Raw genomic sequence first — 72,089 nt, forward strand, 5'->3', positions numbered from 1 at the left:
ATTATAGTGTGACATTGCAAAAGAAAATTGGAAGATAAGTATTTAAAAATGTTGACACAAAATATTGAGGCTTAGAAGCAAATATATGTTGTTGTTGTTGTTGTTAATTTCTTTAATCATAATATTAAATAATTTTATTGAGTGTAGCTAAATGATTTGATCCTTAAAGGCAAACAGATGTCCAATAATCATTTACAGACCTTGAGATCCATAGTACTGTTGACTGATACATACATATAAGTGACATCTTTTAATCAATCTTCTTAAAGTAAAGAAAGTGGACTAGATAGTCTTTTCCATCTCTTCCAAGCATATAAAGATGGTTTAACAATTCACTAAGAATCCCATAGAGTCCTTTTGGGCATCTTGCAACTGTGAATTAATAAAAATGGTGGGCAGGCATGTGTTTATGAAGATTGCTGCTACATGGAGTCACAACTTAGCTATAGGACTAAGTCTCTTCTGTCTTCTCTATCTATATAGAAATGTATGTATTTTAGGATGCTACATATCTTTCTTTCTTTTTTTTTCATAATGTGTATTGAATATTTGGCAATATCAATCTCAATTAAACTACAGCCGAATTTATAAATATCATTACATTTTTTGTAGACATTCTGTTCACTCTGCTGGCATTGGCTCACCTACATAGGATCTTCAGATATGTATATTTTAGAACAGAGGGCATGCCACTTTGTGTGTGTCCTCATGATTAAGTGACAATCATATGTTTTTTAAATCAATAAATGCTGAGAAGTTAGTTGGCAATTTTTTCATATGTAAAGTGATGTATAATCAATACCACAGTTTCAAATATAACAGGGAATTGACATAGAGAAAATACAATGATGTTTAATGCTTAGTCTGATATATGGTTTCCTATTTATAATTTTTAAAGCTAAAGGAGAAATGTTTTACAAATACTTTTATTGATTTAGAGAAATATTCGGATGTATGGGATTAAACTGTCTTCCTTGCATTCTCCCATAGCACTCACAATTTATGATGCATAAATGAAGGTTGTTTGGTAACAGAAAGAGAGGCTTTTGGTAATTAGACAGATCTAGGATCAATGGTCAGCTAAATCATTTATTTGCATAAGATCATATAGTTATTGAAATTCTCTTAACTCTGTTTTCTCATCTCTGAAATTGTCACATGGAAATAATAAATATACCTCTAAAGGTTGTTTTTTTTTAACCTTAATTTTTTTTTTTAATTTTAATTTTTGAGAGAGAGACAGAGACAGAGAGACAGAGCGAGAGCACGAGCAGGGGAGGGGCAGAGAGAGAGGGAGACACCGAATCCTAAGCAGGTTCTAGGCTCTGAGCTGTCAGCACAGAGCCTGACTCAGGGCTGGAACTCAGGAACCGAAGTGTGAGATCATAACCTGAGCCAAAGTCAGATGCTTTATCTACTGAGCCACCCAGGTGCTCCTTAGTGTTATTTAAAAATATATAGGTGAGAGAATATCCCAGGTGGGAGATAAACTTATAAGTAAAAACTGATTACCTGACACTCAATAAATGATACTTAATGCGTGTGTCTGCATGTGTCATAATCTTCACAGCTCTGAAAAGTGTTATCTTATGTACCTTGGATATGGTTTCCTGGTTCTTCCAGTGATTCATGCCTTGTCATTTTTTACTTCCGCTCAAACATTATCTCTTCAGAAATGGCTTTCATATGTAAATAGTTTTTAATAATCTCTATCTCTCTTTATCACTTTATTTTCATTTAATTTCTTCACAGCACTCTTTACTAGATGATAACATGTAGTTTGCTTGTTAGCACCCCATTAAACTGCCCACCCTCCATTAAAGTGAAGATTTTCTTTGTTGTGTTCACTCAATAAACATTTTTGTGAGAAAGTAGGAAAGAAGAAAAGAAGAAATGATTTTATCCTCATTTGAAAATGAGACATGAGAGTCTCGCTCCATTTCCCAATGTTCCAAACTCAGCAGGGGAAAGTTAACATTGTAGAATGATTTATGATACATCAGTGTTTTTCTTTACTTCTTTTTAAAATTTTTTAAATGTTTTTATTTATTTTGAGAGAGAGAGTGCAAACACAAGGACAGAGAGAGAGAGAGAGAGAGAGAGAGAGAGAGAAAATCCCAAGAAGGCTCCTTGCATCAGCTCTGAGGCTTGAAGTCACAAACTGAGAGATCATGACCTGATCTGCAACCAAGAGTTGGATGCTTAACCGACTGAGCCAGCCAGATGCCGTCCACACTGTTTTTCTTTTGAAGCATGTGTCTCATGATGTAATTCTTCTTAAACCCCCTTTTTTAAAATTTTTTTTTCAACGTTTATTTATTTTTTGGGACAGAGAGAGACAGAGCATGAACGGGGGAGGGGCAGAGAGAGAGGGAGACACAGAATCGGAAACAGGCTCCAGGCTCTGAGCCATCAGGCCAGAGCCCGACGCGGGGCTCGAACTCACGGACCGTGAGATCGTGACATGGCTGAAGTCACCCAGGCGCCCCTTAAACCCCCTTTAAAGTTATGCACCAGTTACTTTTTAGACTATTGTTTGGGGGCTGACCATTTCAACATTAGGCCACTAAAGGCTGGCGACAGAGGGCTCAGAACTTTTCTCTTTTGACATGTTGTGTTCTGTTTGAGAATGTAATTTTCAGTAGAGATTTAGTACAAACTATCAATATCAAGGATGGATGAGACTCCAAGGGGCAGAGGAATCTTTAGTATGAACCTGTAGCCAAACTAGGAGCTTCTTATTCATACGTTCAGACATTTAAGACCTCTGATTGGTTCTTTTTCTCCACCCAAATGGAATAAAAGGAATCTTTTATTCACCCTCTACAGGATTCAGCAATTTGTTTGAGTTTAGACAGAGAATTTATCTGTTTTCTTTACTTTATACATTTTAGGTCTCATTTGGGAAACTATAGGTAGTACAGGGCAACTTCAGCTCAACTACATGTTTCTATATCTATTTATATTTTCTTACATAAAATATTCTTCCGAGATGTTATACCATATTGACGTTAAGGATCAGCATGGGAAAGAACAAATAGTCAACGTAAGTGACAAAAATAAATAGATCAAAAACAACAACAACAACAACAACAACAACAACAACAAAAAACCCTCCAAAGCCTCATAAATGGCTTTGCACTTTGGTGTATTCTGTCTTTGGTAAAACACACAAAATTCTAATGCAATCTGGCAATCATGTGCATAACAGTTTCTAATGCATGTTATAGAATGATATTCTCTGATACCCTTTCATTTCCGTGTTTTTACTTAATTGTCACAATTAGCAAATTCTCTTCAAACAAATATAATCACTTGCTAGGCACTGTGATGACAGAAAGGAAGGAAGCTGCATTCAGCGTCTGTAAGAGTTCACAAATCACATAAACATAATTCTAGACTTGGTTTTATATACTCAATTCATCAAAACACTGAACCTTAATTTTTCCCTGCATTATATTTTATCATTCATTCTTAGGTCCCTTATTCCACCCCAAAACGTCTTTCTTTGTAAAACAAGTAACATAAACACTCCCAAATAATTTTTTCTCACCAGACTGTATGTGTGCAGATTTGCATTTTAACCCTCAGTCTCTGCTATTTCTAGAAATGTCACAGCATTTTATATAATATCTAATAAGTTGATGTAATGGTAAGCATGATACAATATGAAGATAATTAGCCCAGCTCTTCTCAAATGTTATATTCTACATGGCTATTTATTACCTTAGAAACATGTTTAAAGGCAGATTTTGATTCTATGCGTCTAAGGTCTGAGATTCTGCATGTCCTATAAGGTCCCAGATAATGCTGATGCCACTATGCAAGGAATATACTTCGAGAAGGCTGTAGAATTTTCTTGGCTCAAGTTTCTGTACCATCTTGTGGAAGTCCCTTATATTTTGGGGAATTACTTTCTTTAACTACAAATTAGGTATAACAAATCAAACTATTTTTGCGATTTTCTGAGCATCAAAAGAAATCATCCCCAAATATATTTCAGAAACCATAAAGTCCTTTATAGATAAGAGAAAGTGATAGTTGTTTTTTGTTTGTTAGATTTTTATCTTTTTGTAACCTACGTAATGCTATTCCTGATCAAATACCTGAGAATCTATTTTTGGATTTTGGTCAGACTAATTCCCCTGTGAGTAAGCCACTTGGCTTCCGAAGCTTATTATGTCATGCTGATAAGGATTTTAGGATATCCCAGTATTATCAGTAGAAAGTATTATCAGACAGTATTATTGAACCAGGATATTTTGTTTATCACTGTGTATACATCTCATAGAACAATTCTGTTCTCAATACATTTGCTGAATAAAATAAATATCAGTTATGACTTCACTCATGTATTCATTTAGCAAATATTTGTAGGCCATATTCTAAATAAAATAGGAGCTAAAAAACAGTTGCTTCTTTGGAAAAACGTTTATTCATATCTTCTGCCAATTGCTTAACTGGATTATTTGTTTTTTGGTATTGGAGGTTGATAGATTCTTTACAGACTTTGGATACTAACCCTTTATCCGATATGTCATTTGCAAATACCTTCTCCCATTCAGTAGGTTGTAGGTTGCCTTTTAGTTTTGTTGATTGTTTCCTTCACTGTGTAGAAGCTTTTAATCTTGAGGATGTCCCAGTAGTTCATTTTTGATTTTTTTTTCCCTTGCCTCCAGAGACGTGTTTAGTAACAAGTTGCTGTGGCCAGTGTCAGAGAGATTGCTATGTTCTCTTCTAGGATTTTGATGGTTTTCTGTCTCACATTTAGGTCTTTCATCCATTTGCAATTTATTTTTGTGTATGGTGTAAGAAAGTGGTCCACTTCCAGTCTTTTGCATGTTGCTGTCTAGTTTTCCCAACACCATTTGTTGAAGACACTGTTGTATTGAGTATTCTTTGGATATTGGATATTTTTTTAGATATTCTTTCCTTTCATGCTTTATTACAGATTACTGACCATAGGGGCGGCTGGGTGGCTCAGTTGGTTGAGTGTCTGACTTCAGCTCAGGTCATGGTCTTGCAGTTCGTGAGTTCGAGCCCCACATCGGGCTCTGTGCTAACAACAGCTCAGAGCCTAGAGCCTGCTTCAGATTCTGTATCTCTCTCTCTGCCCCTCCCCTGCTCATGTTCTGCCTCTATCGGTCTCTCAAAATAAATGTTAAACAAAAAAAATTAAAAAACAAAGATTATTGACCATATAGCTATGGGTCCATTTCTCAGTTTTCTATTCTATTCTATTTATCTATGTGTCTGTTTTTGTGCCAGTATCATACTGTATTGATGACTACAGCTTTGTGCTATATGATTTTACTCATATGTGGAATTTAAGAAACAGAACAGATAAGCGTAGGGGAAGGGGAAAAACAAGGGAGGGAGGCAAACCATGAGAGACTCTTAATTATAGAGAATAAACTGCAGGTTGCTGGAGGGGAGGTAGATAGGGGTATGGGCTAAATGGATGATGGGAATTAAGGAGGACATGTTGTGATGACCAGTGGGTGTTATATATCACTAAATTCTTTAGTAGAATCACTAAATTCTACTCCTGAAACTACACTTTATGTTAACTAACTGGAATTCAAATAAAAACCTCAGACAACAAAAAATAAATAAAAACAATTACTAAGTACTCCTAATGGGATATAGAATGATTCCTAGGTGTTTTTACAATGCAATGTGGAAAGGCAAAATAAAAACATACATAGGGTGATGGTGGCGCAAAAAGGTGGCAAATTCTTGTCATTAAATTGTTCAGTAAGATCAAGACAGACAACAAATTGCCATGTGAAACTATAATCACAAAATTTCCCCAAAATGTTTTTAGACGGTCACTTACATAATGAATAAACCCAATGTCCTTCACATTTTTTCCACTTCCATAGTTTTATGAATTTTTAAGGTTTCTTTCTTTCTTTCTTTCATCTTATTTATTATTTATTTTTTTTTTAATTTTTGGTCAAGATACATAAGGAACCTAGAGCAATAACAATTCATGATGTAAGAAACCTTTGTATGAACCCAGATAAAGAATTTGATTAATGGAAAAAGAATAATTAGTCATGATGGAGATACACTGTAAAAGATTAAGTAATGAGATTGGACAATAATTTTGGGATATAAATGAAGACTAGAAAGGAGGTTAAGACATTGCCCAAATAGACCCACTGAGACTGCCTGTAGGTATAACTGCCTACAAATCAAATAAATACACACATAAATATAACAAATGCAACCACTGTAAAACCATTGCCATCCAATTCATTGGCTTGATTCCAAGGGCTGCAAAGAACAGAATGGTATGAAATCTTAAGTCTTTCAGCGAAGAGTATAAATACTAACAGAGAGTGATATATTTTTTTTTTTTTTGAAGAACATAGTGGTGTTTTCTTTCACCTCATCCAAGGGATTATAAATAAGTCAAGAACATTTCTATATAATACCTACTGAGAACCTTTGCTGGAAAAGACTGGCGGTTGCTTGGTTTCTTTTTAACTCTGCGGTTTAGTCGGATGAGATTGATCCTGGTTTGTTATGTTACTGCATTTGAAATGAAACATATCTCCTTGGTTCTTGAACTCTTTCAAACCAGTCAAATGCCTTTGTCTACTAGCCATGTCTCCCTCCACTGTGGGTAACTGAAGTCCCAAAGATAGATTTAAAATATGAGAAAATATATCTAATTTCTGCGTAAGTTGACGTTTTTGTTTCCCTTTACCTGTCGCTATGTTCTTCTCTCAAGAATAATAAAGGACTCTTCTTTGTCTTCCTAAATCAACGTTGAATATATATTTTCACATTTAAGTTCTGCACCTTCTTCTTAAAGGGATCATCTCAAAGTTTTCCATCAAAGCATTTTAAAAGGCTATGTCCTGATAAACATAATTTTTTCCTCAAGGGAATTAGCTTTTATAGTTGACCTAGCAACAAGACACCAAATTAATTGTTTTTCATAAGGGCTGTTAATCATAATGGTGACAATTCCACACAATGAACCCACTGGTAATTGAATATTGCTGCTCGCTTTAAGTATAATTTAAATCACCCAGCATGTTTAAATGGGGCAGACGGAAGAGGTTCTAAGTGGTTGGAGATGATCCATAAGCTAATTGCTAAGCGGTGGTGGCATTTTCATTTATTATAGACCTCTCAACCATTAATTGTGTATGGTGATACAGTTCACTGGAGTTTCTCATTGAACAAGTTGCAAAGGTTAACCAGAGCCAAGTTGAAAAGAAGTCAAAAATAAGGAAGAAACCTGAATCCTATCTATTGCCATGCATATGAGCAATCATGGTCTTTAAAGGTACAGATGCCAAGCAAGGTTTTTTTATGCTAAAAGTAAAATCTTTATTTTTTGAGGAGGGATATAATGTACCCAAATTCCTTGGAATAAAGATTTATATTGCCAGTGGTTATTTTTATATATCTTTCCATTTAAGAGAGAGTTTGAAACACTCTAACAAAGTTATCTCTTTAAATAAAAATGTGTCATTTAATATTCAGGTATTTCAGAACCAAATACATTAAATAATTAATCATCATATTAGAAGGAGCTGTGTATCATTCTTAAGTATTTTGACATTCTTTCTTGTTATTTTGGTTGTCTTGGGTACATAATACATGTCCTTTGCTTCAAAGCCTTTGTCTGATTGCTTTCATTGTGATTAATTAGATTGACTTGAAAGGAAAAATATCACCACTGTTTCTTAGGATCTCATGTATATAAATCATTAGGAGTCCTCTAGCTTTAAGAAGATAGCATTTTAGATGAACTTTGCTCAGCAGCAATATTATTGGCGTAAAAATCTGTTACGATTATTTCTTATCGAACAGAATGCACACACAGAGACATGCCATAGACATTAAAAAAAAAAGAACTTCAAAGTAATTAGTCCTATTTTTCAAATCTTTTTAATTGTTTGTTTTTGCCTGCTCCTTGTCTCCACTGCTGAGAGTGCTAGGTTAAAATTTGCAATTATGTCTGTCTGCTTCTCCCTATGATTATTCAGTTATTGCCTGATATATTTAGAGGGTATCTTATTTGGTACATTTATTTTCATGGTGATTATGCCTTCTTGTTTTTCCTGTTGTTGGTGAATGGGGTCCCTCTTTGCCTATTTTGAGGGCTTTTTTTTATAGTCTAGATTTTTTAAATTTAAAATTCCACCACAGCATTTCTTTGGCATAACATTTACCTGACACATTTTCTATCATTTATGGGTCCTTTGTTTTTAAATTTGTCTCTTATAGAAATCCTATGATCAGATCTTGTTTGATAGCTCCCAAACTTTGAGTCTTTCCTTTCTTAACAGTGAGTTTAAAACATTGATATTCATTATATTGAATACTTTAGTCTAGTATTTCATCCATCTGTAGTCATGTTTTCTATGGCTATTATTATTAAAAGTATTTCTGTAATTTATTTTTATATCTTAGTTTTTATTTGCTTGTTTCATATCTGTATATTTAAATTTTATTCTTGAGGTGATTCTTAAGTTGACATTATATATTTATTTATATATACATAATGATTTTTAATTTCTTTCCCAATTTATCAATTACAAATAACGTTTATAATTTATAATTACATAAAGTTTAAAATTTATAATTATCCTATATTAATTTATATTATATTCCATAGTCACTTTATGTGATCACATTCTTACCTCTCTATAAATACCATCTCTAACCTTGCTATGAACTAAATGCTTGTGACCCACCCAACAGTCATGTTGAACCCATCATCTTCAGTGATGGTATTTGGAGGTGGGCTCCTTGGGTGGTTTAGATGAGGTTATGAGTAGAGACCTCATGATGGGATAGTTTATAAGAAGAAGAAGAGACCAGAGTCCCCCCTTTCTGTCATAAGAGGATACAGCAAGAAGGTAGCTGTCTTGGGGCGCCTGAGTGGCTCAGTCGGTTGAGCGTCCAACTTCGGCTCAGGTCATGATCTTGCCGTCCGTGAGTTCGAGCCCCGCGTCGGGTTCTGTGCTGACAACTCAGAGCCTGGAGCCTGTTTCCGATTCTGTGTCTCCCTCTCTCTCTGCCCCTCTCCCATTCATGCTCTGTCTCTCTCTCTCTCTGTCAAAAATAAATAAATGTTAAAAAAAAAATTTAAAGAAAAAAAGAAGGTGGCTGTCTGCAAACCAGGAACAGGGTTTTTCAAGCAGACACTAAGTCTTGGACTTCTCAGCTTCCAACATTGGGAGTAATAACTTGTTTAAGCCACCAAGACTATGGCATTTTATTGTAGCAACTCACATGGACTAAGACAAACCCCAAACCCATTATGTTGTTATCATCACGTAGAATCTATCTTTAGTGTTTTCATGCCCATTATGATAGTGAATTGTATATGTCAAGTTGACTGCATCATGGAATGCCAGAAATTTGTTTAAATATATTTGTTGATGTGTCTATGAACAAGGCTATTTCCAGAACAGAATTAACATTGGGGGTAGAGGGGATTTGCACCCCTCAGTGTTGGGTGGGCATCATCCAATTCACTGAGGACCTGACAGAACAAAAGGATGAAGAAAGGGACAATTTACCTGCTCTGCCTTGTCACTTGAGCTGGACATCAGTTTCTAATAATTGTGTGAGTCAATCCCTTACTTTATATATTATATAAAGTGTATATTCTATTTAATATGTACTTAAATGTAAGGTTGTGGGAAACAAATATGTGAATATAATATAAATTTAAAATAGTACCTGCCCCAAAGTTTGTGTTTTAAAGGTGTTATCTATATATATTAAATAAGAAACCAGAAGTTATTGTTTGAAAATCTAGAAAAAATTTCTTCGTAGTGTTTGCTCTTATATGGAGCACAAAATTATTAATCCCATCTTAGTGAAAACATAACTTGCCAACTTTGTCAGAAGCCACTATAAAAGTCAATTTGGGTCCGAAAAAGAATTGTGGTGATCTGCTAACAGGCAATAAAAAAGGAGGGACATACACTCTTCACTGCATTAATAGGTATGAGGAAATAAAAATTTCCTGGATTTCTCAGTGTTTTCCGTAAAAAGCCCCAGCCTCCTAAGATTCTTCGCAAACCATGGGAATTCTGTCTGTAGCCATTTGTCTCCTTAATTGCTTTTATCCAAAATGATTATAAAACTTCTCTTATCTCTTGGAGAGGGGCAATGGTTACATCTCAAAGGAGGCACCTAGGTTAAACTCCCAAACTACCAGGAAGACTCGATCGTCTCTCTTTCTGGGTATTTGCATTTTAGGGAGCAATGGAGTCAGGAAGTTGGAGACAACTCTAGGTGATGAAGCAGAAAAAATAGAGACTGGCTCCTGGCGAGACTTTATTTTTATACCGAAGAGCTGGAGTAAGGAGTAGACTCTTGGGAAAAGAGAGAGAGATAGCTGCTTCTTTTTCTTTATAAACACAAGAAAATAATTTTTCTCCTTCCTCATCTATAAGTTGTCCGGTGATTTGCTTAGGATGACTGATCTGACTCTCATTAAGTGCTTTAAGAGCCAGGACGAGGGCTCCAGAAGGGCAGGACTTGGGAGACTTAATTGACTGTGATGTTTTTAATAAACATCAGAACACCTCTGATACAGAGCACCTTATGCACATTCAAGATAAAATTAGTAATGACAAATATTACAAACTCCAAAATGCACCTAGGGTGAGGGGCACCTGGGTAGCTCAGTCTGTTAAGTGTCGAACTCTTGATTTTGGCTCAGGTCATAATCCTGCCGTTTATGGGTTCGAGCCCAATGTCAGGCTCTGCATTCATGGCACAGAGTCTGCTTGGGATTCTCCCTCTCCTCTTTCTCTCTGCCCCTCCACCTGCTCGTGTGCATGCATGAGCTCTCTGTTTCAAAATTAAAAATCTATATATACAAACTTAAAAAAATCAGCTTATGGTGAAACATTCTGTACCTCACGCTCATGCAATTGATTTTGACTTCTATAAAAGTCAAAATACTAGAGTTAAGCTTCAATAAGAGACAAGCTCAAAATCTCAGTAGCTTAACATTATAAATGCTTATTTTCCTTTCATATAAAGTCAGATGCTGTTCCAAAATTTCTTGAAAGAAAATGTCCTTCATGCAGAGACAAAACGATGTCGTTGACAGAGGCTCCACCCTCCTGCAGCTGCACTGTCTGGAACATTTTACTTCCCTGTTGATGAGGGGGATGAGAACAGTTGGAGGGCTGTTTGCTTGCAATTTTGTACTCTCTCCCACAAGTTACATGTTACTAATGCTCACAGCCCAGAGCCAAATTAAGTCACAGGATCCTACCTACCCCACTGAAAGGACGCTGAGGGGTAAACATTTCCAGGATAATCAGTCCTTTCCCCCAAATATAAAATCATGGGGGTGCCTGGATGGCTCAGTCAGTTAAGCATCCGACTCTTGATTTCAGCTCGGGTTATGATCTCATGGTTTGTGGATTAAGCCCCACGTTGGGCTCCACACTGACAGAGAAGAGCCTGCTTGGGATTCTCTTTCTGCCTCTCTTGCTACCCCTCCCTGGCTCATATTTTTTTCTTTTCTCTCTGTCAAAATAAAATAAACATTAAACAATCATGAATAAAAACCACAGACCTTATACAAAGAGATGAGGTTAGGGGAACAGCATTCAAAAATGTCATTGATGACACATAATTAAAAAATAAACAGGGGCGCCTGGGTGGCGCAGTCGGTTAAGCGTCCGACTTCAGCCAGGTCACGATCTCGCGGTCTGTGAGTTCGAGCCCCGCGTCGGGCTCTGGGCTGGTGGCTCAGAGCCTGGAGCCTGTTTCCGACTCTGTGTCTCCCTCTCTCTCTGCCCCTACCCCGTTCATGCTCTGTCTCTCTCTGTCCCAAAAATAAATAAACGTTGAAAAAAAAATTAAAAAAGAAATAAAAAATAAACAACAACAACATACCTTAGGAACTGAATAAAAATAGTAGTAAAGTTATATAAATACTACAAGAAACAGTGGCACTCTACCTTTGAAACAGATCTGAGGTTTACATGTGGAAGTGAGAGTCAGAATGATCACATTTTGGGGGTTATTGCAAAGCAGTGGAAAGAGAGTTACTGGAAGTGGGATGGAAAGTTCTAATACACACAGTGAACTGAGGCAGCTGGCAGGGATGTTGGAAGGGGTGTGCAGTTTGTACAATCCCTGCGTGGCTCAATGGGTACAGTTTTTTCTGTTCACCTAGTGTTTCTCATGATGAGTTTGCACACAAGCAGATACAATATTCTCATGTTGCTCAAACAGTTCCCTAGTATATCAGTCATGTTAGACCCATTTGCATGTTCAGAACAAACATTTTTGCACAACTGATTGTACCTGGAAGGAGGACTGGCCATGATTACTACCACTAAAACCTACGGCACCATTCTGGAAGTATTGGTTGATTTAAATCTTGTCAAAATATGGATATGTTTTTATTACTATCTTATCTAATTATCATACAATATTTCATCATCCCAATTAGTGAAGATCAATTAGCACAAATGTTAATTAAAGTCCTGGCTGTATATCCGTGATATGAGTCCCTTATTTATCTGAACCATAGTTGTCTCTCCTTTGGGCTATGATAGCAGTTAGTGAATTTAAGAAGAATATTAGAGGGGCGCCTGGGTGGCTCAGTTGGTTAAGCGTCTGACTTCTGCTCAGGTCATGATCTCACAGTTCATAAGTTCGAGTCCCATGTCAGGCTCAGCACTGACAGCTCAGAACCTGGAGCCTGCTTCAGATTCTGTGTCTCCCTCTCTCTCTGCCCATCCCCCACTCATGTTCTGTCTCTCTCTCTCTCTCTCTCTCTCTCTGTCAAAAATAAATAAACATTAAAAAATTTTTTTTAAAGAATAATATTACAATTTCCTAGGTTTAAATTACTGTGAGGAACCCTTAGTATTTCCAAATACTGATGATTATAATCACAAGAAAAGCACTCACTTGATTTTAGGTAATAATTTATTTTCCTTCAAATAAGACTATTGACAAAAACAAAAATACACACAAAAGATCCTCTAATACTTACATAAATTAGCTTCTTCCCTTTGGTTATCAAAATATTTTAGCCTTAATGATGCATTTGACATTTTTATTAATTTATGTCTGGCCTTTCAAGTATTATACATGCGATTTATATCCCAGGGCATATTTTCTTTGTTTGCGTGTAAGTATGTGTCTATGTGTGTAGCTTTGTGAGGTTAAACCACCATCTAACCAGAGGGATTGTGCTCCAGGGATCGTTGGGAAAAGATATAAACTAACAGTCAACTGATTAAAGTTACCGGAATTAATTACTACCCTAATATCATCCCTCATTGACAAGATTCTCCTCCTGAAATAACTCGGCAAATCCCCTCATCTGACCCAATTTAACTTTTCTGGACAATAATGAATCTTCTATTTGTCCATTGAAATTCATGCTTTTTCATCCACAAAATTCCTTATTTACAGGTTTCCTTTACCATCTTGAAAAGAAAATTGTTACTCTGCCCTGAGATTTGGCTTTCCTTGAGGTGCCCTGCTGGTGTTATTTTACCTCTCAAACATATCACTGCTTCAAAGCAGAATAGGCATCTTCCTCACCCCTTTTTGTCAGTCCCAGATGATGCTTTCTAGTGTATAAAACACCAAGCTCCTTTGAAAATCAGGGTTATCTGCAGTTCCTGGTCTATTCCTCTTCATAACTTCATAACCACTCTACCTCTCCTGTCATAATTCATACTTATTTTAATATTCCTGTAGAGAAACTTCCAGTATCTTCGCTTCCAAAGATTCTTTCCTTGAGTCCCCACTCATTGTCAAATTATAAGCCACTCGATACTGGACCACACAATTCCTGCATCTCTATCTCATTACCTCTGATCTCTGACTCAACATTTTTTTTATTGTTGTTGTTAAATCACAATGGTACCATAAATCTGTTAACTCTACGATATTTTTATTGTTACTCACACAGTTCTATTCCTACATTCTTCCCTTGGATTCTATGATCTCTTTTATTATCACTCCTTTACTTATTCCTTCAACTCTTTTGCTTTGTTTCCTTTATTAGAAACTTCCAGGCAAAACTGTAATATGGTCAATTCAACTCTCTTTCAATATCCCACAAGCAGACACATTACAATCATACCGCTATTCTGCCTTTAAAACCATGACCATAATTTTAAGAACTAACATCAAACCATGTTAATAATCGAACTGTAAAACTATGAATCTCAAGGGAGACTTTCATTCTGTTCAACAGTTTTTCTGTATCTAGTAATTTTTATTTTCCTAAAGATATAAAATAATATGCTATCCATTTTTTTTTCTCCTCAACTCTTCAATATTGCCTTAGCAGAGATAAGTTAGAGCCTCACAAAAGCCATTTCCTCTGCCTGGTTGGTTATAGACCTAAACAATATTGCTTGGCCTTGTCACAGTTGAGTGGAGACAAGTGACTCATTCTTGACAATGAAATGCGATTGGGATTATGAATCACTTGAGAATTAAGGCGGTTAAGAACTTAAGTTCCTTTTCTACACTCTGTACAACTCTTTCTTCAATCTTAGATGAAGCCGCGTGTTGAAGTCTATGAAGCCAAATATTGGGCAACTAGCTCCAAGAGCCATTTGGAAGAGATTCACCCAATAGATTAGTTTAGACAAGATTATTCAGATAACTGGTAAGAAAAAAATGGTCTTTCCCTGTGCTAAGCCTCTGAGATTAGAGTTTGATCATTAAAATTGCTTGCATTAAATACCCTCATTTTCACCACCTCCTTCCCAGTAGTCTTGGTTGATAATCTTGTTTTCTTTTTTCACTGTGAAAAATAAAAGCTAACAGAAGAGAATTGCTATGTTCATGTTACCAAAACTATTATTTACTGACATTCTCGGGTCTGTACGCTTAAACATAACCTTTTATTCTTTTACAATAATCAAACATCCTACTTTTATTCTGTATACATAAGATCAAATACCACATTTTGTATCCAAGGACCTCTTTATCACAATTAACAATCCTTTCCTGAACCATCAGTATTTCTCTGTGTACCAGATATAGATGTAGATATAGATATAGATATAGATATAGATATAGATATAGATATAGATATCTACAGGTCATCAACACAAGGACAAGAGTGGAAACAACTAGCAACACTTGTATAGTTTGCAGTTTTTAAATAGTATTGTAATGATATTAATTTCCTACTTTTGATAATTGTACTGTGGCTAATTAAAATATTAAGACTGGAAAAAATAAAAAAAAGATACAAAGGAGGTGTTTTTTTCTTTTAGTATTTTTGCAACTTTTGTATAAATCTAAAATTAGTTTAAAATAATAGTTAAAAATTAAAAATAAACCAACAAAAATGGAAGAGATGAGGAAATGCTTCATGAAAATGGTGGCCTTTGTGGTGACCTAGAAAAATTGGGGAAAATGCTATGGAAGATATGGGGAGGCCATTTCAACTGTATAAAAAGCTATGCAAAGGCACACACACACAGAAAGACAAAATTGACTATGCTTAAGAGGTGGCAATTTTTTTTTTTTTTGTAGAGCTCTGAGTACACACATGGGGCATGTTTAGGATGAAAGTGATGTGTTAGGTTGAAATTGCAATGAATTGAAATGAGGAACAGCAAAATCCCTGCTTCTCAAAATATCCCAAACTAGAGAAGACTAAGAATGAGAACCATCCATCATTCTTGCTCTAAACAAGCTTTCGCTGGCTATGAGATGAACTTGATGGCTTTAATAAGTCTTTTGTGTTTTCAATTTTTGTGACTCTATGAACTTGCCTAGTGCTGTGATTCCTATAAATGCCCATGATATAAGCAAAATTAATTTCTGTCACTACCACTTTGGGTTTTTGCATTCACTTGCAGTATTTACTTCATCACCAAGAAGGAGTTTTGCCACTATGTGCTTCTAACTTTAATTGCCAGGTGTGTGTGTGTGTGTGTGTGTGTGTTTTCTAACCTACTGTGCCTTGACCTTTAGTTCAGTTTTCATCATTGTTTTGGGTATAATATAAACACTGAATAACAATGGCACTTTAGTTATGAACTTTTGACAATAGCACTAATTTCACCTCTGAAATAATAGAGAGAAAATACTTGGGCAAAAGAGTGGGAGTGCATTAGTGAAAGTCATAATGTTCAAATACCAGAAAGCATCTTTTTCTGAATAGCTTCCATTCTAAGTGAATGTCAGAAATTGTTCTGACATTATTAGAGGACCAATAAATCCCTGAGCTGGTCAACCTCCTAGAAGTCAGAGCCTTCTAAGAAAATATTACTGGTGATGTACAGTCTTCTATGAATTATGCAGGCTCCTGTGGCATTCAATTAATCCTGATTTTGAAAATATATAAGACACAACATTTCCACTTTGTATGTAAATAAAACTTATCACACATTTCAGATATACATATAGAGTTGCAATCTAACTAAAACATTAAATTAATGGGTGAAATATTGCCATAAAATTTTTTTAATGTTTATTTTTATTTATTTATTTTTTTTTGTGAGAGGGAGGGACACAGTGTGAGCAGAGGAGGGGAAGAGAGAGAGGGAGACACAGAATCAAGCAGGCTCCAGGCTCTGAGCTGTCAGCACAGAGCCCGACATGGGGCATGAACTCACAGACATGAGTTCATGACCTGAGTCGAAGTCAGACACTTAACTAACTGACCCACCCAGGCCCCCTTCAAATGTTGCCATTTTAAAGAATTTTTTAACGTTATTTTTTTTAATTTACATCCAAATTAGTTAGCATACAGTGCAAGAATGATTTCAGGGGTAGATTCCTTAATGTCCCTTACCCATTTAGCTCATTCCCCCTCCCACAACCCCTCCAGTAACCCTCTGTTTATTCTCCATATTTAAGAGTCTCTTATGTTTTGTCCCCCTCCCCATTTTTATATTATTTTTTTTCACTTCCCTTATGTTCACCTGTTCTGTGTCTTAAAGTCCTCATATGAGTGAAGTCATATGATATTTGTCTTTCTCTGAGTGACTAATTTCACTTAGCATAATACCCTCCAGTTTCATCTTTGTAGTTGCAAATGGCAAGATTTCATTCGTTTTGATTGATTGCCAAGTAACACTCCATTCTATATATATACTACATCTTCTTGATCCATTCATCCATCCATGGACATTTGGGCTCTTTCCATACTTTGGCTATTGTCGATAGTGCTGCTATAAACATGGGGGTGCATGTGTTCCTTTCAAACAACACACCTGTATCCCTTGGATAAATACCTAGTATTGCATTGCTGGGTCGTAGGGTAGTTCTATTTTTAGTTTTTTGAGGGACATCCATACTGTTTTCCAGAGTGGCTGCACCAGCTTGCATTCCCACCAGCAGTGCAAAAGAGATCATCTTTCTCCACATCCTTGCCAACATCTGTTGCCTAAATTTTTAACGTTAGCCATTCTGACAGGTTAAGGGGGTACCTCATGGTGGTTTTGATTTATACTTCCCTGATGATGAGTGAAGTTGAGCATTTTTTCATGTGTTGGTTGGCCATCTGGATGTCTTCTTTGGAGAAGTGTCTATCCATGTCTATTGCCCATTTCTTCACTGATTTTTTTGTTTGTTTTTTGGGTGTTGAGTCTGATAAGTTCTTTATAGAGTTTGGATACTAACCCTTTATCTGATATGTCCTTTGCAAATATCTTCTCTCATTTTGTTGGTTGCCTTTTAGTTTTGCTGATTGTTTCCTTCGCTGTGCAGAAGCTTTTTATTTTGATGAGGTCCCAGTAGTTCATTTTTGTGATATAAGATTGAACACATACACACATTGTTGTTTCCCCACACAGGCCACTTATCCTCCCAGAAGGAAAATATACATGTTGTTTTAGAGGAAAGTTTCCAAATGATCAACATTGACGCACATTAGCCCACCAAATGTATTACAAATTACATCACTGGGTACTCATAAATGTTAATAAGTGAACTAAAATCTATCATTTTTAAAACTATTTTTTTAAGGGGCACCTGGGTGGCTCAGTCGGTTGGGCGGCCGACTTCGGCTCAGGTCATGATCTCGCGGTCCGTGAGTTCGAGCCCCGCGTCTGGCTCTGTGCTGACAGCTCAGAGCCTGGAGCCTGTTTCCGATTCTGTGTCTCCCTCTCTCTGACCCTCCCCTGTTCATGCTCTGTTTCTGTCTCAAAAATAAATAAACTTAAAAAAATTTTTTTTTAAAAACTATTTTTTTTAAATAGCTCTGAGAAATGACAAGATTTGTAGTTTTTCACCTTAGCACAAATGACTCATTCCATGGTAAATAGCTTAAGCTGTAAATCAGGTTACATATATACCAACAGTTAAGTTTTTCTTATTCTTTATTTGGAATAAATTAAAAATTCCCATCAAAGAATTATAAATATCCTCAAATAGCAACAACTATCTCATATTGGAGGTGAAACATGCAATGAGGAATTATGGATTTAATTCTTCCTAAGGATTAAGGTTAAATTATACACTAGTACCAGAGGCATAACACTTTCCAAGGTCGTACATTTGCCAATTGTTGTCCTTAAAGACTTATTATCTTGTACTAAATATTCAAATTTATTTTGGAAAATTTCTCATTCTAAGTGTAAATATGATAAGTTATGATTTAATTAGAGGCTATTAAAGACATTTAAAAATTTGTCCATGGTTTTCACTTGATAAATATTTTATAGTCACAGATGTAGTCCTTTCTGGCATTATCAGTTTCATGAAGAAATATTTTCCATATCTGTACCTAAAACAAATAAAATCATAGCCCTTTATCTCATTTGCCTTAATATACAGTTAAATTCAGAATGGAAATGCCAAATCTTATAGTTCCTGCCCATTTTTTTCTCTTTGTTTAAAAATTATACGAAGCTGGTAATTCATATTAAGGTTTTCAAAATTTACTACAATACTGAATCAAAACTGCATAGTTATTTTTAATTTCCACTATTCCCTTTGAATGCATCGAAGATGGATTGGCATGCAGGTACTATTTATCTCTTCTAGTCATCATCAAAACTCACAAAACTATTTTTAGTTTAGCAAAAAATAAATCTTGTTTGAATACATAATATATTTAGGCTAACTATTGGTTCGTACACTAATTCAATATTTCTACCCTGTTGTAAAACAGGCATCTATTATTTGCAGAAAGGCCATGATATTGTTTTTCAATATTAAGAGCCATTGATGTGTTTTGTTTAATTAGAAAAATTTCCTATTGTTACTCCTGACTTTTTTTTTTAAATAAAGGTGACACGTAATGTTACATTAGTTTCAGGTATACCACATAGTGATTTATTAACTCTGTATGTCATTCTATGCTCACCCCAACTGTAGCTACCATCTGTCACCATACAACACTATTAAAATACCATTGACTATATTCCCTATGCTGTACCTTCTATTCCTTTTGATTTATTCATTTCTTAACTGGAAGCCTGTATCTCCACTCCCCTTCACCCATTTTGCTCATCTCTCTACCCCTCTTCCCTCTGGCAACCATCAGGTGGTTCTCAGTATTTATAGTTTCCGCTTCCTTTGTGGGCATATTGTTATCAATATTTCAACTCGATTTATAAGAATCCCAGTAACAAGATAGAGCATTTTTCCCACACATATGACACCTCTTAATTATGTCTTTGTGGTCTGAGCTCTTTTATCTTTATGGACAACATTTATAAATTTCGCAAAGTACTTGTTTCGGAACATCCTTATTGGTTTTTCATAGTGGTTACTGTGCTTTTGTTGAACATAATGTGATGTAATCAATAACTAAATAATACCATTTGATGATACTTCATAATGGAAACCAAACTAAGACTCATTGGGTCACTTGTTCAATCATTAGATATTCATTATCATACTCCATTTAAGTCGCTTGTGCAAAGCATCATACCTGTGAATTGTCTTGTCTTTGTACATATAGATTCACATTCTGCAATAAAATCAGCGTTTTGGGTTTATTTAATGCTTTAGGGAATCAACTTAGAAAACTTGCCCCAGACTTAGGCATTAAGATTTTAATGGAAAAATAGTATCTATAAAAACATAAAATACATAAATTACATTCAACACACCGAAACAATAATGGGCATATCACTTGAAAAATATATAAACCATGGCACATTATCCTGCTAACAGAGTGTTTAGCTAACATTCTAATCAGTGCAGTCCTTGTGGCATACCACCATAACTTTGAAAATCAGCCATAGTCATGACATGACAATTAATATATTTCAGACTAAGAAAGTTACTTAGAAGAAAAAATTTCATTACTTTTTTCTCTGAAAAAGCCATTCAATATGAAAATCTTTAATTTATCGCTATGAATTTATTGCTAAGAGAGAAAGAATGTGCTAGATGTACTGAGAGAAATTCAGTGGAGCTAAAGTGAAAGCATCATTATGGAATTAGACAAGAATGGAGAGAGAACATAGGTCATGTTATACTACGATCTAAATTATGTAATCCTGAGACATTTCTTATGCCAAATGCTGATTGCCATCTTGATTTATGTATAATAATATGATATTAATTTTCCATGCATGCATTCTATTTATTGCCCACCATTGTGAGCTGGATTATTCTTAACATTAAGTTATTTATTCAAACTTATACCTTTCATATATTTCCGAAAGGTGAAACTTTTCAGCTATCCTCAACATCTTTTGTTACAACTTATTTTAGTCTACATTTGGCCACTACTTTATAGGACTGCATATTTCCAATATATTTTCTTCTTTGTGAATACTATTGTATACTCATTCAGCACAATCATGGAACAATGACATATTTCCTTGTATTAAAACATATTTTGTATAAGAGTGACTGACACTCTGCCATGCGAGTTTTCTCTTTCGGCATTTGTTCAAAGATCAAACTTCCAAGTATAAAGTCTTTATGTCAACTATAAGTAGTCCTAAATAATTCTATTCATTTTTTCTGCTGAAAAAAATCCAGGAATATCTAAAAGTATGCTTTTCTTTTAGTTTGTATCATGTCTGTGCATCCGCACAGGAGTTATTTGTTGTTTTCTGCAGTGATGTAGAAGGGGCAGCCTTTAAAAACATCTTTTTTCTCAGGCTGCATGAATTCTTTTTAAAAGTCACTTACATGTATATTTCAAATGGAGCTTAGCATGTGTGAAATTTCCGATCTCACAGAATGTAAACTGGTCTTGAAGAGAGGGGACTTGGTGAGTAACTGGATTTCTCAATTCAGAGAACTCGAAAAGAATAAAAACCTTAATCGAGGTATTTTGTTGAACTTCTTATTGTCATAAAATATACATAGCATAAAATATACCATTTTAATTACTTTAAATTTAATTTTTAAGTGTATAATTCAGTGTCATTAAATATATTCATATTGTTGTGCAATTATCATGGTTATCTATCTCCAGAACATTTTCATTATTCCAAACTGAAACTCCATATCCATTAAATGAGAACCCCCCATTCTCCTTTTCTCCATCCCATTGTAACTACTGTTCTACTTTATGCCCCTGTGAATTGTGCTGTTCTAGGTTCCTCATATAAAGGAAGTCAGACAGTATCTGTCCTTTGTGTCTGGTTTATTTCACTCAGGATAATAGTTTTCAAGGTTCAGTCATATTTTAGCATGTATCAGAATTCCAGTCATTCTTCAGGTTAAATATTTCATTCTATCTATCTATCTATCTGTCTACCTATCTATCATCTATCTATCTATCTGTATATATCACATTTTGTTTGTCCATTTCTCCTTTTGGCTCTTGTGAACAATACTGATATGCACCTTGCTGTAAAAATACCTGTGTGAATCCCTGCTTTCAGTTCTCTTGAGTATATACTCAGAAGTGTAACTGATGGGTTACATAGTTATTCTGTATTTAATTTTTTTGAGTAACTGAACCATTTATAGTCCCAGGAGCAATGATTAAGAGTTCCAGTTTTTCCACATCTCCATCAATATGCTATTATTTTTTTCCTTTTTTAAAAAATAATATCTATCCTAATGTGTGTGATATGGTATCTCATGATAATTTTGATTTTCATTTTCTGATGATGTGTGATGTTGAGCTCTTTTCATATATGCGTTGGCTATTTGTATATTTTCTTTGAAGAAATGTCTATTCAAGTCCCATTTTTTAAAATATCTTTTTCTTCTTGAGTTCTAGGAGTTCTTTATGCATGCTACTTATTAATCCCACATCAATTATATGGTTTACATCTATTTTCTCCACTTTATGAGTAACCTTTTTATTCTCTTGATAGTTTTTTTTTTTGATACACAGGAGTTACTGGCTTTGATCAAGTCCAGTTCATCTATTTTTTCATTAGTTGTCTGAGGCTTTGGTGTCATATCAAGAAATCATTGCCAAATATCACAAGGTTTTTCTGCTATGTTTTTTTCCTAAGAGTTTTAGAGCTTAAGCTTTTACATTTAGGGTTTTTTGATTCATTTGAGTTACTTTTTGCAGAAGGTGTAAGGTATCATTGTTTTACATGTGGATGTCTAGTTTTCAAGCAACGCTTGCTTTGCATAAATAGAAACAGTCGTGCAAAAATTCATATGCACTCTAAAGACTCCAAATTGCAAAAGCAATCTTGAAAAAGAAAAACAAATCTGGGCGTTGCACATTTCCTGATTTCAAACTAACTGCAAAGTACAGTATTCAAAACAAAAGTGGTGCTGGTATAAAGACAGACATAGACCAATAGAATAGATAGACAGCCCAGAAATAAACTCTCACATTTATATTCAGATGATTTTTTACAAAAATGCCAAGGCCACTCAATGGGGAAAGGATAGTCTTTTGGGGTATTTAATAATTAGAAAATGATTAACAATTAAGTGGATCCCTAGATGAAATATTGAACATAATCACAGCACGTTGAGTAAAATATATACAGATTCCCTTTTTTGACATAATTATTTACTTTTCATTCACTTGGAAGTCCATCTTCTTGATCAACACTTCTCTATCACCTTCCAATATCAGCCATTCAGTTTTAGGTTTTTTTTATATTAGCATTATTATTTGAAAATTTACTTATTTTGAGAGAGAGAGAGAGAGAGAGAGAGAGAGAGAATGTGTTAGCAAGCAGGGGAGGGGCAGAGATAAGGGACAAAGAGAATCCCAGTCAGGCTCTGTGCTGTTGGTGAGGAGCCTGATGCAGGGCTTGATCCCACAACCCTGGGATCATGACCTGAGCCGAAATCAAGAGTTGAAGACTTAATCACCTTGAGCCACACAGGCACCCCTGCTTCTTTTTATATTATTAAAAAGTCCTTTATAAGTACCCTTATCAAAATATTATAATAATATCTATAGCACCTATTTTTCCTTCTTATCTGAAGTTTTCATGAATATAGCAACTCCAATTTCTTTTCATTGAGACCTTTGAATCAGTCATGTAAAATTTTTGAATTAATGTCTGTCAGTGAATCACGTTCACACTTACACATGTACACATATTTTTTGCATGTTACCTACTGATCCTTCCCTTATAAGAGCTATGTCTGAACTACTGTGGGCATTATCAAGAAATCAGGATTCTTTTGTCCAGACTACGTTTTTTTCCAAACATCAGTTTTATTCTATGGTGTGGCAGAATAGCTTCCTCTGCCTCTCTAGTCCTTATGACCAAGGAGCCACTTACCATCTCTATGCCTCAGCTTCAGTCCCATGTAGAAGCCATCTTTCCATTTCATCATCAAAATTCCATTTTGTCAAGACAGAATAATTGGTCTTTTAATACTTGTTCTGATGTTCATCTCCTCTTTCATGCATTCATTGAGGGTATATCAATATCATACAATATAAATAGAAATTTATGAGACAGGCTAGCATGGTTATGGGGGAGTTAACAGAACAAAAACATAAGTTTTAAAGCATAGTTTTAAATATAATTAAAGAATTTCTACCATGAGGCATTTGGCTTCAAATTGTGGGTATCGGGAGAAACTGGTGAAAGGTTTGTGAACATCAGATCCTATTTTAAAATTGAATTGGAATTTTCATTGATGTCACTTTTATTTTTTTATTTTTCTTAAGTTTTATTTATTTTTGAGAGAGGGATAGAGAGACTGAAAGAGAGTGTGTGAGCAGGAGAGGAGCACAGAGAGCAGGAGACACAGAATCTGAGGCAGGCTTCAGGCTCTGAACTATCAGAACAGAGCCTGATGGGGGGCTTAAACTCACAAACCACAAGACCATGACCTGAGGTGAAGTCAGATGCTTAACCAACTGAGCCACGCAGGTGCTCCGATATCACTTTTATTTTTGATAGATTCCTGAGAAATAGACAATTTTAGACTGATTTTTATGTTACTGTAATCAATTAGTAAGAAATACAATGTGTACTGAGAAATGGCTTAATATCAAGGAATTAAGCAGAAACTGGTCTGAAGATTTTGATATTTTAATTATTAAATGAATATGGTCAAAGCACACAGTGAATGATTACACTTAATATGGTTTGACTTTGCTCATATCTAGCTAAACAAGGCCCAAATTCCCAACAAGGGAAATTGAAGGGACCCCATGAGAGAAAGAATTTTTTTTCTTGGCAACTTTTCCTGCTTCTGTGCTTGTTAGGACCTGTACCCTCGCCTTACACATGCCTTAATGTATGGCTTCCTTGTCAAGGTCAAGAAGCTAATGATAGCTTTGGAGTCTTCCAGCATGATGACATCTAAGGAATGACTGGAGAAGGTCTTCATGTACGTTTTCCAAGACGACTGACTCCAGACATGTTGACGCCAAGACCTCTATCTCCAGGGCATAAGTGACTTATGGAAGACACCCAAGCACTCATCCTTGTTTTGACTGCTTCCTGGATGCCTAAGAGGACACGTGTACACCAGACCACGGTCCTTAATAAAAACCCCAGACCCTAATCAAGAATGAGACTCACTCTCCTTTTCCTTTCTGAGTCTCCCAGGTAATTCTGTCTGTATCTGATCTCTGTATCTTCAACAAATTCTGCTCTCACTTCCTGCTGGCCAAGGACACTCTTGGCTGATCCTGCAAGACCCCATCTGGGTCCTTGAACCCAGCCTGCTTGCATCACCAGCATTTTATTCATAAAAGAAGCAAAATGTTAAACACCTACTTTGGACTAGAGTATTATAGTTTGTAATATTTTATGTCAGTGAATTTAGGTAGGATAGTTGTTTGGAACTATCCAAACTAGATGGGGGTTAGGTATTAAGATTTATGCAATTGAGAAAGAAGATTATTATTATTATTATTTTTTATCTTTCATGCGACCTCACGAGGAAAAGAAAGTATTGAGAAACCAGTCTTGTGAAAATGATAATTGATGTCATGGAAAATAAATAGGTTGAATTATAGTTTGTAATATTTTATGTCAGTGAATTTAGGTAGGATAGTTGTTTGGAACTATCCAAACTAGATGGGGGTTAGGTATTAAGATTTATGCTATTGAGAAAGAAGATTATTATTATTATTATTTTTTATCTTTCATGCGACCTCACAAGGAAAAGAAAGTATTGAGAAACCAGTCTTGTGAAAATGATAATTGATGTCATGGAAAATAAATAGGTTGAAAACAGCTTGATAGTTAAAAGCTTTAAGTGATTCCTCAGCTCAGCCCTCAGTGGGATGCTTTCCTCATTCAATGACTAGATGAACTTATCTGATGTGCACTACTTAATGCAATTTGAATTAGAAAATGCTTTGATTAGACAGGAGGCAAAATATAAGGGATGAGAAGCCATTCTTATTCCTTTCTGCAAACCTTGAACATATACGCGCATTAAGAGGTAAATTGACTGCTTTTTAGACTTGGTAAAAATTGTAAGAGTGCATAAATTACAGAATCTCTGATAAAGTCTATCTCATTAAGGATGACACTTTAGGTCATCATGTTTTTCTGCAGGCAAACTAACATTTTAAATAGACACAGACTAGTTCAGTTTATTGATGCATTTCAGCAAACTGTATTGCTGTACCACTGGCATGAAGGGACTTCTAACCAAACATTTAGTAGTAATGAAAAATGCTGACACTATCCTGAGATAGATGTTCCACTTGATTTTCCTTATGGAAAAACTTAAAGAAAATTCATATTCCACTTTACACTATTCCATGATGCTCTTGAACTATTGAGCTACACAGATTTAAGATTATAATAACTTCATGGTGAACCATCCATCCACTCATTCTCTCATCAATCTGACCAATATTCATGGAGCAGCCACCACTTACCAAATAAGATCTAGTATTTTGAGGTCTTGGTAAGAATCTGTCTTATTGCATGACTCCTACTGTGACAGAGAACTTGAGAAGTCAATTTTATGCCCATTTTTCTTGTATTTCCCTCATCACTTTATTATTATTATTATTATTATTATTATTATTAATTAGTGGGGTAAAAATAAGTTTTTTGACTTATCTACAGATTTTGTTGCTAAATTATTAAGTAAGGGGTAATTACAAAAAAATAAACTAAAGAAACAAGAACAGAAGCAAGAATACATGATGATATGTAAAAGTTGAGAATGCTAATAGATGAAGCACAGAAATGAAGAGGAAGAATTTGAGGAAAAATATGTTTATATCTTCTGTAAAAGTAAGGAGAATTATGAGTAAGGAAAACATTTTTTTTCTTGCTGAAAAAATCCTACTATGTTAATAAAGTGTTTTCTAGCACTAACATTATATAAATTGGCTCAGAAATTTTGTACTGTAGCAGAGTAGGAACTATAATATTAAGCCTCATGGTTCTTGCTTCAGTGTGCCTTCTCATGTTCAAAATTATGACATATTTTGGGGCACCTGGGTGGCTCAGTCGGTTGAGTGCTGACAGCTCAGAGCCTGGAACTTGCTTCGGATCTGTGTCTCCTCTCTCTCTGTCTCTCCCCTATTTGTGCCTGTTTCTCTCTCTCTCAAAAATAAATAAACACTAAAAATTAAAAAAAAATAAAGTTACGATATATTTCAACTGTATGGAAAAGTATAGGAAATAACATAATTAAAACCTACCTATCCCCAGGCTTAGTTATATTTTAATATCTTGTCATAATTCTTTTAGATTGTTTTTATAGGAGTAAAATATTGTAGATACAATTCAAAATATTTATGTGTATTTCCCCATCCTGTTTTTTTTGTTTTTGTTTTTGTTTTGATCTCACCAGAGATACAATGATCTATAATGTATTTATTCCTTTTTTTCTTGTTTTCTTTTCTTTTTTGAGATGGAGAGAGAGGGTGAACATGAGTACAGGAGAGGGGCAGAGGGTGTGAGAGAGAGAATCTTAAGTGCACTTCATGTTCAATGTGAAGTTTTTATGTGGGGATTGATCTCAGGACCCTGGGATTATGACCTGAGACCAAATCAAGGGTCGGAAGCTTAACTGATTGTACCACCCAGGCAACCCTATTTATACCTTTTTCCATGTTTCTTTATTTTCAATTTTTTGCCATTACAACAATGTTGCAATGAATATCATAGTCCTAGTCTCTTTGAGCATATTATTCTGGGTGTCCTTCAGGAAGTCACAGAGGATCTGAATTTCTAGATAAGAAATATGTAACTTTAATTTAATTAGATATTTTCAAATTGCTTACATTTATTTTAGATTATTCAATAAATACGTACTGAATATTTACTATGTGCTAGGCAGGAATGTATCATTGTTCTAAGCATATAGCTATAAACAAAACGAAGAATGTCTCTGACTTCATGAAACTTACATATCATGGTTGATTCCGTTTATACCCACTAATAGTGTAGAAAAGTTTTCTTTTATCTATACCCTTACTAATGCTTGGCATTATCAGTTTTTTAAAAAAATCTATCATTTTTAAACTGATATGTGTGAAATGGTATGGTGTTATTTTAATTTATGTTAACTCAAGTTCTCAGAGTCAGAATATTTATGTTACAGGCAACATGAGTTTCTTTTTTTTTATGATTTTATTTTTTAAGTAATCTTTATACCCAATATGGGTCTGGAAGTCACAACCCTGAGATTAAGACTTGTATGCTCTATCAACTGAGCCAGCCGGGCACCCCAACATGAATCTATTTTTAATAAATTTGTTAACTACAAATGACATGAAAATGAATCATTTCATTTAGGAGGAAAAATAGATTAAGAGACACAAGAGTTTGGAACCAAATTCTGAGACCTTTCATTATTTCAAAGTCAAAAGAGGGGTGCTTGGGTGGCTCAGTCGATTAATCGTCTCACTCTTGACTTTGACTCATGTCATGATATCATGGTTTGTTAGTTTGAGCTCCACGTTGGGCTCCATGTTGACAGAGCTGAGCCTATTTGCAATCCTCTCTCTCTCTCTCTCTGCCCCTTCCCTGCTCACACTTTCTTTCTGTCTCCCTCTCAAAGTGAATAAATAAACATTAAAAAAATTAAAAAATAAAAGTCAAAGAGATGGCAATAGCAAAGAGAAGTAACATGAAACGCCCCATAGAGAAGGAGAAAACAGAGGAGAATAGCATCCTGGAAGCCTAGAATTGTGGGTTTCCAAAAAGGAAGGTTTGATAGCTAATAGCTATAATGAATATTGCTGAGATTCTGAAAAGACCGCGGACTACAATATATTTAGTGGATTACACACCCAAGGGATTGCTGAATACTATTGCTACTATTTCCTTACATGTTTACCTTTATTCTCACCCCTTCTTACATGGTTTTATTAATTTTCTATTATCACTTCTCTTGCTTGCATTCAATTTTTTCTCACTATACACATCATAAAATGCAAAATTCTTTAAGTGGTATATAAAAATCACCATGATTTGTTATCCAATGTGTCTATCATCCTTTAGATTCCTTAGGCTCTAACTCTACTAAACCACTTCTAATTCTTCCTTTATGTCACATGGCCCTACCTATGATTTTTTTTTTTTTTACTTGGAGGATCTTTTCCAACAAGGTGTCCACCGATTATGAATTCCTCTGAGGAACGTGAGAAATACCTGAAAATCAGCCACTTCTGGCTGTGGATTTGAGCTGGTGGGGCTTACTGACAATCATTGCGTCTTATTCACTACGTATTGTATATTCCAGGCTTTCCGCAAGGCATACACACATATTATTTCTATATCAATCTTATCACCATGAGGAGCAGTGATGAGGAAACAATTTTAGCAAGGTTGACTGATTGCTGCAGGTCACACTGCCAAGAAGCCCTGGATTCAAACCCAGACCTCTGTGTCTACAAAACTCATGTCCATTATTGGCAGATATGTAGATGTAACAACGTGTTCCTTGCTTGTTCCTTTATAGATATCTCCCACCAGCTAGTTGTGAAATCAGGTCATTAAAAAAATTAAAATTGTGTTACTAAAACTTAGGGGGGGAAGGTACCCTTGTGCTTAAATCACGCCATGTTGCTAAGTTATTTTATAGATCATCCATATCAATAATCTATTTAGGCCAGATCCCCTTTTTCTCCCCACAATCCACAAACTCATGAAATTGGGGGAAAATAAGGAAAGAAAAGAAAAAGAAAAAAATACTCAAGACAAACAAGCAAAAATCCCTAGAAGCCACCATATTAACCCTACTGGTAACTGTTTGGCTTAAGTCTAGGCCATACTGGGACTTTGGAAAATTACTAGATCATTAATGAATGCACACACACATACACACACATACACACACACACACACACACTCACACACACACAGACAAATATATACTCAAGTGTTTCTAAGTTCTCCAGTCAGGATTTTGCGTTTCACCAATCATGTCTATAAGCACTAGTTTACTAGAGTCACAACTGGGAGTTTCTACCACTGTAACACATCCTTCATAAGGCAGCCAGCTTAAACACTGCTTTCAAGTTGCCATTTCCTTCCCATAAGGATTCTTCTTGTGGTGAAATAAACTCTTTAACTTGGATTAATGACCTTTCAAAACTGTGCTCGAGACTTGTCTTCCTTCTCTCTGTGCTTCCGTGCTGAAAAAACATGGACTTGTTAACTTTCTTAGAAAGAATCTTGAACTTTTCCACCTTCATTCAGACAATTGTCACTCCTTAAAAAATATTTCCAAATTATGCCTTCACATAAGTCCAAACCTTCCTCATCTCTAAAACATTTATTTTTCAACCCTGACCACGGTGATGGCTCTCTCACATAAACTTGCATATGTATTAATGTCGCATCAAAATATCAGGTAAATTAACATAAAATAAACTAAGTCTGTTCTTATCATAACTGCTATTGAAATGGTTATTAATTTAAATTATTTATTTATGTAGATATCTGCTTATTGAGTGGGAGCCTATTCTGTGCCAGATATTGACTTCTAAGAAAAAAATATGCAATATGTGCACATTAATAATTGCACACTGCCTCATCTTTATAATTCTCTCTGCCTCTGTCTCTCTCTTTAGATAGGTAAATAGATACAGAGAGTACTCACACAAATGTATATGTAAATACATAATATATAATTGCTTATATATTATAAATATGTATTTTTATACATATTCTTATAGCTCCATAAGCCAATTGCTCTTGAAATAAATATAGCAAAAATTTTGTCCAGTGAAAATAGTTCCAGACTGGGAGGAAGAAAGCAGAAACACAATTAAATATATTCACGACAATCAACCAACCATTTTTTGGGCTTTAGGTTGCTCTCTGTAAAATGGAATGAACATTCTATGTGTGCCCTTGTGACAAATTTATGATATATGTGCATTGGCTTTGAAAACTTTAAAGCATAGTGCAATAAACTAATAAAAATTATATTATTGAATGCATTCTCTCTCTCTCTGTCACACACATGCACACACACACACACACACACACACTAAGCCAATGTTATTACAATGAAAAATCTTTCCATTTTCAACCTTTTTGTGTTACTGTCAAAAACACTCATTTTGCCATCTCAAATCCATTTCTTTCAATATTGCTGTGTTGAAGGGAGTGCTTTTACTCCCTTCATTTTTTTCTGCTACAGTTTACTAACCTTACTATTATAGTACTAAAGTGCTTGGCAGTATTAATTTAGTACTAACCATTTCAGCATAGAAAAGTAAAATATATTTAAATGCCCCAAACTGATGACCTTCTTCCAATGATGCAATGAAACACAGGAAAAACACCTGCTTTTAATGGGCTTAAATCTCAGTCTATTCCAGTTTAGCATTACTGTTACTCAAGTTGAAATATTTTTTTAATGAGGGGAGATGTTTCCGTATGATTTCAATATATTTTAAAATATGCCTTTTACATGTTATACTACATGGTGGACTAGACTAAACTTACTATTTATGTATAATGCAAAATTTATTCAAAGAATATTCTGGTACAGAAACATTATCAATATAAAGAAATAATATTTACTTATTTAGATGAGACAAAGTAGTAAGTAGCATAATTTTTAAATTTTTTAAGTGAAGCCCTTAATTTCTGCCAATGGAAAATGTTTATTAAGCAATATTAGGTTTCTTACAGAAAGACTGGGTGAATTAGGGTCACTGGATCTTAGCTAAATTTGTAAGAATATGTCACTGGATTGTCAAGATGAGAAAGCAGTACTTGAATGACCTAGCGCAGCTCTCGGTGACTGATATACACACATATGGTGTCTGTCTCCTATTCTCAATCCATGGTGTAGAATTAGATTCATTTGATTATATAGGTCCTTTGAAGAAAGTCAGCATGTAATTTTGTTATTCTTTCAAAGGAGGTGGAAGGTTTTTGTTTGTTTGTTTTTGTTTTTGTTTTGTTTTTAATTGGGTGTCCTAAGCGACTTGATTACTTTCCACAAGGATCTATTGAAAAGCACATTTTTTTTTTCCATTCCAGGTGAATAACATATGAAGACAGTGTTGGAGGCGAAAGGTCATTAAGTTTGTCTAACAAGCAGGTCACTAACTGGTGGATCACTGGCCACAGCAAATATATCTTTTCTTTCACATTTAGGGTTAGTGATCAATGTTAAAAATGAGGACATTTTATATAAAACCTGCCATCCTAATAAATTGTCCTTGGTAATGTGAAACTTTGGCAATACTGGATTCATGTCCCTTCCTCCCCTTCCTCATTCTAACTATCACTTGTAGGGTAATTCTCTTTCTTACCCTTAGTGCCAAGGCCACTGCAGATATGGTTTCTTTTAATCTTTACAGCAGTTATATCAGGTGGGATAATTTCCATCACCTGAAGATCGAAGAGAACTAACTTGCCCAAGAATATACAAGTGCATGGAGTCGGACGGCAGACTGATACGAGAATTACCCATCAATCCTTCTAGCACAGTAGCATCTGGCCTATTTAAAGGAATCTGCTTGGGCCCCAGTAGTTTGATCCAGTTTTCCTCTGTTTGCACATGCGCAGTTTTCCTCATTATTGTTATTGGTTGGCAAGCCAGACCTTTGAACTGATGAACACTTAGGCTTATGAAACTGTTTGTTTTACATAAACCAAAACTGCAGTTGTGGGAAGTTAACTAGGTCAGGCTGGAGGAACACCAAGGATGTGTGCTTCTTTCTGTTCTTATATTTCAACGACATATCCAGAGTGCGTCGCAGAGATGTTTCTCAATCGGTAAGATGGACTGATTAAATTAAAGAATAATAAGTGGCTATAGGGCATAGTTAATACTGGGTTTGAGTTTGGGTCATCTATATTTTTGGACTCCATATTTGTCAAATAATATTAACTACAGTAAATCGTTAAGAAATAGCATTTTTGGGGGGTCACCTGCATGACTCCGTTGGTTAAGCATCAGACTTTGGCTCAGGACATGATTTCATGGTCCATGAGTTCAAGCCCCACATGGGGCTCTGTGCTGACAACTCAGAGCCTGGAGTCTGCTTCAGATTCTGCGGTTTCCTCTCTCTCTGCTCCTCCCCCACTCATGCTCTGTCTCTCTCTTTCTCTCAAAAAATAAATAAAGTTTAAAGAAAAAGAAAAAGAAAAAGAAATAACATTTTTATCAATACACAGGTTTAGTCATTTTTCTAAGTGCTTTATTTTATGATCTCATAATACTTCAATGCCACAACCACATTCTGAGCTAAATATTAACCCACATGACAGATAAGTAAACTAGTGTACTGATAGAATGAGGAACTTGTCTAAAATCATATGTCTGGTAATTGACTTGATCAGGACTGAGTTTAAACCTCATTACTATGGCTCCCAATTCCAAAAACATGTATTTTACTTCTCATTATCAGGTTTTATTATTCAAAGTTTTCTATTTTGATCATGTCATTAATAGTGGATTCCATGCTTAATTCTTACAGTTTAGTTCATAAATGTTTTTTTTTAAACTTTTGTGTGAAAATGTGTTTCATTTATGAAGAAGTTATGTAGAGAGAGTTTTACAAATGTGGTAGAGAAAGAAAAGTCACAATTACTTGAACAAAACAGTACAATATGCTTTAAAAAAATAACATTTGGAAATTCAGCAGTTGTTACACTACTTGGAAGTAAACTTTATATACACGCATTTTAGTATATGAAATGTTTTAAATCTTCTTATTTGCATTATTTTTAATGCAAATTATATATTGGTTTTATATAAGTTTTCATAAATGAAAAATAAGTACATATAATTTTTAAATTTTTTTTTAAGTTTACTTATTTATCTTGAGAAAAAGACAGTGCCAGTGGGGGAGGAACAGAGAGAGACAAACAGGGGAGAATCCCAAGCAGGCTCCCAGCCTGATGTGGGACTTGAAGTCATGAAACCGTGAGATCATGACCTGAGCTGATACCAATAGTCAGACACTTAACCTACTGAGCCAACCAGGTGCCCCTTAAAAATTACCTTTACGGGGCGCCTGGGTGGCGCAGTCGGTTAAGCGTCCGACTTCAGCCAGGTCATGATATCGCGGTCGGGGAGTTCGAGCCCCGCGTCAGGCTCTGGGCTGATGGCTCAGAGCCTGGAGCCTGTTTCCGATTCTGTGTCTCCCTCTCTCTCTGCCCCTCCCCCGTTCATGCTCTGTCTCTTTCTGTCCCAAAAATAAATAAACGTTGAAAAAAAAATTTTTTTTAATAAAAAAAATTACCTTTTGACATTATTCTGTGTTTCAGTTGTTTAGAGAAAAATATATGCTTAGACGGTTACTCAAATAATGTTCACAGTACTTAAAACATCTTGAAAATATATTTATTGCAGAATGGATAATATGGTCTTTTTATATGAAGTCAGTAACAGAAAAAAAAACAAATTAAGGACCTTGGGTATATAATTAAAGATCAATTCAATTCAGGAAAAGAGAAAGTAAATGGAATTTAAACATATAAACCATTTGTAATTACATCATTAATTTCTGCACATTGGATGAAAAATATAACTTAACATCAAGGAAGATCACTATTTGCACCAAAACAAAAAAAAAACATGTAAAATGCTGTAAATAATATTCATATTTTAAGATTGTTGATGGCATTCTTTACACTGAAATTTTAATAAATGTTCAAAATAAATTTTTGGCATTTTAATTTAAATAACTCAAGTTCACATCCTATGTGGACATGTGATGTTTGATATGTAGGCTCTTCACATTGACATACAGTGTCTAACTTCTAGTTCCTACACTTATTTGCTTAATATGTTTGTCTAATATCTACTTTTCTGATTCTTAACTTCCTCCTTTGCAAATTAGAGTTAATTATATCAACATTACAGATTTTTGTAAGGATTTAGTGACAAAATATGTCAAGGACATGTCAAGTGCATAAATGCTAAGCAAGTGTAAAATATCTATGTGTACAACTATAGACAACAGCTGCCATGGAAAATAATGAGTATATATATATATATATGTGTAGTGAGCCATTTATTTTAATATACAAACAATAAGTTGTTTTTGATCGATCTGATATTTATGGAAATCATATAATTTGTGCCAAAATAGCAATTATCTTAGTCTTTAAGTGCCGATCTCCAAAGACCATCTTTTCCCCTAGAATAGGTTCGTGCTTACAATAGACAAAGTTTTAGTAGACATTTTCACATATTGTTCATTAAAATTTTAATTTTGACTAGACATTTTCATATGTTCTTCATCAAAATTTAGATATAGGCCCCACATTTACTTGGGGTTGTTTTGAATACTAGTAAGATAAAAAAAAAAAGAGTAAGATTTATTTTTTTATATTTTATTTATTTATTTATTTATTTATTTATTAATGTTTATTTATTTTTGAGAGAGAGACAGAGACAGAACACGAGTGGGGTAGGGACAGAGAGAGAGACGGAGACACGGAATCCGAAGAAGGCTCCAGGCTCTGAGCTGTCAGCACAGAGCCTGACGCTGGGCTCGAACTCACAAACCGCTAGATCATGACCTGAGCTGAAGCAGCTGAAGTCTGCTTCCAGTTGCATTATTCCCACAGATATCCCTTTTGGACCTGTGATAAAGGCCATATGCCTTCACTTCCACTGTCCTTTTATACAGAGATTTCTTTATTTAAATCAAGTCAGGTATACAGATATGGATAGATGTATACCTATATATAGATAAAGGTATCTGGGTGATGCCTAAGTGTCAGCTGAGAGCCAGTAGCCTCACACAAAAACAGGACTGCAATGTGAGAACACTATGACTCCTTCATCAAAGTGTCTTCTACACTTTCACCTTCTTTTCTCCTTTCAACCTTTTGATCTGTCCTCCTGTCTCATTTCTCCTCTTCTGATTACTCCTCCTAGTTTTCATTCTTCTTTTTATTTATTTATTTATTTATTTATTTACTTATTGAGATAGAGAGTGTGTGAGCACGAGTGGGGGAAAGGCAGAGAGAGGGAGACACAGAACCCTAAGTGGGCTCCAGGCTCTGAGCTGTCTGCACAGAGCCCCATGCGGGGTTCGAACCCACGAAGCGTGGGATCATGACCTGAGCCAAAGTTGGACGCTTAACCGACTGAGCCACCCAGGCCCCCCAACTTCTTTTTTAAAGTATATAATTTACTTATCAAAAAAATTATGTCACGGAACGAAGTTCTATCCTGCATTTTTAGCTCACCCTGAAGTGATAGTGACTGAGTTATGATTATAGACTATTTATTAAGTAACAAGGGTCAAGATTGAGTTTGGTTCATGGCTGCAAATAATGGACCAAGTAAGAAATCATTAAACCTAGCAAGTAGTCTAAGAGCTAATAATTTCCAACTTGCAAATTGCAAGTAATGACAGAAATGACCATATGAGTATTAACATGTTAATTAAACTATTAGTGATACTTAGCAATAAAAAAAATGTAACAAAGTAGATTCTGAACAGTCTGAATAGCCTACAGACAGCTCATGTAAGTTTTTCCAAGTTCATTTCCATATTTCAAGGCATTCAGGACCCTTAATATCAAATACTTAAAAGAAATAAAGAGACAAATTCATTTTCATATTTTGGACAAAGAATAAAATGGCAATATGCGCTTACTTTTTCCTATTCACAAAGTAGAAGATGCTTTTATTGTCCTGGCATTTGTTGATCCCAACAGTACATACAATAAACATTAGAAATATCAATCTCTATCTGAGAGACTAGCTCTTGGGAATATAAATTTTAGCAAATTCCTTTTCACTTGTTTTTTTTATCCTTTTGCTGCATGATTTTTTAAAATCCAAGCTATTAAATCATCTCACACACTAATTTCTGCAAGGATCTTTAACATACTAAGCTCCCTCTGTTATTTATTTACATTAAAATATTACATTATCATTGTTAACACAATTAATAATAATTCTTTATTAGGACTTCATATAACTGTATTTCAAACATGCATTTTTAACTTTATTTTATTTGTGATTTTGATACACAATTGGTCTAGAGCCTTGTTTAGAAAATATTTACAGTTTGAGCTGATTTTACATGGTGCAAGAAAATTATATTTTTCTAGGAACCCAAAGATATGCTATCAGTTCTTATTCTAGTCTTCTCCTGATACTAAGTGTCCCTCAAAATCCAATTCTACTTAACCTTCTAAAAATATGTGGCATTATCTGTTCTCTTTGAAAATCCCTTTCCAATTTTTTTATGAAAAATATTATTTTTAATTGTCACAGTAAGATTACAATGCTGCTTCCTGGAATTCTATCATGGCATTTATAGGTAATATCAAAGAAGTTCTACATCTAAATAGATATATAAGAAGTTTAAGGGTGCCACTGACAAGTTTAATTTCAGGAAGACCTATTTTTGAGCGACTGCTTAGAAGATATATTAGATTTTTCCAAATTGTTTACTACATCATTTTTTACAGATGAGTATATGCAAAGAACATTAATCGCAAATATTTGAACTTAAATTTCAATACATTTAAAAGCTTACTAAATACAATGGCAGTTATGTTTAATATTAAAGTATAAATTAATAGATCGCAGGTATGAATGTAAGATGAACAGAGTAATAACCTGAACTTTTTACATTTCCAAATTGTTAAAACAGACTCTTCATATACTGTTCATGGCTATTTATCTGAGTCAACTGTAAACAAAGTGGCTCATTTGCTTCTTCTTTTGCTAACAGAATTCATATTTAAATTTTCCAATGGATTTCCATTCTTGTGAAGGGATTTGTCATCTTTAATACTGCAACGACATTATTTGACCATGACCATGCTTTATTTTACATTATATATGAATTCAAATTAATATATTTTCCACCATTCACTACTGTCAAATTCTTGTTCAAGGCCATAATCTCATAAGAAGACACACATTTGGAAGGATATGCATAGCAAGCCAAATAATTGGAGAATATAAACATTTAGGAAAAAAAAAACACCTATCAAACAAATACATTCACATGGATTAATAGTGCTTTTTTTTGTACAAGCTAAGGAACTTAACAATTTTAATTTGATATATTTTAATGATCATAAAGAGACACAGAATTTTAATATTCATTTTATTTCAAATGTCACTTCCTGTGAAAGCACCTTTGGAAAGAAATTTATTTGAAATTTAAAGCTAAGCAAATAGATACTAAGAAAAATACTAAAATATTAATTAAAATACTAATACAAAAATTAGATTTGACACTGTTAGGACATTTCATTAACAAATGAATCTCTCAATTATGCTTATTATTCAATAGCTTTAAATTGGAAGAGATAATCTCAGATTATGGAATTAAAGTGCTTTCACAAAGGCTGAAACATTCAAAAGGTCGTTACATAAATCCAAATGTGTGCCATCAAATTATTTTGAAATATCTGGAGTTGTGATTGCCTCACAAAGAAGCATTAATACAGCCATATGATATATAATTAAATTCAAAACCATGTTTCAAATTGCAAAATTGAAAAAATGTAAAAAAAATCTGCTTATAACACAATATAAAGTGCTGTAAAATAAGGTGGATACTATGGATTCCCAACATATCTTTTAACCATATGCAAATATAAACTGAGGGTTGATGGAGGGATGTGGGTGGGGGATGGGCTAGATGTGTGATGGGTATTAAGGAAGGCACTTGTTTTGATGAGTACTGGGTGTTGTATGTTAAGTGATGAATCACTGAATTCTGCTCCTGAAACCAATATTGCACTGTATGTTAACTCACTAGAATTTAAACAAAAATCTGAATAGAAAAAAGTATGCAAATGTGTTGTGCTTAGAAAATTTATAATACAATTTATGATCCCATTAACAAATCAAAATAGAAAGTATGATGATATAAGGAAATGGTCTGTCATTATTAGTGTCATTTTATCATTTTTATTTTTACCAAAACCTCTGAATGGCACGAAAAATAAATATGTAAATTTAAAAACCACCATAACGCTATATATGTTGATTTAACAATAGTAGCAATTGGTTTTGATTTGAGAGAAATAAAAATGCCATAATATTCCCAGCCCATTAATTATATTACAATGTTTTTCATTTTTTAAAAATGGGAATAAATAAGCTAATACATATATCCTAAAAAATTAAAAAGGGTATTTGAATATATAAATTGCTGAAAATTCTCTTTAGCTGCATAGAATCTGTTTCTTAGTACCTGTTTCAGAAAAACATGGAAGACTGGAACAAGGTCACTATTTGCAGTCCATTGTAAGGAGTAGCAAGTTAAGCTCTCCGTCTTCTGGAGGTTGCAGTATCTTCATACATTTTTAGGATTCTTTACAGGGGATTTGCTTTTTCTCCATAATTTGTTTACTTATTCAACCATTTGTATAGTAATATAGGCTCAGGAATATTTATTTTATGTTTTGAGGTATCATCCAATGTCATAGTTGCTCCAATTTTATCAGCTTTGCCCGTGTGTGTGTGTGTGTGTGTGTGTGTGTGTGTGTTGTGTGTGTGTGTGTGTGTGTCTGTGTGTGTGTTAACAGTTCTTTGGTTTGGAGCACAGCATAATGTTCTAGGCTCCTTTTTTTTTAATGTTTATTCGTTTTTGAGACAGAGAGAGACAGCGCATGAGCATGGGAGGGGCAGAGAGAGGGGGACACAGAATCTGAAGCAGGCTCCGGGCTCTGAGCAGTCAGCAGAGAGCCCAACCCGGGGCTCCAACTCACTAACCGCGAGATCACAACCTGAGCCGAAGTTGGAGGCTCAACAGACTGAGCCACCCAGACGACCCTAGGCTCCTTTTATATATTATCTACCTAGCCTTAAGATTAGCCATTCTTTGAAAACCTTCCGTTCCTTTTATTGGAAAATGGTATTAGGTCAAGATTTTCCTCTTACTGTTTTTGTAAATCCAGATTATTGGAGTCCAGCCAGCTCTCTTGTTTATGTAATGGTTATTGTTGCTTTCTTGTTTGTTTGTTGCACAGCCTGCAAACCCCAAATATTTACAATGTGACCCTTTGCAGGAAAAGTTTGCTAACCCTGCTGGATAACAACACAACCACTAGTTTAAAATAAAAACCTCAATCAATTAACCATTTGTCTGGTCTTTATAAAATCAGCATTTATTGGAAATTGTCTAAGTATTGAGTGTCTGAAAAACTAGTTCTTAGCACTATGTGTATCATATTTAACATGCTATCACACGTTTAATGCTCATTCCTTTCTGACATTACGTTTTGAAATTGTGAGAGATTTGGCAAATACCCAAGAGACATTTTTGAATTTAATAGGTAAATCTTTATTTGACTAATTTCATAATTGTGGTGAAAAACTTACTCGTTGAATTAGAAAAGAAAAAAAAAAGACTCAAGTGGTGCCTAGCTGGCTCAGTCGGTAAAGCATCTGACTTTTGATCCCAGCATCGTGAGTTCAAGCTCCATGTTGGGTGTGGAGCCTACTTAAATAAATAAATAAATAAATAAGAAAAAAAAAAAGCTCAAGAGCAAGTAATGAGTGCTTCTAATTTAGATACTGATTTAACTTTTTAGAATTTAGTCCTTAATTCTCTGCTTAGATGGTAATTACATTTCTTACCCCATTTCTGTTTACCTACTGTATACTTTCACATGCACACAGTCATTCATCGTTTGCAAACTGACAAGCCCCCCTCCACAAATTAAAAAAAAGAAAAAAAAACCCTCCTGAATTATGCTATCGTTGGTTCTATCAAGGAAGCCAGTATTATTACTTCTGATATTTCTGAAATTGCTGCTAAGAATGTTCTTAATAACTGCATGCAGCCGATTAATCTTCCACGCTAGAACTTTTCCCTGGTCGTTTTGTTGAAGGAGGCATATATTGGATTATATTTTCAACATTTCTTTTTTTTTAATGTTTATTTATTTATCCTTGTGACAGAGAGGGAGACTTAGAATCTGAAGCAGGCACCAGGCCCTGAGCTGTCAGCACAGAGCCAGACTCCAGGCTTGAACCCATAAACTGCGGGATCATGACCTGAGCTGATGTAGGAGGCTTAACCGACCTAGCCACCCAGGAGCCCCTTTTCTAACATTTCTAAATAATGAAAAAGATTTGTTATCATATACACATGGTTTTCTTTTTATGAGGTTCAGAACATGTTAGGAGCATAATTTACCGTGTAAAGGGAAAGTGCTTACAAATAATTATAGAATTATTGTTTACTATATACTGGAATCCTAATAGTTAATTGATAGGATATTTGGAAAAAAAATCTGTTAGTAAAATAATCAGGCTGATTGTTTTGTCTCACATAACTTAATAGATTATAGAAAAGGTTATTTTAGTGTATATATGTTTGCAAGAATGATGAAAAGAAAGAAACCATTGTTTTAGTACTTTAAAAAAAGCTTTTAACCCCCCCGAAAAAAAATAACTAGTCAGTTTTATTTTCACTAGGCACAATTCTAGGCTATGCAACTAAAGCAATAAGTATTATAGACTGTGTCATCCTCTTGGGGGATTGCATTATAAGGGAGTAATATATGATGCAAAAATAAAATGAATACATATTATACAGTCTGGTGGTGATACATGCTATGATAAAAATTAAGGCAGGATAAAATAAAACCCATTGTAGTAATGACAAACTTATTTGAAAGAAAACATTGGAATGACACTATATGATGTTGGGTAGTGGACACTGTGATGTGTCTCCCAGATATCCCTTCAGAACTGGTGGACTTATTTCCCCAGATCCTGGGTGTGCTGGCTGTTGTGTCTCTTCAGATGTAACTCAACTGAAGTGAATGGCCTCACCCAAGTTCACAACCCCATCAAAGGGAGTTTTCAGTCAAGGAATGGCCAACATGGGGGCCACATGATCCTTCCAGTCTCTGAGCTCTCCATGTAAGACTATGGCAGTCTCAACCTCTCTCTCTCTCTCTCTGCCCCATCTTGCATCTTTCCTTCCATTCCACAAGTGCTGATCTTGCATATTATTTATTGTGTCCCAAAGCCTGCTTCCCAGAGAATAAAAATTGCAACATGAAACAAGTTACACAAAATTTTTAGAGGAATAACTTTCTAGTTAGCATAAATAGCAATTTCTAAAGGTTTGAGTAGAGAAAGAACTGTGTATGTAAGAGAGAAGAGCAACTACTTTAAGTAGACTGGTAGGTAGTTCATGAGCAGGAGACTAAAATACCTTCAGACAGCGAACCAGAGACGGGATCATGAAATAACCTGTACACACTAGTGAAGGCATTTCTTTGTAAACTTACAGAAGGACTTTTAAGAGTTTTTTTTTATGTTTATTCTTTTTTTTTTTTCTTAAATTTTTTTTTTCAACGTTTATTTATTTTTGGGACAGAGAAAGACAGAGCATGGACGGGGGAGGGGCAGAGAGAGAGGGAGACACAGAATCGGAAACAGGCTCCAGGCTCTGAGCCATCAGCCCAGAGCCCGACGCGGGGCTCGAACTCCCGGACCGCGAGATCGTGACCTGGCTGAAGTCGGACACTTAACCGACTGCGCCACCCAGGCGCCCCCGGACTTTTAAGAGTTTTGAGCACAAAGGAGTTTAGCATGATTTGCCTTTTCCAAAGATCACCTAACTTAGGGTATTGATTTCGCAAAATGAATTAGTACACTGACTACTGATCAGAAATCACTCAGTTTTCCCCCAATTATTGTCCATATTTCTCTAAGAATCATTAACTTAAATTCAGTTGGATACAAGAGGACTTATGGTCTACTCTTCATTCATTTAACCAACCACTTATCCAATAAATCACTCATTCATCCAAGTCTTATTGATTTAGTGTACCCTCAGACAGGACAATGTGATAGGTATAGTAAGCATACCACAGCTATTTCGTTTTATAATGTGACTTAATTCTAGAACAGAGGGAAGATAACAAAGAACAAATTACATAATTATTCAGGTGTAATTGTGCTAAGTGTCAAGAACAAGATGCTTAAGGTACTGGGAGTTTGTTTAATCAAAGCCATGATCTCACCACATAAGGATCATGAAAGACATTAACATTTTTAAGAGTTTAAAACTACTACTAAGAATGGGTTGGCATTACACAGGCAAATGGCCAGAGAAGAAGTGGCAGATAAAAGAGCATGGGATGAAGATACTAAATCAGCACAGGAGGAAATAAATGGCACTCAAATTATAATTTGGAGAGAAGGCCTATTTCTAACATGTTGTCAGGGTTTAAGCAAATCACTAGCACATTGGATCTGTTACTATCCTTAGTCTCTTCCATGAAGGATGAAATATAGAGAGAAGTTACTGAAGAAGCCAGGAGAAATTTTTGTAGGGCTGATTTGAGAGGAATTCTGACCTTAGGGCAAGAACTCAACCAAAAGTAATTCTCGAAGAAGGCAGGAGAATCAAATGTTTTGATTTTACCTTCCTACATCATTCTACTTTTCTTGCAGGAGACCCCATTGGCCAAATCCAGTTGTGTTCTAGTTGGCCAGTGTTATCTACTGGCAGTAGCCTAAACATGACTCCTCCTAGGGCAGAGAGCTTAGGTAGAAGGCTTTATGCCCTTAAAGCTATCAGGCATGCTCCACGGATTTGATTCCTTAGCAAACACTCTATCTGGAGGAAAACTTTTCTCTAACGTGGAGCGTGCATAAAGCTCAGTCAATGAACTACTGTTGTAGATTGATATTAGTTCAGATTTATTTCTACCTACAACCTAAAATGAATGTTAGGATCACTGTTCTTACATTAAAGTAGAAAAGAATTGGTAAGATTAAGTATCATAAGCTATAAGAGCTACAGTCACATCTGTTTTAGTGGATCAAGTAGCTTGTGGTTGGAGTTACCAGTACCCCATTCCCCCACTCCTTCCATGGTCTCCTTACCCTGGCTGAGGTTTTTTATTCAATGAATTGATACAAATCTTCATCTGTGGAGGACCCGAATTCTTGGTGTAGGTACCTGTTAATGTATAAGACTGAACATTTTCTTCTCAAGTATTAAGTTTAGTTTAAATTCTAGAGAAGTATTTAAACAGAAACACTTTTTAGATGTAAGGCTTAATATATTGCTGTAGTTCCAGAATATAGGCTTTTTGTGAACATTTTTTTCTCAATGTATTGTAATTTATTGTGACTTGAGTACACCAGATAGTATGGTTACAATCTGCTTAAATTGAAACTGGTTAAAAGATATTCTTATTTTTTTTTTTCACATATTAGTTTTGGGGAATCATGAGTTGGCCTTACATTACTCTAATCATTTTTGTTTTACTATCAGAAGTTTGGGGTTCCACAATATGTTTTACTTTTCATATTCACCTAATTCATAATGCTTTGTATTATTTAGGAGAGATTAATAAGAAAACAGTAGATAAAATGGATAATTTGTAGAAAAATACATGTTAAAATTTTCTTCGTGTGCACATATATATATATATTCAAATGCACACATGTACATACATATACCATTTATTAACCATATGTATATGTTTAAGTTTATATGGAATATATATATTACATTATTTCACTTTATTTTTTTTTATTTTAAAAAAAAAATTTTTTTTCAACGTTTATTTATTTTTGGGACAGAGAGAGACAGAGCATGAACGGGGGAGGGGCAGAGAGAGAGGGAGACACAGAATCGGAAGCAGGCTCCAGGCTCTGAGCCATCAGCCCAGAGCCTGACGCGGGCTCGAACTCACGGACCGAGAGATCGTGACCTGGCTGAAAATTTTTCATCATAAATTTAAAGATTTGCAGAAGTAGTCATTTCTGTAGCATTATATTTCCATTCCACTTTCCCCATAAGTTTTCAACCTAATGTAATATTTCACCCATGAAAGTATTTGCTGAATTCCATATCATACTCTCCATATAAAGATAAGATTAAAAATATTTAAAAAAATCTTGAGACTGTAAGGCTATAATGGTTAAAGATGTGTTCTCAACTTTAATTAGTAAAAGTACTAGTATATGCTTAAGAAAATATTTGCACATTTTGATGAACAACTATTGAACATAAAAAGTCGAAGTTTTGGAATTGAGTGTTAAATTGGATAAGGCTTTTAATCCGTCATATGGATCGAAAAAGCACAAAGCTTTACCAACAGTCGTTGCCCAGGAGACATTAGTTGCCAAATCCATTAATTTTCACCAGTTCCTTCACGTAAATTTCAACAGCTTTTCTGTCAGAAGCAGTGAACTTTTTACAATTGTCATGAGATGAGAAAGTGAGGTCATTAACATAAAATACTGTATCACTCCTACCTCACTCTAGAACTTACCAAAATTCAGAAACCATCTGAAAAGAGTAGATGCCAGTTCCTAATGTCAAGTACAACGTTTAAAAGTGTTGGGCATGAACATGAAAAAAACATCCTGCTGAATGAATGGAATTAAGATGATTGCTTGTAGGGGTGCCTGGATGGCTCACTTGGTTAAGTGTCCAACTCTTGATTTTGGCTCAGGTCATGATTCATGGTTCTTGAGGTTGGGCTGCGTGCTGTCAGCTTGGGATTCTCTCTCTCTCTCTGTCTACCCCTCCCCCACTTTCTCTTTCTCTCTCAAAATAAATAAACTTAAAAAAAATGCAAAAAAAATAAATGCTTACATTGAGAATTTCAATTGTCCAAAAGAACATTCTAGGGATATATTTGTCATCATAAGATTTAAAATACGTGAGTCTCATATAATTGATCATTTCTTCCTGCCCACTCCCCAACTTTTTTCCTTTTCTTTCCTTCATTTCTATGAAGGTGAAGGGAAAATTAGGACCTGAGAACCAGAACAATTCCTAGGTATTATCTGCAATTACAACTCCTAGGTATTATCTCCTAGGTAAGATCTCCTAGGTACATCTTTTAGCAAAGACACTGAGGATCTGGATTTTGATTCCTTAAACCTATCCATTTCTATGTAGCCCTTGTAAAGTGTTTATCTCCTTCCAGACATACTGTTTACAAAATTTGAAACCAACTGTTGTACCAACCACAAATTATCCTAGGATGTTTTCAAAATTCAGCAAAATATCAATAATAAACTGAACAGGTTGGTTATTAAATAATCCCATGGATAGCCTAGTTTTGAGCATAATAATGTTTATTCTTAAAACATTTTATTTACTTTATTTTGTGGTTTTGAAAAGACTAAGCCTGACAAAGAAAATTTTAAAAGGTGAGGTTTAATTGAAAGCCTACTGCAACACCCAATACTTAAATATAGCTGCCTAGTATTTCAAAATTAGAGACAGCAATTACATAGCTACAAAGCTAAACGTTTTAAATAAGGAAAATAGGAAACAAAAAGTCATATTCAGTAATCCAACTCAAAAACATTTCACCACAAAGTAAAAAAAAAAGTATAAATATTTATTATACCCTAATAAATAATATAATTAGTACAGCCATGTTTTTAATATTTCCTTTTACCCAAAAGTGATTAATTAGGATCAATATTATATTTATACAACATTCACATTATATATATATATATATATATATGAACACACATATATATATATACACACAAATATATATATATACATATTTAGTTAAACATGAGTTATTAGATGGAAAGATAATGATATTTTATTTTAGTTTCATGTAGCTTCAGAAAAAACTTAGTGCTAATTTATTCTACTTAATATTATCCTGCTGACATGTCTGGAGTTATCTACACCTTAATCTAACTTATCTGATGCACATAATTAAATAAATATAGCATCATATTTCATATCTCTATAAAGTCTAGAGGATTAAGACATGAAAACATATTGAACAATTAAGGACAAAAATTTTAAGACATTTTATTACAGTAAAAATACAGAAGCATATTTCACAGTACATATTATAAAACAAAAGTGACAAATTGAGCTAAATTATCCAAATATAATGAAGTGTCCACCTTCTTACTCCAGTATTGTGAACTATGAAAAGAACGACTTTAATTTAAGTGGTGATCTATCACTGGAAAAACAAGCACAACACACTTGATGGTCATATATAGACATTTAAGTCAACATATAAACAAACATTTCAATATAACACTGACTTATGCAACTCAGTACCTTTTAATTTGTGGAAACATATTTGTTTCAACTTTCTATGCTAATGCGTTACACTATTTTTTTTTAATTTAAAAAAAAATTTTTTTTTTTCAACGTTTATTTATTTTTTGGGACAGAGAGAGACAGAGCATGAACGGGCGAGGGGCAGAGAGAGAGGGAGACACAGAATCGGAAACAGGCTCCAGGCTCCGAGCCATCAGCCCAGAGCCTGATGCGGGGCTCGAACTCACGGACCGCGAGATCGTGACCTGGCTGAAGTCGGACGCTTAACCGACTGCGCCACCCAGGCACCCCAATGCGTTACACTATTAACAAGGATAATCATGGACTTGTTTAAAGAGATTTCACAAATAACAGTGACAAATAAGACAGTAATTCATTTTTCCACAATGGGCGGGGGGAGGGGAGGGAAAGAATTCATCCTGGGATGCAATTCCCTTCCATCAATTGTTATACCCTCCACACCCAGTATTGTACGCATAGCCTAGGGGGGCTTCTCTAGTACAGTCATAACCTTAACATTCCTGCCAGTGAGTGACCGAAAAGACCAGAGCATGCACTCTTGTCTCCTTACTGAAAACTAATGAAATAAAGGGGTCTTTGGGTGGCTCACGTGGGTTGAGCCCACTCTGACTTCAGCTCAGGTCATGATCTCCCAGATCCTGAGTTTCAGCCCCCCAACGGGCTCTGCGCTGACAGCTCAGAACCTGGAGGGCCCTGCGCTGACAGCTCAGAACCTGGAGCCTGCTTTGGATTCTGTGTCTTCCTTTCTCTCTGCCCCTACCCTGCTCACGCTCTGTCTGTGTCTCTTAAAAATAAATAAATGTTAAAATTTTTTTTTTAAATAAAAGTAATGAAATAGACATTTTATGTACTTTGGCCATGCCTACCTGAATCAGAGGCTGATAAATGCATACCTGAGTTGAACAGCCATGCCCTCGGTTAAAACTTCCGAAGGAAAAATGAATATGAATGTGGAAAGAATTTGGTCTTCTTATGAAAACTGTTTTAAATGGAAAATCATCAAAACTTACTTCAAAATTCTTATTTTCTAAAAAAAAGTCCGACTATTCCTACAGATACAGTTTTGTTTAGATGAGACAGAAACACCATAGATCTCAAAGTAAATGTTTTGAGTGTGTATGTATGTGCGAGGGGGGTGGTGGTTGGAGAGAAATAGAAAATGGGGGAGGGGTGGGGACTCATATTAAACTCCTAAAGGATTGAAGTGTCCCAAGGCACAAGAGCTAAGGTTGATTTTTTTTTTTTTATAGGCTACCTCTTTGAATTTGGATATTCTGTTAACTTTAAAAACAAATCGTAAAATTAATTGGAAACGATTTTAATGATTGTATATGTGTGTGTGTGTGTGTGTGTGTGTGTGTGTGTGTGTTGAGAGAGAGGCATAATGAAAATGGGGGAGGGGAAGAGAGAACGAGAGACAGAATCTGAAGCAGGCTCCAGGCTCTTGAGCTGTCAGCACGGAGCCTGACCTGGCCGGAGCTCACAGACCTTGACATCCTTACCTGAGCCGAAGTCGGAAGCTTAACCAACTGAGCCACGCAAGCGCCGCTTTATTTGTATATTCTTATTTTGAAATGATGGTAGTTGCATAGAAGGGCAGCAAAAATAGAAGAGAGTGTTCGCGTATGACCTTCAGCCCACCCTCACCCGGCAAATGATCACAACTGATGTATCACGGTACTGTTGGTTGAGCTCTGAATACAGAGGTCAAGGAGAGGACACAGAAAGAAGCAAGCCGCTCCTGGTTGCCAGGAGCCGATTTAAGAAACAAGGAAACTTACATCCGAGGCTTGTCTTGGGCTGCCGCCAGGAGTCGAAGACCTCCCCACAGCTCGCCAGAATCTTTCAAGTTTATACGGAGGTCTCAGCTGGGTTCAGTCAAGTGTATGATCCAGACCCTCTCAACGTTGCTCTCCGGAGAAAGTGAACTTAAAAACTGGCTCCCACGGTGGAAACAGCTGACGGAGCCCTTTTTTCCCAAGCACGGGGGAGGGAGGGGTGAGGAGCCTCTGATTGCCCGGGGCCAACTCAACGGTTAACTAGAGGTCACACCCGATGGATGACCTCCTTCCACAGGTATGTTTATCCAAACTTAAAAGCTTAACGGTATAATACGGTAATATAGAGGCTTCTACTCTTCTGAACTTTGGATTCCATTCATGTTTCATTAGTCTCTCCCCTGACGCTGTTTATTCGGTTCCAGCATCCGGTTACCAATCCAGGTAGCGTGTTACATTTATTTGTCACGTCCTGTTAGTCTCCTCCAACCTGGACTCATTTCTGCGCCTTATTTTGTCTCTCATGACCTTTACCATTTTGAAGAGAGGGGATCGAATATTTTGCAGAAGGTTACTCAGTTTGTCTGATATTTTTCCATGATGATACTGAGGTCGTGTATTTGGGGGAAGAATACCACGGAAGTGATGTTCCTGTCTCATCACATCAGGACAGGGATACAAAGCACTTACTGGTGATAATTTTTGTTCTTATAAGGTGCTGGTTGCTAGGTTTATCAAATGTAAAAAAAAAATCTTTGTTTTCATATTCTATGTGTTAAAAAGTCACTAACTTGAGTTCACATTACAGGTAAAGGGAGTTTTACTCCTTCCCTTAAAATGTAGTGAAATGAGAACTAAATATATTGAAAATGTATTTATGAATATTTTAAGTAAACTATTTTTCAACAGATAAAATAGTATGGATAAATCTAAAGTAAGAGATCATGTTAAAAGAAACAAAAATTGCTGTTTTACATCATTGAAACAGATTTTTATGTATTACTGATCTTTTCCTTAATTTTACTGTTGAGCATTGAAAAATAACCATATTTCCCACTTCTGCAGTTAGATTTGTCTTCCTCTTGCAATACATTCTAGAACTGATTGTTTCTAAAACTGTAAGTGGTAATTGAGAACAATAATAGGTGCTTTAAGTCACTTTTCCTTTTTTCTTACTATTGAGATAAAATATCATGACACCAGATAATAGACTGTATGAGAATTATTTAAAATTTTTATAAAATAATTTGGAACATATTATTTTATCTATCTGGATTTATTTTTGTGGGGAGTTAAGGTTCTCAAATACCTTTTTCCTTTTATAATTTTCAATTCTGTTGCTATTTTTTCTAAATTTCCTATTTTTTTTTCTCACAGACATTTATAAAACTATATAGTTTCATTATTAAATGTCAAATTTTAATTTAAATTTTCTAGGCACATGCATATTTAAACAGAACAAAACATCACGTGTTCACAGTATACTTTATCTGATATAAACTATTTTTCTGTACCTACAGAAGTGAGCTGAAGTAAAGGTACAAAATGCAATTTGACCTTACATTGCCAACCAGGGGGTTGGCCCAAAGATCCATATCATTTTCATCATGTTTGTGGGAATTTAAAAACTTTATTCTTCTAGTTTCAACATTGAACATTGTACAGCAGGCAAGCAGCCATCCAAACCAAACTGTGTTTTATTGTTTCGATACGATGTGTATTAACCATGGGTATTATATAACCACGGCAACTTTGTAACTTCAACCAAGTAAAAGTGTTGGAAAGAAGCATAAGAGCACCTGATAAAGAGGCCCAGGTGTTTAAATCTCTGTGATGTAAGCGGTGGCTTTCTGGAATCAAGTTGGAGAATTTCAACCAGTTATCTCAATGCCATTTGATTTCCCACCATTTCCCCCTGTTTCAAATATGATTAGTTTCTCTAATATCTCTGATGAGTCTTTATGATGAAGATGGAACTGTGCATCTAATGCCCTTTTCTCAGAGCTTCTGAGCATGCTGTCTGGCGGAGAACTTCCAGCTTATCAGCTACTCCGGGAAGTGCCTTCTGCTGCCCAGAGGCAGTTTGCCAAAGAACCTATGCTCCCAGGGCAGACTGATTAAAGCGGGGGTGCAAAGGCCTATTTTATTGTATTATTTTATTTTAGCCAAACACAAGGCAATTTTTTAGGTCCACAGCTCTTTGGGGATCAGCTGAGGTCACCATGGGTGTGCTCCACAATCTGACTGAGAGCGACTAGGGCGAATCCTGCTTCCTTACCGTGACTGGGCTGACTTCCGGTAAATCTCGTGCACACCAGACCTCACCCAAGTCTGCCTTTCGGAGAACGACACCTGCCATGTTCTTCTTTGTTGACAGCTGAATTGAGTCAGATGGTTCTCTCTTCTAACCCTTTGTGAGTCCTGTTGCGCTTTGAAGTTGGCCTTTGGAAACCTACGGATTATCTCTCACTTCCTTTCTGAAATCCACTCTTGCCTCATAGATATGAATGAAAAATGTTTCGTGGGGCACCTGGGTGTCTCAGTAGGATGAGTGTTTGACTCTTGATTTCGGCTCAGGTCGTGATCTCATGGTTCATGTGTTTGGGCCTCATGGTGGGCTGTGTGCTGGTGGTGGGGAGCCTGCTTGAGATTCTCTCTCTCTCTCTCTCTCTCTCTCTCTCTCTGACTCTCTGCCTAGTCCCTGTTCGTGTTCTCTCTCAAAATAAATGTAAATAAACTGAAAAAAAAAAGTTTCCACTTTTCTGTGGACACATTTGTCCAAATTTAGCCTTCAGTTAGTATATGAAAAGTCTATAACTAATTTAAATAGATGTTGTATATATTATGCACATATATTCTACAGCATAGTGAACAAGAGTTTAGTATGTTATTTAAGAAATATGGGGATAGGGGCGCCTGGGTGGCTCAGTCGGTTGAGCGTCCGACTTCAGCCCAGGTCATGATCTCACGGTCCGTGGGTTCGAGCCCCGCATCGGGCTCTGTGCTGACAGCTTGGAGCCCGGAGCCTGTTTCAGATTCTGTGTCTCCCTCTCTCTCTGACCCTCCCCTGTTCATGCTCTGTCTCTCTCTGTCTCAAAAATAAATAAACATTAAAAAAAAATTTTTTTAAAAAGAAATATGGGGATAAACTTCGAGGATGTATCAGACTGCAATGTGTATGACTATATTTTGATGGTTATGCACTCCTCTCATTATTTCAGGCATGCAGATATACACATATGCATCTCATATCAACTTTATATGTTTTGATGGTGTCAAATTGAATTATGCAACAACTTTGTCTCTGTAAAGTGTTTTTGTTTGTATTACATGTAACCACACTAACATACCGTCTTGATTTTGTCATTAACATTTTTCCATATTATAAAATGAGAGACAGAATATACAAAGTAATTAATACAAAGTGTATTTGAAATGAGTCTCTTCAGAATTTTATAAAATAAGTTAGTATTGGGGAAATGTATTTTGGTGTTTACTCACTGATAATTAAATAAGTATAAAATAAACAAATTTAGATTTGCCATTTGTTATTTATGAAATTTGAGAGATGGAAATGATAATGTTGTATAGTGTTTAGGGAAATCTCACCTTTATTTATTTGTTTATTTATTTATTTATTTTTGCACTACCTATATTGGTACAATTTGGGATTTATTTATGGAAATGAATGTGGCAAATCTTTTGAAGAGTGTCTACATAATTATATACTTTATACCAGTATTCCCATGCATGTGGACAGAAATTAAGATAATCATTTCAGACTAGCAACTTTTATTTATTTTTGAGACAGAGAGAGACAGAGCATGAACGGGGGAGGGGCAGAGAGAGAGGGAGACACAGAATTGGAAACAGGCTCCAGGCTCTGAGCCACCAGCCCAGAGCCCGACGCGGGGCTCGAACTCACAGACCGCGAGATTGTGACCTGGCTGAAGTCGGACGCTTAACCGACTGCGCCACCCAGGCGCCCCACTAGCAACTTAATTCTAAGCAATAGATATATTGAATATTTTGTAGAAATTAAAATAAGTTTAGGAAGAATTTACGTTGGAGAGAAGTTTACTATTGGAGTATTATAAGAGCAGTCAGTTATAAAATTTGCTATTCCTTTTGAAGATAACACACAGATATTTACTATATATTAAGTGTTGTTTATTTCTAGGTTTTTGAGTTCGTGGGCAATGCTTTTATCCTTTGATGTATTTCTGTTTTCTAAATATATTATATGTATATTTTAATAGTTAAAAAATAAACAAATGCACAAAGCAACTTGATATGAATACCATAAATTTATAAAACATGAAAATAATTGTTATAGTTGTTGCATTACTAATTTTCTATGCATTACTAATTTCCTGACTAATTTTCTAGTGACTAAGGGCTGTTATAATTAAAAAGGAGAGGAAGGATTTTCTACGAAACCACTATTTCCACTCAAAGGAACACACCTCTTTGGGAGGATACTTATATGCAGTTATGTTTTTTTTCTACTAAAATAGCTGACACAAATTAGTTCACTAAACACTATTGAATGCCTTTTATGTTTCAGGCAATTTGCTGCAATGATCTACATCTTAGTTCCGGTAACTACAAAGCATATAGGAAGGAAAGCAGCAAAGAATGTGAGTAATTAGAAAAATACTATATTGGAGGTTAGGGAATATGTATTCTAGTACAAGCTGTGCCTGTAATTAGCATTTAACCCTTCAGAAAAGCCACCCACCTTCTGGCCACATTTTTCTCATATACATAAGGATGAGGTTTGGGTGGAAAATCTCTAAAATCTTCAGTTATGACAGTACGTGGTTTCAAAAGAGCATTTAGAATGAAAGGGTAAAGTTACATATTCTTAACTTGTAGAATATATATACAAGTTTCTTAGCAGTTGTACTTACACTCCATCATCTATTTGTTGTTGCTAGTGACTGGAAGTTCAGGTTAAGTTTACTTCAAACCTAAGGGCAAAAAGAAAAAAAACAAAAATAGTGAAAGAAATCTCCACTTCTTTTTTTTTTCTTTTTTTTAACAATCATGTTTTTTTATTGAACATAAGGTGTATATATATATTTTCTTTTTTTTAATTAATTTTCTTTTATTTGCATACAAATTCGTTAGCATATAGTGCAACGGTGATTTCAGGAGTAGATTCCTTAATGCACCTTACCCATTTATCTCATCCCCCCCCACACCCCTTCCAGTAACCCTCTGTTTATTCTCCATATTTATGAGTCACCTATGTTTTGTCCCCCTCCCTGTTTTTGTATTATTTTTTGTGTCCCTTCCCTTATGTTCATCTCTTTTGTATCTTAAAGTCCTCATATGAGTGAAGTCATATGATTTTTGTCTTTCTCTGACTGACTAATTTCACTTAGCATAATACCCTCCAGTTCCATCCACATAGTTGCAAATGGCAAGATTTCATTACTTTTGATTGCCTTGTAATGCTCCGTTGTATGTATGTGTATGTATATATATATATATATATATATATATATATATATATATATACCACATCTTCTTTATCCATTCATCCATCGATGGACATTTGGGCTCTTTCCATACTTTGGCTATTGTTGATAGTGCTGCCATAATCATTGGGGTGCATGTGTTCCTTCGAAACAGCATACCTGTATCCCTTGGATGAATGCCTAGTAGCGCAATTGCTGGGTCGAAGGGTAGTTCTATTTTTTGTTTTTTTGAAGGATCTCCACACTGTTTTGCAGACTGGCTGCACCAGCTTGCATTCCCACCAAAAATGCAAAAGAGCTCTTCTTTCTCCACATCCTCACCAACATCTAATGTTGCCTGAGTTGTTAATGTTAGCCATTCTGACAGGTGTAAGGTAATATCTCATGGTGGTTTTTACTTGTATTTCCCTGATGATGAGTGAAGTTGAGCAGTTTTTCATGTGCCGGTTGGCCATCTGGATGTCTTCTTTGGAGAAGCGTCTATCCATGTCTTTTGCCCATTTCTTCACTGGATTATTTATTTTTGGGTGTTGAGTTTGATAAGTTCTTTACAAATTTTGGATACTAACCCTTTGTCTGATATGTCCTTTGCAAATATCTTCTCCCATTCTGTTGGTTGCCTTTTAGTTTTGCTGATTTTTTCTTTGCTGTGCAGAAGCTTTTTATTTTGATGAGTTCCCAGTAGTTCATTTTTGCTGTGTTTCCTTTGCCTCTGGAGACGTGTTGAGTAAGAAGTTGCTGCGGGCAAGATCAAAGAGGTTTTTGCCTGCTTTCTCCTTGAAAATGTTGATGGCTTCCTGTCTTACATTGAGGTCTTTCATCCATTTTGAGTTTATTTTTGTGTATGGTGTAAGAAAGTGGTTCAGGTTCATTCTTCTGCATGTCGCTGTCCAGTTTTCCCATCATCACTTGCTGAAGGGACTTTCTTTATTCCATTGGATATTCTTTCCTTCTTTGTCAAAGATTAGTTGGCTATACATTTGTGGGTCCATTGCTAGGTTCTCTATTCTGTTCCATTGATCTGAGTGTCTGTTGTTGTGCCAGTACCATACTGTCTTGATGATTACAGCTTTGTAGTATAGCTTGAAGTCTGGGATTGTGATGCCTACTGGTTTGTTTTTTGTTTTGTTTTGTTTTGTTTTTTCAAGATTGCTTTGGCTATTTGGGGTCTTTTCTGGTTCCATACAAATTTTAGGATTGTTTGTTCTAGCTCTGTGAAGAATGCTGGTGTTATTTTGATAGGGATTGCATTGAATATGTAGATTGCTTTGGGTAGTATTGACATTTTAACAATATTTTTTCTTCCTATTCTGGAGCATTGACTATTTTTCCCTTTGTGTGTGTGTGTGTGTGTGTGTGTGTGTGTGTGTCTACAGATCAATGAAATCAGAAGTTGGTTCTTTGAAAGAAGTAACAAAATTGATAAACCACTAGCCAGTTTGAGGAAAAAGAAAAAGGAAAGGACCCAAATAAATAAAACCAGTAATGAAAGAGGAGAGATCACAACCAACACAGCGGATATAAAACAATAATAAGAGAATATTATGAGCAATTATATGCCAATAAAATGGGCAACCTGGAAGAAATGGACAAATTCCTAGAAACATACACTATCAAAAATGAAACAGGGAGAAATAGAAAATTTGAACAGACTTATAACCCATAAAGAAATCGAATTAGTAATCAAAAATCTCCCAAAATACAAGAGTCTAGGGCCAGATGGCTTTCCAAGGGAATTCTACCAAACATTTAAGGAAGAGTTAACACCTATTCTCTTGAAGCTGTTACAGAAAATAGAAATGAAAGGAAAACTTCCAAACTCTTTCTATGAAGCCAGCATTACCTTGATTCCAAAACCAGAGACCTCACTAAAAAGGAGAACTATAGACCAATTTCCCTGATGAACATGGATGCAGAAATCCTCAACAAGATATTAGCCAACCGGATCCAATGATACATTAAAAAAATTATTCACCATGACCAAGTGGTAATTATACCTGGGATGCAGGGCTGGTTCAATATCTGCAAAACAGTTAATGTGATTCATCACATCAATAAAAGAAAGGACAAGAACCGTATGATCCTCTCAATAGATGCAGAAAATGCATTTGACAAAATACAACATCCTTTCTTGATAAAAACCCTCAAAAAAGTAGGGATAGAAGGATCATACCTCGAGATCATAAAAGCCATATATGAGTGACCCAATGCTAATATCATCCTCAATGGGGAAAAACTGACAGCTTTCCCCCTAAGGTCAGGAACAAGACAGGGATGTCCACTCTCGCCACTGTTATTCAACATAGTATTGGAATTCTTAGCCTCTGCAATCAGACAACACAAAGAAATGAGAGACATCCAAATTGGCCAGGAGGAGGCCAACTTTCACTCTCCACAAATGACATGATACTCTATATGGAAAACCCTAAAGATTCCCCTAAAAAACTGATAGAACTGATTCACAAATTCAGGAAAGTTGTGGGATATAAAATCAAGGCACAGAAATCGGTTGCATTCCTATACACCAACAATAAAACAACAGAAAGAGAAATCAAGGAAGTGACCCCATTTACAATTGCACCCAAAACCATAAAATACCTAGGAATAAATCTAACCAAAGAGGTGAAAAATCTGTACACTGAAAACTATAGAAAACTTGTGAAAGAAATTGAGGAAATCTCCACTTCTAAGGTAAGTGTTTTGTTTTGTTTCTGGTTTGGTTTTGTTTTGAGAATGTTAACAGTAGAAACAGAATATCTTGATTACCCAAGACATTTATTTTTGTAAAGTACTGCAATTTCTAAGAATTTGAGGAGGTTTACAAAGAAAAATGATTTTTAAAAAGCCATTTTGTTGTCTATACTATGAGGTCTTTTCGGGATTCAATGATGTAAAATTATTTCTGTCATAAATAAGTACATAATAAGATATGTTTCCCCTGAAATAGGTAATTTTGTTTAAGGAAATCATTTGAACCAAAAAATTATATTTTGCTTTGAAATCTATTTTGAAATCTTAGCCGACAGGTTATGGGTAGAAATAGCTAAGTCCCTGGATACAAATCAACTCCATTTAAATGGAAATGATGTGGAATGATGTAAGTGTACAACCTCCTACTCCTATTATGGAAATAGTACAAAAAAAAAGTTTCTCAGGCTGAACAACCTAAGAAGTTGTTTGAAAAAGCCAAATTATTCCAATTTTTAAAGTAAATTTCTGAACGAATAATTTTATTCATATTGTACAGGCCAATGGATTCTGCCATTTTAGGTATAGTGCTTGGGAAATTTCTGAAATATGTTCACAGCAGAGGCAACCCATTTTCAAAATAAGATAGATAGATGACTGGAGATATATGCCTTATGTTTTGAAATAATGTGAAATCCATGGACTACCTTTGAACCACTTTTGTCCTCTAAATTGAATCTAAATCCAAACAGGCCATTGTACTTCCCGTTTAAAGAAAATATTGTGCATACAGGAATAAGAAATGCCCTACCTTCAGGAAGTAATCAGTCAAATCCGAATACCAGATATTTTAGGAAAACCGACCTCATTTCTGAGCTGTCAGTGTGAAAAAGAGGAATGGGGGACAGACAGGAGCATTCTAAATTAAAAGAGAAAGAGTATAAAACAACTAAATAAAAGCAGTGTGTTTTATTTAGGTTCTGATTTGAATAATTCAGCCAATTTGATAACACAATTAGGAAATTTGTGTGAAATGATAGTGAAGTATTTGTGTTAATTGTGTTAAATATGATAATGGTATTGAGATTATGAAAAATTGTCTCCTATTAGAGGCACATTACAGTGTTTGATAATGAGATGATATGATGTCCTGGAATTGCTTTAAAATCATGAACCAAAAAGGGAAATGAAAAGGATGGATGAAACATTGTAATAGAATGTGTATCATTATTGATGGTGGGTGATGGGACAAGGGAGCATGTTGATTTCTCCACTTTTTGTACATTCAGATGCGTATTCTATAAAACTCAAAATCAGAGTAAATAGATACAAATACTTATCTTCTAACTACAAAATCCCAAAATAATTATACAAAAGGATTAAAAGAAATATAAACTCATAAGCTAGAAGAGAACTAGAAAGCGAGCACCAGAGGAAAAGGAATTCCAACAAAAAATCTAAAAGATAGAATGTGCATGTGTATATTTGTGTGTTTAGATGTGAATATATCTATCTATGAATGAAGAAAACCTCGGTTTAGAGTGTTGTTGTTTTCCTTTTGGCTTCTATATTATCCAGGAAATAAAGGGAGACATTATTAAGTGTGAGAGAATAGATAGGGTCCTAGTTGGAAATTTGAAGAAAGTAGATAATATTTTCAATTAGTTCCATGAAAAAATGAACTGGAAAAAAAGTGTTTTGTAGGGAAACATTGTTCCATTGGTCTACATATTTGTAAGCTACAACTGTAGCCAACGGCCCTGAAAGTGTAGTGGTGTTAACAAAAATAGATATGTGATTTTTTTTTTCCTTTGAGGTATTCAGGCTTCCTGGAGCTGTGAGGTTTTTGTGTTTGATTTGATTGGGATTGGGTTTTAGCCAAAGGGGCACATTGGAAATTTAAAGAGGCAAGGATAGTTAGTATACTGGCAGGAAAGTTGATAGAAATGGTGGACTATGGAACCTAAACTCTGTAGAGAATAACATGAAGATATAAATGAGCTGATGAATAGGAAGAAACTTCAAGGCTCTTTGAACTGGAGGCACATATGAGGTCAAGATTTGCTGTGTTTGGAGTAAAATGAATAAATTGTGTAGATGTGGCACAAGACTGTGTGAGGAGTCAGACTCCTTGTTCTGGAGGTCTTATTCTGGCTAATGACAGTTGGATTAAAATGTTGTATTTAGAAAAGTATCTCTAGTTTTTTCTGGGTTAGGTGTTATTATTTATCCATGGGGCTATGTTGGTTATAGGACTCGCTATCAGTTTATTATACATCTCCCCAAGCTTCTAATTTCAAAAAAATTACTTTGAGGGCACCTGGGTTGCTCAGTTGGTTGAACATCTGACTTGATTTCAGCTAAAGTCATGATCCCATGTTGGGCTCCATGCTGAGTATGGGGTCTGCTTGAGATTCTCTCTCTCTCTCCCTCTGCCCTTCTACCCTACTCACACACTCTCTTTCTCTCTTCAAAATAAAATAAAGTTAAAAAAATTAAATAAAGTTACTTTTTATAGATGTATTAGTTATGATCTGATAGAAAATGGGAAAATACAGAGAAATTTAAAGAAAAAATATACGTGAATATCCTATAGACAATATGCCAAAAAGAAAATTGTGTTCATTAATTAGTTGTATTTACTTTGAGTCCTTTTATGCTCTTTTGCAAGCATTTTTAAACAAACTAAACATAATTAAAATATTAAACAAAAGATTAGTGTCTTTAATTTTCAGGAAACCTTAGATTATGAAATATTATTCAATATTCTTCAAAAACCTGATCATTAAGAGCTACATAATCTTCTGTGATGAATGCTGTTGCCAACATTTCCTACCATCTCCTTAGCTTCAAAACATACAGTTATTAAACTTAAGGACATTCTGATATCTCTCCCAAAGATTTTCTGCTTTTCTCTCTCATCCTCAAGTAAAGTCTTTAAAAGAAACTGAATTTCCTCATCAATGCATCTAATTGTTTAAGAGGTAGGATATTGGCAAGGATAAACTTCACAAATATGAAATTGTATGTAATGTTAAATTAATGGCTTTTAAAAGACACAGTCACTAAACTCAAATCAAGAACTAAAGGCAGAGTTCATCATTCACTTTCTTCATAAGGAAAAATAAACTAGAAAAGTTAAATCTTTTGTATTTGGCCATCATACTAGTCAGTTAATGAGAAACAGCTACATCGATGACCATGATACGTGATGAAGGGTAGCTGTAGTAAGTAGAATAAATATGCCCCTTCAGCAATATCCACATTTTAACGTCTGGAGGCTGTGAATGGGTTATGTCCCATGACAAGATGTATGTAGTGGGTGGGAGACTGAATTTGCAGACGGAATTAAGGTTACTAATCAGTTGACCTTAAAATAGATTATCCTGGATTATGTGGGTGAGTTCCACATAATCAAGGGTCCTTAAATATGGAAGATGAAGATAGAGGAGAATCACAGAAATGGCATTATGAGAAGGACTCAACTCAAGATTGTTGGCTTTTAAAATGGAGGAAGGAGCCATGAGTCAAAGAAAGTGGGAGACTGCTAGAATATATCAAAGGCAAGAAGGAGATTCTCTTCTAAAGCCTTAGAAAAGAATATAACTCTGCAGACATTTTGATGTTACCCCTGCAGGATCCATGTCAGACTTCTCATCTATAAGAGCTAATGAATTTGTGTAGTTTTAAGCCCCTAAACTGGCAGTAATTTGCCACAACAATAGAAATCAAATACAGTATCTTTCAATTTTATTTTATTTTATTTTATTATTTTATTTTTGTTATTTTATATTTAATTTAATTTATTTTTTTTAGAGAGAGTGAGCAGGGGAGAGGCAGAGACAGAGAGAGAAGGAGAGAGACTGAATCTCAAGCAGGTTCCACACCCAGCACTGAGCCTGACAAGGGACTAGAAGTCCCAACCTGAGATCATGACCTGAGCCAAAACCAAGAGTTTGGTCACTCAACCAACTGAGCCACGCAGGCACCAGTCAATTGTTATGGTGATGGTTGTACAATTAGATATTTTTCAAGCAATAATTATGTTTTAAAATAAAATTAAAAATGATTTTTCATCAATTCTTCAAAAATTTTGACAGATGGAAAGTAACTATAATGTAAAAGTATTTTGTTTTATTACTAGCAGAAGTAGTTTCCTTATCAATTGAGTATGGGTTTTTTCCTTATCATCGGTTATGGGTTTTTTGCTTTGAAGATGTGTTGAACATTAATATGCCTGCTTTGTCTTCCTGTAAATCACCACAGAGTAAAAAGGACTTTTGAATAAAATACAGAAAAAAAATTGTTGATAACATTTAAAATTAGATGCCAGGCAAAAACAAATGTTTGCTTAGAAAGAAAGTATTACATTAACTTTTACAATGGAAATGGGAAAAGAAAATGGGAGGTGGAGTAAAGTGTCTCACTTCCTGAAGGATATTAGAGTTAATCAAGGAATTAAATGATATAAAATACTATTTTTATAAATATAAACACCAAGAATAATAATATGATTTACACTAAATAGTGAAGGAAATTGACAGATATGGAGGAAGAAGGAACATAAACATCTACATTAGTAAATAAAACTTTAACAAGTAAATTTGGAGTTTCAAATATAAAGTTATATAGTTAATTACTAGAGCAAAATATACTAATATAAACACATCACACTCAAAGCAAAAATGCATACATAATAAAAGTTACTTTAAAAATATAGAGAAAGCAAAACAAATATGGCATAAAAAAAACAATACCTACCTACTGTACCAGTAAATGCAATTGGGTAAAACACACACACACACACACACACACACACACACACACACAAAAGTATCTGCTATCATAATTCAATCGAATTAAAAGTAAATTTGTGACTATGGGGGTGCCTTTGTGGCTCAGTCGGTTGAACACCTGACTTCAGCTCAAGTCATAATCTCACAGTTCATGGGTTTGAGCCCCATATCGGGCTCTGTGCTGATTCCTCAGAGTCTGGAGCCTGCTTTGGATTCTGTCTCCTTCTTTCTCTGCCACTCCCCCATTAGCACTCTGTCTCTCTCTATCTCTCAAAAATAAATAAATGTTAAAAAAATTAAATAAAAACTATGGGACTATGCTCTATATAAAGACACAGGCAAACAAAATGAATAGGACTATTTGAAAATAAAATTAAGACTAAAATTATACCTGAAGATACAAGTTTTCTAAAAATAAAGCCAATAATAAAAAAGAAAAACTGACCCCAAATTATTAGGTGATATAGAAGACCAGTTAAAAATTATTTTTTATAATAGAATTAAGATGTTACTTATACCTATGCACCATATAATGTAGCATCAGTATTTGTATGTTTGCAACTACAAAATAAAATTTACTGAAACTGATTATATGTAAGAAAAAAGTTCAGGCAACCTCATTATCCTAGAATAATTATTTTATTTTTAACATTTTTGTTTACTCATTTTTGGGGGGAGCAGGGGAAGGATGGTTTTGTTCAATCCAAGGATGCAAGGATAGTGCAATATTACAAAATATATCAAAATAATTCATCATATTAATTTAAGAAAATAATATTTACATTTTCAGAAAAGCTTAAAATGCACTTTTAAACCATCATTTTAAAGAACGACAAATGTATATATAAGATATTTTCTAACCCTCCCCCTCCAAAAAAAAAATCCACCCAAGCAAATAGTATAGTGTCAATGGATGGTCAGGAAAGTGAAAAGAATATTTATTGTACATTGTCATTTAACTTTGTTTCAGAGATTCTATCCAGTTGTTATTGGAAGTAAAAATTGGGGCATCTGTGTGGCTCAGTTGGTTGTGTTAGACTTCGGCTCAGGTAATGATCTCACAGTTCATGAGTTCGAGCCCAACGTGGTGCTCTGTTCTGACAGTTCTGAGCTTGGACCCTGCTTCAGATTCTGTCTCCCTCTCTCTCTCTGACCCTCCTCCACTTATGCTCTGTCTCTGTCTCTCTCTCTCTCTCAAATAAAGAAACATTAAAAAATTTAAAAGAAATTTAAAAAAGAAGTGATAAATGAATTATAGCTATAAAAATAGTAATCTGAAAACAAATTTCCACTATTTGCAGATGTGGATTGGTACAACTTCATGAAAGGCAATTTTGTAATCTCTACTGAAATTACAATTACATTTATAATTTGACCTTTTGATTCAGAAATTTCACTTCTCGGAATTTAGTTGTTAGAAATACTTGATTAGGTTCACTTATGCAGGTTACACATTGCAACATGGCTTGTAATAGTGAAAGACTGGGAATAAAACAACCATAGATGTTCACTGATAATGGATACATTTAATAAAATGGGACGTAATGAAATGGAATAAAACTTACCCATCAAAAGGCATTAAAATAAATATTTTCAATGAAAAATTTTCAGTAGTGGGAACAATGTGTATAATGCTGCAACATTTTCTTAAGAGTTTAAAAGAACGTGTGAGTACAGGGGTGTGAGTCTGTAGATGTATGTGTATATCAGGAAAGATACAAAAATGTTACTACATTTATTAAGCTTGAAGTGAACGTAATGGCTAGAAGTCCAGTGTTTAAAATACATTTTAACATTAAAATCTATTTTAGGAGTGCCTGGGTGGCTCAGTCCCTTAAACGTCTGACTTTGGCTCAGGTCATGATCTCACAGTTTGTGAGTTTGACCCCCCCCCCCCCCCCCCCCCCCGCCACATGGGGCTCTGTGCTGACATCTAGGAGCCTGGAGCCTGCTTTGTATTCTGTCTCCCGTGCTCTCTGCCCCTCCCCAACTCGTGGTCTCTCTCTCTCTCTCTCTCTCTCTCTCTCTCTCTCTCTCTCTCTCTCTGTCTCCCTTTCTCAAAAAAAAATACACATAAAAAAATAAAAATAAAATAAAATAATAAAATCTATTTTAATTTTTCATCTTGAAACTATCTGAACACTGTTGCTAGTTCATATATTAATGGGGCCAGTTCTGTTATCCAAACTTCCATGAATTTTAAAACAAAATATAAAATGTAAATAATATCTTTCAAAGACTCTTGTATGTCTAATGTTACAATGCTCTTCCAGCCTGAGTGAAGGGTAATTTGGCCCATTCTGGGTAAGACGACTATTCTCTCTGCTATCCCTCCTCTGTTCAGAGGACTCAGGGATTTTCCTGCCCCAAAACTTTTCTAGATTGCCTCACATTCTTCCTTTGTACCCTCTGTAAATAGTCATCCAGGAACAAAAACATACTCTCAACTTAAAAAAAAAAGTCATTTACCTTCTTTCTTTCCTGAAATATGACTCTCCCCTAAGGGCTGTGTATTGCATCCAGTCTTCTCAAGTGGGGGCATGTTTCCCTACCATTTTTGTACCAGTGGAAGTAAAGTGGTGACCTTTTGGCTCTTCAGTGCTAATTCGAGACCATTCTCCTTCCTGTAAAACTTCTCCACTTTGACTCCCATGCCATTAAGCTATTCCACCATTTCTGCATCATAGTCATACTCAGGAAGATTCTAGCTCCTCACTCACTGTCCCCCTGACTCTACTCATAACAGAATGCTTTCACAATTTCAGTATCTACAAATAGGATCCAGTTTTCTCCAATTCTCTCATCATGAAATGTATCAATACATCCTCCTAAATGATCTCACTGTGTCCCCCTTCTTCATCCTTCACTCCCCAGAGTCATGCTCTGGATCTTTGTATGTACTTTCACCGCAAAGCTCTGTTTTTCTCAGTTTCCAGCATTGTATCTCTGGCCCCTCAGTCCTTCTAATATTTTGAACGCAATAATTCTTTAATCCTACTTGACTCTAAAAACATGTTTTGTCTCTATTGGAGAAGGGCTCCCCGCCCCCCCCACCAACCAAACAGGAAAAATGGCCAGTGGCAAACCCTGGCTTAAATCATGCAGACAATACTTTCATTTGAAGAACAGACTCAGTTCTTCAATATCTACACAACAATCAAATAAAAAGAATGTAAGTGAATGTATTTGTGTCATTTTCCAACCTTTAGAACAATTACAGTACATGCGCACTCTACTTCTGGAGGCCTGAGTCACTTCCTATATCTGTGGGGATGCTAAGGTAGATATTGTGCCCGACAGACCCACCAGGAACATGTGGAGAAGGGTAAAGGTAACACAGAGGGACAAACTCTCCAAAGGAGAGGAGAGGAATTCTGGCAATATAATTAAACACATTTTCAAGATACTAATCTGTATAAAACGGTCATATTACCAAGTATTACCAAGTAATTGAGGTGCTCAGTGAGTGCGGGGATTATGTAAAGGATTTTATGTGCAATATTGTAATCTATACTGTAATAGCCTTGTGAGGCAAGATTTATACCTCCATTAAGTCAGCAAGTAGGCAAAAATATCTGTTGTTGCCATTGTCATGTAACATTGTACCAGAGATACTAGCAAATTATTATTACAAGAGACAAGATATATAATTAACTCTAAAGTAAGTGCAGGAACACACTGTATTTAAAAGCTTAGCATTGATTCAGCTAAAGCGCATACATGTAAATATACTTACATTTTCCCAGAACTCTTGAAATTTTGCATTTGTATACAGGTAGGGGAGTTAACTGCAACCAACAAATGCAGTGTTCTAGTCAGCATTATAATTTATTTTTAGCCTTGGTTTTATAACCAGGTTATACACAGGACAGTTCTAAGGTATTACTTCTTGGCTTATGCTAACTGATCTAGCATTTAAACTCATTTCAAAAACTTGATCACTTAATATGAAATGTTGGAAATAACTGTATTTCTGTCCTAATTAAATAAATGATTGCTTTATATGAAAGACTGATAGACACTTGGAATGGTGTGGAAATACTATTGCAGTTGGCCACGGAAAATATGCTTTTTATTTTTTTTTTTAAGTTTATTTTTTTTTTAATAACGTTTATTTATTTTTGGGACAGAGAGAGACAGAGCATGAACGGGGGAGGGGCAGAGAGAGAGAGGGAGACACAGAATCGGAAACAGGCTCCAGGCTCCGAGCCATCAGCCCAGAGCCCGACGCGGGGCTCGAACTCACGGACCGCGAGATCGTGACCTGGCTGAAGTCGGACGCTTAACCGACTGAGCCACCCAGGCGCCCCGAAAATATGCTTTTTAGATACTAAATGCAGGATATTATCACATAATACATCTACAGAGAAAATTACTCATATTTTTACCTAGCACCTTTTTATTACAAAAGGGAGACATGTCAAATTATTCTATCTGGAGATTAAGAGGTTTATAAGGCCATTCCAAACTCTACATATTATAACTATATTTCAGGTATAACCATCTTTAAGTTTTGTTTAATGACTCTTAAGACTTCAGTATGGTCACTGAATATGTCATAATTGTGATTTCTTAAGGTAGGTATTCTTATTTAGTTTTTCTAAGAAAAATCTTGAAGTGAATGGAGAGGGTAGTAAAATGAGAAGTTCAGCTGAAGAAGAAAGTCAACATGGTCATTGGAGGAGATTACCAATGTGTGTCCTGTTTCTTGGTTACCTAGTCATTTTACTACTTCCCCATTTTATTTCTTAGTTCTCTAATGCTGCTGTCACCTTCCATTTATCTTAAGCTCCTTCCTCTTCCTCAAATTTTAATGAAACATGAAGTTGGGATGGGTGATATATATAAATGTTATGACTGTTGGTTCCTTCGTCATGTTGGAGTCTATTATTAAGATCTGAGATAAAATATAATGAAGGTCATTCAGATGGCAGACTAACAAATGAAAAAAAATTTGTTTTGTTTAAAATTTTTTTTTTTTTAATTTTTTTTTTTCAACGTTTATTTATTTTTGGGACAGAGAGAGACAGAGCATGAACGGGGGAGGGGCAGAGAGAGAGGGAGACACAGAATGGGAAACAGGCTCCAGGCTCTGAGCCATCAGCCCAGAGCCTGACGCGGGGCTCGAACTCATGGACCGCAAGATCGTGAGATCGTGAGATCGTGACCTGGCTGAAGTCGGACGCTTAACCGACTGCGCCACCCAGGCGCCCCTTAAAATTTTTTTTTAATGTTTATTCATTTTTGAGAGACAGAGAGACAGAGCGTGAGTGGGGGAGGGGCAGAGAGAGAGGGAGACACAGAATCTGAAGCAGGCTCCAGGCTCTGAGCTGTTAGCACAGAGCCCAACATGGGGCTCGAGCCCACGAACCATGTGATCATGACGTGAGCTGAAGTCAGACACTTAACCAATTAAGCCACCCAGGGGCTCCAAAAAAAAAAAAAAAAACCTGTTTTCAAGCCATGAAAATGGTTTTGTAGTAGGTTTTAACCTGAAGGCTTGCTTGTGACAAAAAAGAAAATGCTTTATTTGGATTGTACAGATAGTTCATGCATCCTCACTGAAACATCTGGCTTTATTTTGATTCTTGTGAAATTTTTGCATATACACAGCACAAAAAGATCTGTAGACCGTATGTTGTTCTTTGAGGTCATGCTCACTCATCAATGCTAAAACTTGTCAATAGTAGCATCCTTGAGTTACCAGAACATGTATTTTGTGGTGAAAAGATAAAATACTGTATGCTTTTTACCAAAAGTATTTTAGCAAATTAAAACTTTCAAAATAGTTTTGTATTTCATCCCAGCTGTCACATTTGTAATCAAAATATTAGAATTGAGAGATTTTTAGAGGAGCCCAATCACCCATCCAAAACAATTTGACCTTTCCTGTAATAGCATTAATTAAAGGTATTAACCTGGAGATTATCATGCCTACGGTTTCTATCTGTTACATTGCCTCTTCCTGAGAAACATAGCTAAAATTATTTTTCCCATTTATTATGCTCAATGTTTGGGACCATTTCTGTTATGTTGAACAAGTCAACATTCCCAACCTAGACAGATTTCATAAGAAGCTTATGCTGAATCCAGAGACAACTATATACAGGGTGAACCCAAACACCGCAACATATGTCACATGGGTTGACATAGGACACTGCCCAGTTAAAGGAGAACCACTTATGTTTGAGATAGGCAGTGGCAACATCTGGGCTGAATTAAGAACTTCAGTAATTTTAAGCCTTGGAAAAAAATTATACGTATCCTACAGGTAATTTAAAATGAAGACAACACTATATCATAAAGCAAAATTTGAAATGGATCCAGAACATACACGGACACACACATTAATATTTAACATATTTCTAGTTTTACATTTCCCATTTTATTTTACTGAGGTATTTGGTTACCCGTATATGTATATCCTGCCTACTGGGTAATTCAGTTTTTGCACATCACCTTTATCATTATCTTTGGACTAAAATGAGAGCCCTGTCAATAGAAAGCTGACAACTTACTATATAGTGTAGATAGATGATAGATAGATAGATAGATGGATAGATAGATAGATAGATACATAGATAGATAATAGATACAAGTCTAAGTCTATATAACATATATCTTAAATCCTAGATTTCAGTTGTGTGGGGGCATAATTAAGGTACAATTTAAGAAATATGTTACAGATGGAGAGGTTTTAGAATGAGAGATTTCCAAAATCTTTGTTGCTAGTGTAGGACTACTTAGTTCCAGTCTTGCCCACAGCTGTCTAGCACTTGCCCAGGAAGCAGGTGCTTTTTTTAGGCTATGTAACTGACATCCATAATCAGGTTTGCTGATTGGTGGTGATTCATTATAATTTCTCATTCTGAAAAGAAATCAACTGAAATCAACGAAGCAATGGCTGGCAATTCTCCTCTAAGAGCTAGTCATTCTCAGAAACATTTGTGATTATTTCCTCACTTTCTAAAACAGTGTGAGCTCTGTAATATTGCTAAGACCATTCAGAATAAGCTCTAAAATATTTTAATGTGAGAAGTTTCTTTTTTATAGGTAAAATTTTTACTTTGTGGCCATCAGCAGGCACTTGTTTCCCACTGTCTACAGATTCCTACTGATTCAAAACACATTTATGGCATATAGATGAGATTATATGTACAAAGAAGTGAAAACTGGAAAATGTGAAAATATAAAAATTGACATTAGAATACACAAGTGACACATGTGGGGGTGTTTATATTTTTGGACTTGAGAAGTACTGATACGGCTGTCCTTCCATCTCTAAAATGCCCTACTCCTTAGCCTGCTCAGTTGAGATAAACACTGTTGGATTAATCCTTTCACATTTATAAGCAACATTTGCCTGTTTACATCGATTTCTCCATGATAAAATTTTTGAGGGAAGAGATTATCTTGCCCACATTCTCGTCTGTAGCATTTAACTGCATTTCTGACTGATAGTTCTCAATAAATACTTGTTGAATGTTAAATAAACTGTAATATTCCAAAGACCTGTTAAACAGCTTTGAGATTCTTTGCAACTTTCTTTGCAATCAGTGATTTATTTCTAGCTATAAGTTTATTCTATTGTTGCTTATTTCCTGAGAAATTCTGCCCACATTGGGAAGCTAGTTTTCCATTAACTTAAAAAAAATAATTCTAATATCATTTACATACCGTGTTATATTAGCTTCAGGTGTACAAAATAGTGATTCAAAAATTGTACGCATTACTCAGGCTTATAATGATGAGCACACACTTAAACCTCTTCACTTGCTTCACCCATACCCACCCCCCACCTCCCCTCTGGTAACTATCAGTTTGTTCTCTATAGTGAAGAGTCTGTTTCTTGGTTTGCCTCTGTTTTTCTTTGTTAGTTTGTTTTATTTCTTAAATTATACATATGAAGGAAATCATTATGCTATTTGTCTTTCTCTGACTGGCTTATTTCACTTAGCACTATACACTCTAGTTCTATCCATGTTGTTGCAAATGGCAAGATTTCATTCTTTTTTATGGCTGAGTAATATTCCATTGCATAGAAACACCACAGCTTATTTCTCCATTCATCTACTGATGTACACTGAGGCTATTTCCAAAGTTTGGCTGCCATAAACATAGGGGTGCATGTATCTCTTTGAATTAATGTTTTGTATTTTTGGGGGCAAATACCCAGTAGTGTGATTACTGAATCATAGGGTAGTTCTATTTTTAACTCATTTAAAAAAAAAAATTTAACGTTTAGTTATTTTTGAGACAGAGAGAGACAGAGCATGGATGAGGGAGGGTCAGAAAGAGGGAGACACAGAATCTGAAAGAGGTTCCAGGCTCTGAGCTGTCAGCACAGAGCCCCACGCGGGGCTCGGACTCACGGTCTGCGAGATCATGACCTGAGCTGAAGTCGTCCACTCAACCAACTGAGCCACCCAGGCGCCCCCTCATTTTTTTTAAAGAAATATAGAGAAATGGTTGAAGACGGGCAGAGGGAAAGAGAGAGAATCTTAAACAGGCTCCATGCTCAGCGTGGAGCCTGATGCAGGGCTCGATCTCACACTCCTAGGATCATGACCTGAGCTGAAATCAAGAGTCAGAAGCTCAACCAACTGAGCCATCCTGGTGCCCCTCTTTTTAACTTTCTGAGGAACCCCCATACTGTCTTCCACAGTGTCTCTACCAGTTTATATTCCAACCAACAGTGCATGAGGATTCTTTGTTCTTCACATCCTTACCCAACACTTTCTTCTTGTGTTGTTGATTTTAGCCAGTCAGACAGGTGTGAGGTGACATCTCATTGTGGTTCTGATTTGCATTTCCCTGATGATGAGTGATGTTGAGCATTTTTTTATGTAACTGTCGGCATTCTGGATGTCTTTATTTGGGAAATGTCTGTTTATGTCTTCTGGCCATTTTTTTTATTAGATTATTGGGAGGGGACTTGTGTTGAGTAGTAAGTTCTTCATATATACTGTATATTAACCCTTTATCAGATTTGTCATTTGCAAACATTTTCTCCCATTCAGTAGGTGGTCTTTTAGTTTTGCTGATTGTCTCCTTTGCTGTCTGGAAGCTTTTTATTTTAATGTAATCTCAATAGATTATTTTTGCTTTTGTTTCCCTTGCTTCAGGAGATCTATCTAGAAAACCGTTGCTATGGCTATGTCAGAGAAATTACTGCCTGTGCTCTCTTCTAGGATTTTTATGGCTTCAGGTCTCACATTTAGGTCTTTTATCCCTTTTGAGTTTATTTTTGTGTATGGTGTAAGAATGTTGTCTAGTTTCATTCTTTTGCATGTAGCTGTTCAGTTTTCCCAACACTATTTGTTGAAGAGATCGTCTTTTTCATATTGCATATTTTTGCCTCCTTTGTCAAAGATTATTTGACCATGTAACTGTAGGTTTATTTCTGGGGTCTCTATTCTATTCTCCTGTTCCGTGTGTCAGTTTTGTGCCAGTACCATACTGTATTGATTACTACAGTTTTATAGTATATCTTAAAATCTGGGATTGTGGGGCGCCTGGGTGGCTCAGTCGGTTGAGCGCCCTACTTCAGCTCAGGTCATGATCTCATAGTCCGTGGGTTTGAGCCCCATGTCGGACTCTGTGCTGACAGCTCAGAGCCTGGAGCCTGTTTCAGATTCTGTGTCTCCCTCTCTCTCTGACCCTCCGCCATTCATGTCTCTGTCTCTCTCTGTCTCAAAAATAAATAAATGTTAAAAAAAAAATCTAGGATTGTGATACCTCCAGTTCTGCTTTTGTTTTTCAAGATTGATTTGGGTATTCAGGGTCTTTTGTGGTTCCATACAAATTTTAAGATTGTTCTAGTTCTGTGAAAAATGCTGTTGATATTTTGATATGGAATTCTATTAAGTCTAATTGCATTGCGTAGTATAAATATTTTAAGAATGTTTGTTCTTCCAGTCCAGGAGCATGGAATAGCTTCCCATTTGTTGTGTCATCCCCAGTTTCTTTCATCAATCTTTTATAGTTCTCAGAGTACAAGTTTTTCACCTCCTTGGTTAAGCTTATCCCTGGCATTTTATTATTTTTCATGCAATTATAAATGGGATTGTTTTCTTAATTTATCTTTCTGCTACTTGATTATTAGGGTATAAAAATGCAATGGATTTCTATATATTGATCTGGTATCCCGTGACCTTACTGAATTCATTTCTCAGTTCCAATAGGCCTTTGGTGGAATCTTTGGTGTTTTCTATGCATAGTATCATGTCTACTGCCAATGGTAAATATTTTACTGCTTCCTTACCAATTTGGATGCATTTTATTTCTTTCTCTTGTCTGATTGCTGTGGCTAGGACTTCTAGTACTATGTTTGAATAAAAGTGGTGAGAATGGACATCCTTTTTGTTCCTGATCTTAGGGAAACTGTTCTCAGTTTTTCACCTTTGAGTATGATGTTAGCTGTGGGTTTTTCATGTATGGACTTTATTATGTTAAGATATGTTCCCTCTAAACCTATTTTGTTGAGGGTTTCTATCATGAATGGATGTTGTACTTAGCCAAGTGCTTTTTCTGC

The sequence above is a fragment of the Prionailurus bengalensis genome, chromosome B1 (genome assembly GCF_016509475.1).
Source record: "Prionailurus bengalensis isolate Pbe53 chromosome B1, Fcat_Pben_1.1_paternal_pri, whole genome shotgun sequence".
Lineage (NCBI taxonomy): Eukaryota > Metazoa > Chordata > Mammalia > Carnivora > Felidae > Prionailurus > Prionailurus bengalensis.